The 69,937-nt window shown below is 36.6% G+C and overlaps 7 protein-coding genes across 9 annotated transcripts; 4 read left to right on the top strand and 3 right to left on the bottom strand.

Moving 5' to 3' along the window:
* The first annotated feature begins 10,433 nt into the window (after nt 1-10,433).
* On the top strand, nt 10,434-23,668 carry slc16a1a (solute carrier family 16 member 1a). Of its 2 annotated transcripts, XM_056751064.1 has the most exons (6): nt 10,434-10,467; nt 11,079-11,184; nt 14,005-14,258; nt 20,455-20,598; nt 20,719-21,513; nt 22,690-23,668. In XM_056751064.1, the coding sequence occupies exons 3-6, from the start codon at nt 14,042-14,044 to the stop codon at nt 22,953-22,955; spliced, it is 1,422 nt and encodes a 473-aa protein (XP_056607042.1). In that variant the 5' UTR covers nt 10,434-10,467; nt 11,079-11,184; nt 14,005-14,041; the 3' UTR covers nt 22,956-23,668. The 2 variants fall into 2 exon arrangements, with proteins under 2 accessions (XP_056607042.1, XP_056607041.1); XM_056751063.1 differs by lacking the exons at nt 10,434-10,467; nt 11,079-11,184 and adding an exon at nt 12,593-12,806.
* Nucleotides 23,669-24,098: 430 nt separating this feature from the next.
* Nucleotides 24,099-31,131, top strand: sycp1 (synaptonemal complex protein 1). 2 transcript variants are annotated; one of them, XM_056750388.1, is made up of 32 exons: nt 24,099-24,377; nt 24,650-24,776; nt 24,886-24,955; nt 25,054-25,097; nt 25,231-25,392; nt 25,483-25,550; nt 25,640-25,713; nt 25,805-25,863; nt 25,933-25,999; nt 26,107-26,180; nt 26,316-26,424; nt 26,505-26,599; nt 26,694-26,878; nt 27,041-27,108; nt 27,191-27,252; nt 27,333-27,440; nt 27,522-27,614; nt 27,761-27,864; nt 28,134-28,251; nt 28,349-28,419; nt 28,504-28,585; nt 28,658-28,720; nt 28,802-28,864; nt 29,005-29,121; nt 29,200-29,310; nt 29,389-29,481; nt 29,664-29,783; nt 29,917-30,057; nt 30,132-30,206; nt 30,286-30,393; nt 30,493-30,576; nt 30,660-31,131. In XM_056750388.1, exons 2-32 carry the CDS (start codon nt 24,651-24,653, stop codon nt 30,798-30,800), a joined length of 2,955 nt encoding a protein of 984 aa, XP_056606366.1. In that variant the 5' UTR covers nt 24,099-24,377; nt 24,650; the 3' UTR covers nt 30,801-31,131. The 2 variants fall into 2 exon arrangements, with proteins under 2 accessions (XP_056606366.1, XP_056606365.1); XM_056750387.1 differs by having other exon boundaries at nt 24,100-24,377; nt 24,874-24,955.
* A 12-nt stretch (nt 31,132-31,143) lies between these two features.
* On the bottom strand, nt 31,144-33,001 carry si:ch211-105j21.9 (sialomucin core protein 24-like). Its single transcript, XM_056750390.1, has 4 exons — nt 32,877-33,001; nt 31,789-32,356; nt 31,553-31,708; nt 31,144-31,398 (listed from the first exon to the last, which is right to left on the bottom strand). The coding sequence occupies exons 2-4, from the start codon at nt 32,330-32,332 to the stop codon at nt 31,157-31,159; spliced, it is 942 nt and encodes a 313-aa protein (XP_056606368.1). The 5' UTR covers nt 32,333-32,356; nt 32,877-33,001; the 3' UTR covers nt 31,144-31,156.
* Nucleotides 33,002-33,199: 198 nt separating this feature from the next.
* On the bottom strand, nt 33,200-40,928 carry slc5a8l (solute carrier family 5 member 8, like). The gene is made up of 15 exons (XM_056750389.1): nt 39,856-40,928; nt 39,279-39,344; nt 39,049-39,100; nt 38,345-38,412; nt 38,092-38,246; nt 37,315-37,455; nt 37,102-37,231; nt 36,239-36,327; nt 35,988-36,100; nt 35,834-35,901; nt 34,817-34,903; nt 34,203-34,393; nt 33,939-34,048; nt 33,778-33,863; nt 33,200-33,536 (listed from the first exon to the last, which is right to left on the bottom strand). Exons 1-15 carry the CDS (start codon nt 40,207-40,209, stop codon nt 33,414-33,416), a joined length of 1,833 nt encoding a protein of 610 aa, XP_056606367.1. The 5' UTR covers nt 40,210-40,928; the 3' UTR covers nt 33,200-33,413.
* Nucleotides 40,929-43,489: 2,561 nt separating this feature from the next.
* On the top strand, nt 43,490-44,315 carry tshba (thyroid stimulating hormone subunit beta a). Its single transcript, XM_056750772.1, has 2 exons — nt 43,490-43,760; nt 44,022-44,315. The coding sequence occupies exons 1-2, from the start codon at nt 43,602-43,604 to the stop codon at nt 44,313-44,315; spliced, it is 453 nt and encodes a 150-aa protein (XP_056606750.1). The 5' UTR covers nt 43,490-43,601.
* A 4,439-nt stretch (nt 44,316-48,754) lies between these two features.
* slc25a55a (solute carrier family 25 member 55a) lies at nt 48,755-53,894 on the top strand. The gene is made up of 10 exons (XM_056750260.1): nt 48,755-48,891; nt 49,689-49,785; nt 49,869-49,994; nt 50,298-50,353; nt 51,750-51,840; nt 51,941-52,059; nt 52,180-52,360; nt 52,450-52,604; nt 52,686-52,761; nt 52,887-53,894. Exons 2-10 carry the CDS (start codon nt 49,766-49,768, stop codon nt 53,044-53,046), a joined length of 984 nt encoding a protein of 327 aa, XP_056606238.1. The 5' UTR covers nt 48,755-48,891; nt 49,689-49,765; the 3' UTR covers nt 53,047-53,894.
* A 304-nt stretch (nt 53,895-54,198) lies between these two features.
* tspan2a (tetraspanin 2a) lies at nt 54,199-67,539 on the bottom strand. Its single transcript, XM_056750261.1, has 8 exons — nt 67,245-67,539; nt 63,109-63,208; nt 58,362-58,459; nt 57,910-57,984; nt 57,730-57,813; nt 57,578-57,643; nt 56,923-57,006; nt 54,199-55,087 (listed from the first exon to the last, which is right to left on the bottom strand). The coding sequence occupies exons 1-8, from the start codon at nt 67,311-67,313 to the stop codon at nt 55,022-55,024; spliced, it is 642 nt and encodes a 213-aa protein (XP_056606239.1). The 5' UTR covers nt 67,314-67,539; the 3' UTR covers nt 54,199-55,021.
* Between the last annotated feature and the right edge of the window lie 2,398 nt (nt 67,540-69,937).

Below are 69,937 nucleotides of genomic sequence, written 5' to 3'. Positions count from 1 at the left end.
AATAGGTAGATGGGTGTTTTTTTACATTGTAGATGTTCATGTCAAATTTATTTTTAATTGTATTAATATATTTTACTTGAATTTACAATTTGCATTGCATCAAAGCAGCTGTACAAGAAGAAAATATAACAAAAACAAAAAGAGAACACATGTTGAACACATACTTTATAATAATAAAGATTTAACCTTAAAAGTACTATGAAACTGAGAAAGTATGAAAAAAATCAATACATGCACATATACAGACACGTTCATCTACAGTATCTTTATACAAACATATGTACACACACAAACAAAATAAAATTGTATGTGGATATGGCAGTAATTCCATGCAATGATATCTATAAAAGCACCGCAGAACCTGTACTTCTTTTGTTACTGTTAACATTGGACCCTGCGTGCGGATATATTAAAGACCGTGTTTTTTAAATGGGTTTCCCTTTGTGACCTTTCTAGCTGCTGGCACAGATTGAGTCTCAGTCCCATGTCTCTCCGCACTGACCTCAGAACAGCTTTGAACATCTGTGGCAGACTAGAGTGCCTCGTAGGACCCTGACATTTAAATAAAAGATGCTGTAATCTGGGGAGAAATGTCGTGCCTTACTCGGGTGGCCAGAATCTGATAACATGGAATAGCTTTTAAAGCACAACGAGAAGAAGGGGGCTTCGCTTAAATACTAACCTCTCTTTTCTTCCTCTGGTATACCAGAGCACTACTTTGATCAAAGATATGTGCGTTGCCTTACCCTGCAGTTTACGTGTTCCAGGTATGTGGTCAATTTATGGTTGACTGAATGCATTAGTTCACCTTTTTTACATTGTGGCCATTATATCGGTCCTCTTTATAATTGTCAAGCCCTCTTGTGAAAGGTTGCCAGAATGATGGTTTAATAGAACAAGCGAAAATAATGTCAGGGATGATGTCTCTTGGCCTGAAATTACTCATATTTTATGAATATTTCATTTCGTCTCCCTCTTACCTCAGCTTCACTGGAATTCAACCTGAATACAGATTGTTACTATGTGGAGAGAATGGGTTTTAAAATAGAGTAAAAGTACTTTTTCTGTAGTGCTAGAGGTGTTCACGAGCGCATGTACTTCGCCAATATTCAGATTTGCAAATGTAGATAAATTCCCCACATTATAGTGGCAATCTCAGAGAAATTATGATCAGTCAAGAGATTCTTGCCTAATATACCAAAACGATTTGAATTTATGACAGAAATGAGCCGAATCCATCAGTGCTGGAGTATACCAGGAGAGTTTAAACATATCACTGCTGTCACAAAATGGATGTCAGAAATGAAGACAAAATAATTTAAGGAGGTTTATGCCTGAAACAAAGGAAACCATCTACTGATGGAGTATAAACAAAATCATTTGAAATTCAAGACATATTGTCAAATGCAAATAATAATATTTTTTTGAGACTTTTAATGTGCCTCATTCATAAAACATATGTGGGACAAATTGCTATGTAAATTCTTTTTACACTTTCTGTACATAAATTGTTGTATTAAAATAAATGTACATACTGTAGGGGGTGGTTTTATTAACAGTTTATATCATTTCCACTGGCGTTTGACAAATAAAACCCATTAAGACATCGATGACACATGAATGTGAATGTTTGCAGAGCACATGACACAGGAATCATCACGGCTGAACCACATGCATCAACATATGTCATGGAAGCTGTTCACCCCGGCTTTACCATCGACATGCCCTGGTGTGCGCAAAACCTCTGCTTACCATTCTACACCGGTCTCTTCAGAGCTGACGCAAGCCACGTAACCAAACAATCCAACAAACAAATAAACAGGCTCAGAGATAACACTTTCCCTTGAATAGTGAACACCTATAGTATTGCACAAAGCCCATCCCATTTACCCACATCCCTTATGTACAATAGCATATATGACTCTTTATGTGCTGTCTTTATTTTGGTTTTACAGTACTGGCACAGTGAAACAAGAATTGGAGGCGATTGGAATTACCAGATGTGTTTAATTGTGATGAAACTCTTTTAGTTGCCTCTGCCACAGTGGTTCTCGAGTGTATTATAATTATTATTCAATTGTATTTATTTATTCATTTGCTGTGGACAATTTAAGACCCAACATGGTATCAAAATGAATCCTACAATCGCTCACCAAAATGTCTTAAAACATTGAAAATTATTATTGCTATCTTTGGTATATATTTTTTTAGCTATTAATTAAATATTTAAGTAATTTTTACTTATTATTTTAATTATTTGTTTTAAATTAAATTATTATATTAAAATAATTTATCATTATTATTTTTATATCCTTACTATGCACATTTATATAGTTATTTTGTTAGCTATTAATATAATTAATTATTGTAATTATTGTTTTAATTATGTACTTATTTATTTTAATTATTATATAATTAAATATTATAAGTAGTAGTTGAAGTAGTATAGTTGTAGTAGTAGTAGTAGTAGTAGTAGTAGTTGTTGTTGTTGTTATAAGTTATATATAAATATATATATAAATTATTGCATTGTTGGTTCTTTAGATATAGTTATATATTGTTTCATTATTGTGTTTAGCATTGTATTAAGTTATTATTATCATAACATCCTTATTATTCACATTAACATTTAAGTTATTTATATATATAATTTGTTTTATTGTATTAGTGCACTATTTTATAATATTGTTGTATATTAATGTATATATGGACTATATAATGTATATTTAATATTGTGCTTAGCATTGTTTGTCCTTGTGTCACAGCCCACCAGTTCTAACATAACTCTGGTGTAACATAAGCGCAGCATATTAAACCATAACTGTCTTTACTGGGGTTTACCACCCAAAGTCCTGAAGGCAAGAAATATTGCATCACTGGTAAAATGAAGCAAGGAAGTGAAAGAGCATTAAAGCGTGAACGCTTTCTCTCCACCAGCCTACCGCATAGTTTACTTGTGCCCCTCGACCCCGTTCAGAGTGCCATCAGTATCCGAGCTCTCAAGATATTTGACCTTCCTGGAAAAATCCCTGTCACAAATCCGCCCGTGGGACTGAGTCCTGATAGCTCTTTACAACGAGGAAGAATCTGTTGTTATTGTTGCTACAGCTAGACCTCTTTTTTTCAACCTACAAAACACCTCATGCATCAGGGCCATTGAAATTTATATGGCTTATGGTTTGCCCAGCCAGCCAAAGTTTTACCTTCTCTGAAATGTATATAGGGTAAATTAACCAACTCCTAACCACTCATAAAATAAATAAATAAACCTACAAAGATAGAAAGTAGATTAAATAAATCACCCGACAGGATGTCATAAAAATCCACTACCGTAAAAAAAAAACACCTCAATAGGGGACTGGAATATGAAGATGGGCCTTGAGGCGGAAAAATATCAAATTATTGGTCTCTGTCGAGAAAGCAGATGTTGGAAATGCAAATGATTATTGCTCGGCGCTCTTCATTGTTTTTGCTTGTGAGTGTATAGCCCTACGTCCCCGGGGTGAACTGCATTATTCTTATATAAGAAGGTGAAAAGAGACACAGTTAAAGAGAAACCGGTGGGATTAAGATTCTTGATTCCATTTCTTACTGCGTTATCTGTTCAAATAATATCAAGACTTATGATTTATTGTGAGGTATATACTGTCATAAGATAGCAGACAGAAATAAATCATCTGTGCTTTTTCATATAAGCAATGCGTAACGCACTCAAGATTGTTGATGCGAAATATATAAATAGCGTTGATTGACTGTGGTTTTTACAAAACACCATGGTTACCATAGTTTCTGTTAAAATACCATATTTCTGACAGCTGTTGTCATTACTGCATCAACATAATGTGCATTTTGGGTTGAATAGTTGATGCACCTGAACATCTTAAAATGATAAAAATTATTCATTATTTTAATTAAAATTAAAAATAATTTCATCATTTACCCACCCTCCTGTCATTTCTAACCTGTATGATCTTTTTAAAAAAGTGGGTAAGCGAAAAACGGCGACACCCATTCACTTATATGGTATAAGAGAAAAAAACTATGCAAATCGGATACATTCTTCAAAATATCTTCTGAAAAGCTCTCAGCCTGAGATGCTTTATTCCATCTAGTTTCCATCAATCCTGGGCTTTTTTAACTACTTTTATTTGGTCCAAGTCATCTCTTTAAAAAAACATTTAAATGAATAAAATAAAACTTGTTTAGCCATCAACATAAAAACAAATGCAGACTTTATGTTGAATACGACTGTAACTGTCTTCAGTACAATCAAACATATAGCCAACGTGGCACACACCCTGTCAAACAATGAGCTCATATTAGCATAGACATTGTCGCATGTCATGATGTGTGTTTGTACTGTATATGCATGACATTGGAAAGCAAACAAACAGCAAAGCGAATGACACTGTGCCATGTATTTGCATCAAACATACTTCTGTCTTTCTGCCACAGGTTGACATTCGCTGCGTTGATAACACACCTCCATCCCACTCTGATGACCCGACACATCCTTATTCATGTTCATGTAAAGAAAACCCGCTTTCCATGGAAACACGGGTGAGTCAATTTTCAAGGCCTCCTCATGCGTAAAATAGGAGGAATACGAAATAAAAGACCTTGATATTGCACATTCTAAGAGAATGCACGAGGAGGCAACATAAGATTTGATCGCTTTGACTGTAAATGAGGTAATATAACATTCATCTCCATACCAAACATATGCATAAGGTCTACATGGACGGATCGGATTAATTTAATTGCAAATGAAAAATGATGTGGGGGTATTCATGTGAAAAGGAGCAGGGGCAGCATAAGGAGGGCGGACCACTTGATGAGAAATGAATGGGAGAGATTGTGCTTTACATGGCGACTTGCTGTTTAAAGAGCCATTTGTCTTTTTTTAAATGCAGTCTTGACAAATGTTTGGATTTGGATTTATTGATCTTTCCACATTCAACTGAATAGGAACTGTGAGAGCCTAAAGAGGTGAAGGATGAAAAAACTCGTCCTATAGAGAACAGTTTGCAAAAAAAATCTTTCTTCCTCAGAACACGAAGTCTTTTTTCAAATATGCTGCATTAAACTTTCATTCTGGATCTACAAAGCTAAACTGGAATTTTTTGGGAACACTTATATATATATTTTTTAATCTTTTCATATGGAAATTTGGCAAATAAATGCACATACAGCATAGGTTTTAATATATGCACACATATATACAGTCCATGTGAAATTTCTCTTGTGTTCTGTGGATGAAAGAAAGTAAAGGGTAGTAAATGAATTTAAAAAGGAGAATACCCTTCGATGCAGGGGGTGTAAAAATGTGGGAAATTTAGCTTGGATTCAAATGAACAGAAATGGGGCTCTTTATGTTTAAAAAACTAAAAAAATCCTTGGCAGAGACCCTTGAGACAGACGCGGCAATCAGTCCGCCATCATATGGGAGGTGATTGATTCGAGTACTGCTAAAAACTGCACTTATCTGGTACTTGTATTTTTAAGAAATCAACTGATATATCCAGTTTTACTTTTGAAACCTACAGGACATTTCCACTTTCCAGAAGTCACACGTGTTCAGAACGCACCTTGTCGGTAATGTCAATACACCCCTAAATATCACATAATTTCCCAGTTCATGGTGGTCTTGGGTCACTTCTGCCAAAAATACGATCAAACTGTATGCGTCGCCCTATTTAAACCTGCGCCTTTAGACCTTGGCCTAAATTTAAATGCCAGTCATGCATAAATTCATTCAGAAATTACAATTTCCAATATTTAGGAATTAGTCAGGGTTTCTGGCCCATAGCACAGAATAGATTCCAATAGAGAGGAGCAATACAGTGGTTAAATGAGTTCTCAGGGGTATTTCTAAATGCCCTGACCCTGGGGTGAATTCTTTTCCAGTAAGAGAGGGACGATTTGAGGCTGGCAGTGAAGCGCGGGGTGGGAAAGATAGGCTGGTAATTGCCATGCCAAGGCAGGGTGTATTAGAATGCCTGAATACATGAATAAGTATGTTGCGGATTCTGGGAAGCTTGCGGTTAAGGATTCGAGTTAGGGCGCCGTACGGCGTCTGAATAGCATCTTAGCCCATGAAACTTTCCTAAACAGCAGCATCTATTACCTTTTCTACATTTTCTGCAAAAAAATGTGATGTGCTTGCCCATGCAAAATTCACTGCCAGTATGTGAAGGGGTTGAGAGGGTTGCTAGGGAATTGCTAAGCAGTTGCTAAGGTGTTTTGAATGTTTTTTTAGTGTTGCTATACGGTTAGGTGGATGTCGGTGGGAAGTTATTCGCTAAATTTCATACGCTTTCAAAACCCAGCGTGCTGCCTTCCGTCGTTGTGTTGCCATTGGAGTCGTTTCTAATTTTTTGATGGGTTTAATGTTTAACAGACCTGTTTTCTCGATGCGTTGTTAAATTTTAATATAGTCTGTTTGTTTACACTACTTTTGATGTCTACAAAGAAAAACAATGCAAGTTAAAGTACGGCACAATGCATTAATCTTTAAATATGACTGGCAAGGTTTGTCATTCAGTCCTTCTGACAAAAGAAGACCCTGAGGATGTGATACAAAGCTTTGTGAGGTTTAATGTAATGAGATTTGAATCTATAGTCTCTCAAAGGCATATAGACAGTGCATTGTATTGTAATATCTTTGCATCAGGGGCTGAAGATTTTATTACGTTACATCAAAAGCTGTTTGCTGAAAATAATTAAAGGCGTTTAGAAAAACACAAATTAAACGTGTAATGGTTACATGTCCACCGGGGGGCGCTCTGCTGTCACTCTCAGTATATACAAATGGCTTAAATATTTGATCTGGTTGTGATGTTGTCAAGTTGGAACGTCACAATTTTTTGTTTCTCCTAAGAATACAACATTTTAATAATCGGTTGCACTAACCCTGAATTCAGAGGGAAATTATTGATTTGGTTAAAATAAAGATTGTTCCAGGACCGGTGAAATAAGTTCAGATGAAAATGTAATATCCAAATTATGACAAGTCAGAGATTTAGAAGTGTATATACTTTTAGTTTTAGTCATGTAGCACTTTTGTCATTTGTAAACAAAATTTGTAAGTGTAATAAAAAAGTGAATAAAAAGCAGCCAACAAGAGCACAGAATAGATGTGTACTAGAAGAGAATATTTCTAATCAAATGCTGAGGATACTAAAGACTAAATATAACCATTTTGATTGATTTAGCATTTTCATTTGTCCCACTATAATTCCCATTTTTGTATGATTTACATTTGTGTTATTCCATGTTTTGATAAAGTGACTTCAAACTTTGAACCTCTTCGTTTTCTATTATATGGCCATATACATGAACAATGTAAATATTGACAAAGCTGGTTTTTAAAATTCTGTCATTGTCCATCCAGCCACCACCAGAGGCTTTATTGCCGTGACGCATCACTTGTCTCACAGATTGTACCCACTCAGCAGGCTGACCATCTGGTTTGTCTTCACACAAGGAAAGAAATACAAATCATACGTAGCCACATATTGCAGAGATGACATTTTACCCAGAAGACAAACAGTTGTGGAAAAAGTTCATCTGTGTTCTGCGGCTCGCAGCCATATGGAGACTTCTTCAGTCTATCTGCTGAGTTAAGAGCTATAGAGACAGGACTCATCCATCCAGGCACTATATGGAAGTTTTGCCACGTATCAACCACAGGCATGTTGTGTGTTTAAGAACATTTAATATGAGAACACACAGCGTGATTGTGTTTTATCAGTGTGAGGGTTGTATTTCTTCTAAGCAATTTTTAAAGGAACATCTGAGGCAAAGTTACTTAAAAGAAACATAACCAAGAGCTCCATTAACTCTGCTGAGCCGTGACAGAACAACCTCCGAGCGATGCAATTTTCCCCTGGGTTAGGCCAAATTTGGTGGTGATCTAACCAGACCGTAACTGGACCGGAGAGCCCTACTACTTTCTAGGACGTAATATGAGGCATGTCATCATGAATGAATAGAACTAATATGGCAGCGTCACTCTGAGAGCCATTATGAGCATCATTACCGCCTGCTGGAGCAAAGCACAATACAGGCAACACCAAAGCACAGGTGTGATTTCAGAAAAGAGCAAACATACATTTCTCCTGACCTGCCATAACAAAACTGCTTTGCATCATCTAACAATGTCCTAACCCGTGATTAAAGTATCTTTCCAAGTCATTCCAAGTTTCCATCCTAATCAGCCGCAATGAGCGTCAGGAAAATGCAGAGGGAAGATGTTGCTTCTCCTTTCATAGCTCAGGAGATTCGATGGAGTTCTGGTCTCAGATGTTTCTCTTAAAATTGGTAATAAAAAACAAGTGAGAATACATAAATACATGTAGATATGGAGGTCTAGATTGAAGAAGTAAAATAATCTGGATTTGGGTAAATTCGATGAGAAATAGTTTATTGTGATCTGAGTAATATTGACTTTTGATTGAGGATTTGGCGCATCTGAGCTCAGTTTTACATTGTTGACATCTCTTCTGGAATTTCTGCATCTTTTTCTCAAATATCTTAGGAATTAAGGTACATTTTCCATTTCTTCATTGTTTAATCTCATTGTTTTCTGATATAACTAACTGAGATATTAAAGAGATCTCATCTGTGATTTTTCTTCCTTAGTCCTGCATATACCTCAGCTAGGCCTATAGATCACCTGTCGTATCCGCCTGGCCCCGAAGTTAACTTCTACTTTGTGTTTGGTTATAACATGAAAATGTATTTTATATTTAATTGATATTAATTGTCATTAACATTGTATTGGATATTAATTGTTTCTATTTGGATTAAATCTACTCAGCAGTTATTGATTCCTTACGAAGGTTCACTGTTAAAGTTAAGTTTGGGCCGCATAACGGTAGGAGCCGGTGAGCTCAATGCTGCCCGGACAGCACGCCAAATACGCAATTTCTTTCTACCATCGCTCTATTGTTATTATCTGCATATCTGAACTTGTGAAGTACAAATGTTTTCCAATGCAGTGCATTCCAGAGCAAATGAGCAATCTTGTCTCTGTAATCCTACATTTGTTTGTACATGCTTTTACGGCTTGTTTGCTTTTGCTTTCTTCTTATTCTGTGTAAATAACAGGCTAGGAAATCTGCACGGATTGAGCCAGACATTATCCATGTAACATATGTCCTGAACGGCTGTGATCCTAGTCCACATGACCACGATTGACCCCTGGTGGATTAAGAGATCCAAATTGGCTGTTTGATACAGTATATGGCCGGTCCTGGTTAAGAGTGTCCCCTTCAGTCAATTCTCTCCATTTCTTTCAAGGTCAGCCATTCTCTCCTCCTGGACAAATAGGAGATGGCCTTACCATAATGGGGTATTTGAAATTGATTGGATGTTGTGTCATCACATGGTCAAAAAATGGTAACGCAAATGAGCTGAAGGGATGACAATTCCATCCTTTATTCACCCTTCTGTCATTCCCAACCTGGTGTGCGTTTCCCAAAAGCAACTATTGTTCCAGCAAAGTTCAACGATTTTAGTGTTTCCCGAAACCATCGTTCCAACGATCAATCGCAAACAGCATCGCAAAGTTGCGTGGTTGGAACTATACGTCATCACTCCACCACCTGTATGGCGTCATCAACTAGATTGCAGAACCAACTTGGTTCAAACGATTGATCTCCGACAGAGTTCATACGGTTTCGGGAAACAGTCATATCTGCGTCGTTGATTTCCCCAATGATCCATCGTACTATGGTGGTCAACTAGCGAGTTATGTCGTTGTTCGGGAAACGCACCCCTGTATGACTTTCTTTCGTCTGAAGAACACAAAAGAAGGTATTTTGACGAATGTTTGTAACCAAACAACACTGGACCCCATTGACTTCCATTGTATGACACAAAACCACTGGCACATTTCTCAAAACGCCTTGACTCATGGGTGAATGAATGACAGGATTTTTTTTTGGAGGTGAACTATCCCTTTAACCTACAAGTTCAAAATCACCATAGCTGCTGTAAAGGTCAAAATCTCTTCATTGTACCCGTCAGCCATGGAGTCTCACGTCAAGAGAATTCCGTGATGTGCAAAAAATGAATAAAAAGAGACACCCAGACTGGAGACGGTGGCCCTCCCTGAGTCTTTTGATCCCCACCTTAACACAAACTTCATACAGTATATAACCCTGTTAGGAGTGTCACACGGCACGTCCTTTCATATTAAAGCATGATGTACTAAATCATAGACTTCACGACGGGAGTGCACAGACTTTTCTATTCTTTCCTTGCACGTTTGTTTATTGTCTTAGCTATTTTCCTCCACACATGCATCCTTCAGCCTTTGCTTTGCCGTCTGATGTTCTGTTATTCGGGCTCGAGACACCCACTGGAGGCTCCTCCTCCAGCTGGCCGGATGCACACAGCTTCCTGAGATGAAGGGGAAAGACAATTGATGGTTCGTGAAGGTACTAGGAACAACAAGGAAATGTAAATATTTTGGGTTTGTTTCACGTCCAGCACACTGATCGGTCTTTGAAAGCACGTACATTTAGTTGAACTTTGTTACAGTTACGTTTTCTGGCTGCTGAACAAAACATTGCGTAACAATTGCAGAAGTGTATTTTTACTTGGTTCTCCGATTTACGGCCTGCTTGTTTAGAGCAAGACTATATGATGGCTCTCTACAAGAATAAGAATTGTTGTTCAATTTCCATAAATATCTTTTTTATACACACACCATGTGCCTGTTTGTAAGGTTTAATAATATATAATTGTCCCTTTATTTGTTGGTTTGTTGCAAAGTTACAGGAACATATTTTGATATCTATGCTAATTGTTTTGACAGAACTGAATGAGCTTAGTTTCCTTAATTAAAGAAAAATATTTCATGTGTTTGATGTTTGATAAACAGGCATAATTAGTCAACATTACTTAACGTATTTAATGTTTCATGCTATATACTCTCCCATTTGTAACCTTTTACCTAAAGAATTGTAAATGAATACATGTAAGTGTACAATTTATGTAATGTAAGGATTATGTTGTGCTGACTCTTTGATGTGCTACAAGTCAATAAATTTCTCTTCCTGTCATTGCAGTTCAACATCCTGTTGGCAGTTGGCAAATGCCAGTTTATGAAGTGAAAGGAAGCCAATTTTTGTAATTCCTCCTGGGTGCCTGTTTAGAGATACCATTTATTTACAGGTAACCTATTTTATTTTCTTCCATATGCCTATAATTTACTCTGCCATTTTTAAGAATACTCTAATTATACGAGGTTATTTTATTTTACTAAATTATAACTTTGAAAACTTTTCTGTATTTTTTTAATCAAAAACATAGTCCTAAAAATAATTGGAAGAAATAATAAACAAAATATTAGCCTAAAATATTATTATAATAATAAACAAAAATTGAAATAACAATTAAAATAACAAAATTGCAAAAAAATGAAGTTAAAATTAACATAAAAACAAAAAATAAAGTCTCACTAACAACAAAACTATAATAAATCTGTTCTAAACTAAAAAATGCTGGGTTATTTTAGGCCTGTCAAATTATGAATCGGGATTAATCCCAAATTAATCCAGACCAGAAAAATGATGTATTTACATACTGTGCATATTAATCAAATATTTTAAAAAACATGCACATACATGCAATTGTTTAAGAAAAAGAAAATATATATATAAACATTTATTAAACAATTTAAATGATTGGTAAATACATGTAAATATATACATTCGTGTACATGTATGCGTTTATAAATACAAAGTTAAAATGCACGGTACACATACAAATATTATGTAGACACAAACTTTATTCTAGATGCGATGAATCGTTTTATTAACGATTAACTATTTTGAACCCAGCTGTTCAGATGTAAATTAACCTATGCTGGGTTGTTTAAACCTATTGTTGGGTTAAATATGAACCATTTCTAACAAAATCTAACAGTTGTCCTTCTCTGTCCCAATGTTGGGTTAAATTTGATCCTGAGTGCAACATTAGTCTTTGCGCTGTAAGCATTTAGTCGACACTATTATCATTGTTTTCTTTCATATGCTTATAGTTTAATGAGAGATTTCAAATTCTAACACTAGCCTTTGCACTGTACGCGATTTACCTTGTTCCCAATGACAAAACAAGAAAAAAGCTCCTGTTCAGAGCATTTATGCAATCCTTTCCACAGATGCCGAAGAGATTAACATTGTAAACAATTGTTGCACTCAGAGGAAAGGACCTGACCCTAGGGAAGCGAATGTGTTCTGCCAACCTCCGGGGTTCTCATTTCTTCATCTCATGAGCAAGATGAATAATATCCAATAGAAAAATTTCATCTGTAGGACAGGAACCGTAATAGCTCTAATGCCTTTTGTGATAATGGCTGTTTGTTGACGCTGAGAAAATTGACACAATCAACAGACAATGTGCAACAGACAATCTCAAAGACCCCATATTGAACCCTGTATCCTCCAGAGGGAGACCTCCGCACTGTTTTGAATGGGTGGCGTAAACAAAGGACAAGAGGTGGGTAAAGGGACACAAGTGGGAGCCAATAGAAACCAGCTCTGGGTTCTCTATGGATTTTAAGAGTCAATAAGAGCTCTAGTGAACACAGTTCAACACTTTGACAAGTCCGGGCATTTGACTTATAAACACCAAGGCACATAAACTGAAGTTTCTTGCGACTTTCCTCAGGATTATTCACATAATTTAGAATCTTGCCTTGAACCAGTTCCCTTAAAATGAGTCTCGTCCTCGCGCTGGAATAGAAGAGCACTTGAACTTTTTTGTGCAAAGAATTTATAGACTGTGCCTGAAAGGTAGGAGCGCTTCTGTGTGGAATGTGTGAGTCTTGCTTGAATGCGCTAAAACGTCCAACCTTTCAACATGTCAAGGAGCCGTTAAACCTGTAAAGTGATTCATTTCATTCTCACTTCTCTTTTTAAACCATACGCCACTTCAGCTGAAAGAGACGATATGTTCTGCAGAAGCGATCAAACTGTCTGGTGATTCAAATTCAGAGCGAATGGCCAAAAATGTTAAAATGGCTAATTCAAAACACATCTTGTATTTTAACACTGAATTTGGTCTAATGAAATGATGGTGTGTGTGAAGAGATGTTACCTCTCGACTTTCTCCGACTGCTTTTGCTTCACTTTGAATTCAGTTAATAATGAAGCGTTTGAAAGAATTTGACAATACCGTTTTACCGTTGTTATGGCTGTCTGGAATGCTTGATTCTGATTGGTCAAAGTGGCAGATTTGTCATTGTTTGTATGAATATTATAAATAAATCAATACTGCATTCTGCATAAGCTGCATAGCTGCATTCATGTATAAAATGCCTCATTGTGACAAACATATAAGACCCTGATTTTGTACAATGGTTGTATGTTATTCCTTGCATATATAAATGTGGTTTTAAAAAGAAATACCTTAAGGAAGGTCTCGTAGATCAATTGTGATCAGACAATAATGTGAAGTCTAGATTGGAAATAAAATACTTTTACAGATGACAAAACAAATCCAAAAGCACATGTAGACAGGCTTAAATGGCAAAGGGGAAATTAACCAGATATTATTATGAGGCTCCTCTCTCTCTCTCCCTGACATAAACCTGTGATCCTCCTACAATAATGTAAGTCACATTTCCATTTTGGAGGGCATGTTCGCTTTAAAAGCCTCCTGCTGTGGCTTTACAAAATACTTGATGTGCTCAGGTAGGCTGCAAGGTTTTATGCGTAAAGGCACCGAGAGTCTCGTACTGTCGGTGGTTCCTTTGAACGCTTTTCTTCCACATGTATGCACAATGAAAGTGTCAGATTTGATTCTGTTTCTTTATGTGGGAAGCTTTGATGGTCGTGTAAGTATTTGTGGAGAACATATCATGTGCATGAAGTTTTCAGACATCACTGATCAATGAAACATCAAAATTATATTTTATTTACTAAAAAGTTTTTTTTTATTGATGGCAGTTTAAAACCCCTTGACTCACAGTGTTTCTATTTCTTTTTAAAGACCTTTGTGAACACCCGTTCACCAGCACTCAGGAGCCATGGCACCTGCTGTCGGAGGTCCCGTGGGCTACACCCCTCCTGAAGGGGGCTGGGGTTGGGCTGTGGTCACTGGCGCCTTCATTTCTATTGGATTCTCCTATGCCTTCCCAAAGTCCATCACTGTGTTCTTTAAGGAAATAGAGACGATCTTCGATGCCACCAGCAGTCAAGTGTCCTGGATCTCTTCCATCATGCTTGCTGTCATGTACGGAGGCGGTAAGCAGTGACTCCCTCTTTCTAAAGGAAGATCCCATCCTTCATATCCTTTAACCAAACATACTCCGTCTCATAAAATTGATTCATTCTGCAACTTGGTCGTTTAATCACTTTTAAAACAAGAGGTTTTGCCATCCATTGGAGGCAGCGGTGAGATCATGACACGGGTAAAGACGATCCCGACGTGGTTTATCAATAGATGGGCGTTCGTGAAAGGTCCTCATTCATGTGAATGGTAGAAATAAGAGGCAATGCTAGACAAGACTTAGTCATCATCCACTGGCTGCTTTGCTGAGAGATTGAGCTCTGAATGGGCAACTCTATCTCTCTCTAGAGTCTTTCTTCTCAGTCAGCTCTTTATTCTGCAAGTGTCAGATGTTTTCCTTGGAGAGAGATGAGGAGATGAGACGCCTTAGTCGGGAGTCACAAAGACTTGTGATGACTAGCGTCAATAGCGAACCTGTCTCAGTAAGTAGAACACCGCCGAATGACGCCAGGCTGCACACGTTCATGCTTAGGCTCCTGAGCAAATCAAACACGGGTTTAAAAAATATAGACCGGTGTGAATGAGGTTAGATTGTTCTTGACAGTATGGTGTCACATTTTTGGTTTATTAGTAATCAAAGCTATTGTTTAGATCTGATGCAGACCAATTAGTGTATAGTGCACACATACAACATGTTTTTGAAGCTGTTAAAACATCCAGGGGGTTAAATAAAATGCTAATTGGCTCGTGTTATGAACCATAGGTCAATGCTAATGTCAACTCAAAATGAAATAAGTATTTCATACACCAAACATCTGCCTAGATTTTACAATCTTAAGAACAAATGTGCTTACAAGGTTCTTCACAAAAGAAACTTTTTAAGTTCCACAAAGAACTTTTCATTGAAGAAACATTCTTTTTCTTTATTCTATATATGAAGAATGACAAAGTACCTTTTGTGAAATAGAAAGGTTTGTTGGATGTAAGAGGTTCTTTATGGAACCATTTAGACCAAAAACTTTCTTCTATGACAATGTGAAGCAACTTTCATTTTTACGATTGTAGTAATTCTTGAAATTAGCATAAATGTTGCCACTAAAAAATATATTTCAGGCAGTACGTTTTAAGAGTTTTTTTTATTGTTTTCTCACTAAACAAACTAAATCAAAGAATAAAAACACTATTAATTCAAATTGCAAAAAATTCAGTATTCATAATATTTTTTACATTCAGTTTATGAAACGACACTTGGGTTCACAACACTGTAGTATTAAGATATTGTAAACAACATATATAAAATAAAACACATTTTTTTATAATAATGAAAAGTATACTTTGATAAAATAATATAATAAAATAAAATAAGATATATATATATATATACAAAAAGTTTTCATGTATTTTCAATAAAATTGTTGTTCTATAACTGGCAAATTCAAGGTTTACTTGAATCTTCTGTATACTGCAAGATTACAAAAAATTTACATGGAAAAAATAAATATAAATGGAAAAAATAAAGGAAAACCTAAAAGAGAGAGTTTATTAAAGCATAAAACTTTAAATGATTAAATGATTAAATACTGAGTTGTAAAAAAGCACGTTTTAATACTTTTTATTGATTAGATATTTGCAAAAACATAAAGGGTTACTAATAATGATGATTTATGGAGTAAAAAATCTAAAAATAGACAAAAAAAAAAAATCTGTACCAATGAAATGACACAATTGTTCACAAGATACACGAGAACCAATGGTATCTCACAATTACAGCTGACTTTTTACTTCGTCTGGTAAACCCGGAAGTTCATAGGATGTGAAGACTTGCTGCAGAGGGTGCTCACTTCAGTGTCTTTTCCACATAAAAATTTAGCGTTTGACCTCGATCAGTACACTTGGAACATTGCACGTATTGAAAAACAATTGTGATTGTTTCATATGCTGTATTTTATGTTATATAATAAATAAATGTTAGGTTACTTGCTCAAAATGCGTGAATGGTTTAATGTGTAGTATAAATACAGTTCATCCTAAGACCAATTGAACCGTAATATTGAAGTAACAGAAGCAAACCAAGTACATACGGTAACAAAATAATTTCAACAAAGATGTAAGGAACCGTATTTTATTGAATTTGTCATTCATTATCAAAACAGAACAGACTACCTGGCCACAAATAGTCGAGTGCCTTGGAATGCCTCCAACCTCATTGTTGGATATAACTATCTTTTTTACGTTATAAAAACAAACATTTACTTTTAATTGATCATAAGTACTGTATTTGTCTACAATTGATTTGCACACAATTGTAAGCAATTTACGTTATGTGTTTCTCTAACGTTACCAACAAACCTTGTTTCTTCAACATTTTCTGTAATTCATTTACATTTTACATTTATGCATTTTTACATTCATTTGGCCGTCAAGTAATACTGTTAACAGTCAAAAACACATTTATGAAAATTCCTTTATACATACTTTATTATTAAAGCAAAAGTCGGTTTAAATGCGAAGAATGTGTTATTACATTATGTCCGCAATTTTTCTTCCAAGTGGGAAAACTAAAAATCTTTCCTAGTGGTGAAGCTTTCGGCTGTTTCCATCGTGTGTCTTAGTCTTACAACATATTATACAACAAAAACATACCATTTTATCTCTGAAATGAAGCGAAATTGAATTGAATAGAAGATAGAACATCACGACGTTGTTACCTTACAAATGGCGGTGATACCCATAATGCACTTCAGTCATTTTTCGGCACCACACCGGTAGAGGCATTCATTCAGTGAACGATTCAGTGCGTCGTATTTGAGCAAAGTGACAAACGTCTTTTCTTGTTGTATATGTTACGTCAAACAGGATGTGGTCTCGCAGGACAAGCGTTTGGGTTTATTCCAGTACAGTTAAACTTGACGGCCATGTGAGAGGCACAAGACTTTACATTTGACCCCTACTCCTACATTGTCCCTTCTGGACCAGTAGAATTAATTCCCTACTGTAGGCGAGAGGCGATGCATAACACATGACCCAGATGATTACAGAACCAACCATGCGTGGAAAATTTCAAGCGTTTTGTTCAGAGGCCAGCGAACAGAACCACATGCAATATAACCGCCACTGCCTTGTGCTCACTTCTATAGAGGAAACACAGGAAGTGTGAGAGGATTTTATGCTGAGTTGTGCACATCCGCTTAATAAATCCCATCATTTGCTGTGCAGCAATGTATTTCGTATATATATTTAATGTTATTCATAACAACTCACGTTCCCACTAATGCAACAGAATAGATTAGCATTGTTTTATCACGAAATGCAGGTTGATTCGGTTCATTCTGACGGTATATGAAGGTGTCTTTGGTTCCCATTGACATTCAGTTATGTGCTTGTTGTCTTCCCATCTGTATTTTGATGCCCCTCCTGCCCGTTCATGAATACAGCCGCTTTGACTCGCCCGCGAATAAGTCTGGATGCCCTCGAAGCAAATACTGTCACATAACATTTGCTTTCTTTCCGGGTTGCATTGTTTTGGCATTTCGGTCCGAGACGTCTTTCCAGAAAGACCTCTCCTGATTTAAAGCTTGTTGTTGGTAACCCGGGCAGCCCAGAGCTACTTTGCCCAAAGCAGAAAAGGTCTTGTTAAGAGGCTATTTACATGAATACGGTAGATTTGATCTGTCAGCGGTGGGTTTTTGTTTAATGTCACCCAGGAGAAATTCTAATTGAAAATCAGCCTGTGCCACGCGTTCACAGTCACTTTCATTTTTCTGTGCGCCTTCACTATTACCAAAACTACACAAAAGAAAGTGCAGGGAGTATAATAATAATATTTTTAAAAGAAAAGGGCTGGCTTTCCTCTAGTGTTATTTCTTGATCAAAGCTCACTAATTCAACAAGTTAAAGCTGTAGTGAACTTTAAAAAAAGATGAAGTTTACCAAAGTTCTTTAATTTATAAAAGTTAAGAAAGCTTTCCCTTCACTTCCCGTCTTCCATTGGTTGGACAAACAGTTCACGAAACTGTGCTCTTAGTTGTGCCAATGCTATTGAGTTTTGCTCGTTGGGGTCGCAGTGCTTTGGGATGCAGTATGTTCTTCTGTCAAACACCACAGGAGATATTTTGAGAAATGTTTTATATTGAAAGTCAATGGGGTCCAATTTTGTTTGGACACCAAAAAATCTTCGTTTGTGTTCTCCATAAGAAAGAAAGTCAAACAGGTTTAGAATATCATGACGCTGAGGGAAGGATTAAAGGGTTTTCATTTCTGGTCAAACTGTCCTTTTAAACTTCTGGTAATAATGGTTTAAGAAGCTCAAGATCTTCAAGCTAATGACGTTGTGCATTTCCGCATAAAAAATGTGTTAATGTGTTTATTCGTACATGTTTGGAGCTGGCTTGCCCTCCCCTCTGTGTGAGGTGGATTAGGGGAGGCAAACAAGGCAGCCTATTGTACTGTGAGGTTGAAGACGTGCAGGAGCTCACCATCACTCCCCGGTTTTCACATGATTAGATTCTTTCCTACACTCATGATAGGATTTGGATCCAGTACGTTGAATATCTAAACGCGAGCACGTATCTGGAAATATCTTTGGGATTGCTCCCTTTGGTGCTGGAAGGGAGTATCTCAACACATCAACTTGGTGTGTCAGGGATGAAGTTTACTGTGCAGGAAATGTGTTTTGAGTATCGTATAGGAAGGTGGTTTAACATTGGTCCAACAGTATCTGCATTTCAGAGTTAACATCTTTGGAGAAATGGCTGTATGACGGTGGGAAACAGCAAAATCTGCAGTTTGATGAATACTGCAGTAATATGCCCTGTCAACTTTTCTTTGTACTTCTTTACAGAGCTACAACGCCCTCTGGTGGTGCGATGATAGAACAACAACTTATTTACAATATAAAATATGTTTTATTTTATGTGTTTAAAGATGATTTTATCCAAGTTTATCAGTCTGTGTTTACCCTAAAAATAACTTGTGAGCTTTGCACTGAGCTACAACACCGCTAATAAAATGGATTAATGTAATACACATTCCTGCTTTTGTTGCAAACAATTCATTTGTACACAGCTCTCATAGAAATGTCTCAATAGTTTTTTCCAAAATGAATATTTTTTTTTAAAACATTTGAATTTGAATATGAATGTATTTTATAGTTAAGCAGTTATTTATTCTATTAAATAAATATTTTTTGTGACCCCCTTTGCTTTCAAAGGGATCCTCTACCCAAAAAAGAAAAATTCTTTCGTGAATTTCTCCTCCCCCATGTTTTTGAAACTTGAATAAATGTCTTTGTTCTGTTGAACACAAAGAAATATTTTTGGAAAAAAGTGAGCTACTGACATTTCTGGGACATCATTGACTAGCATATAAGATAAATTATTGTTTCTTTTTTGTTGTTGTTCTGTTAAACATAAAGGGGCGGTTTTCCAAACAGGGTTTAAGACTAGTCCAAGACTAATTTAAAGGTTAGAGGCGTCTTGATCGAAAACAATTTGCAATGACATACCTTAAAAAATATTAGTGCAATTGTTTTGTCTGGAGATACACACGTTATGTTTTTTGTAAGGACATTTTTTAAAACGACTTAAATATCCTAATTTAACGAATAATCCTGGTTTAAGTTTATCCCTGTCCTGGAAGATGCCTCAAATTTTGATATTTTGAAGAATTTACGGTAGTAAAGACAACAGTTCTGGGTACCACGAACCATAACTTTAATACATGCTTAGTGATGTCCCAGAAATGTCAATTGCAAACATTCTTGCAAATTTCTTTCTTCGTGATCAACAAAACAAAGAAATCTATTCAGGTTGGAACAACTTCAGGGTGAGCAATTCAGGACAGAGTCGTTCTTTTTGGGTGGAGTATCTCTTTAAAATAGTCTTTGGTTTATAAAATGGTTTTGCTGGCTGGTTTGGTCAAGCATCAAACCAGTTCTTATGGTTTTATGCTTAATAATTTTTTCATCTCTCCGCGAGATAACACAATGATGTGACATCAGATCTTTGTGAGGTCCATAATGTACAGTCTGTTTTAGTCATTCTTTCTTATGCATAAACCTTACATTATCATTAAAGATCCAATCAAATTTACAGTTTGTAAATCTATACATATTTTTTTTTCCTTATTGTCATACATTCTTATATGTTTACATTGTATGCATGTATGTAAAAGAGAAAGGTTTTCTTTAAGCACTCAATGTTTCATCCACAGGTCCAGTTAGCAGTATTCTGGTCAATAAATATGGATGTCGGCCCATTATGATTTTGGGAGGTCTTCTCTCGGGAACAGGACTCATTGCGGCTTCTTTCTGCAACAGCGTTGAGGGCTTATACTTCTGCATTGGTGTTGTGGGAGGTATTAAAATCTAACACATTTCATTGCTCTTGTTTAATGCATTATACAATATTACAATGTTTCACTCTAGTGGCACATTTCTTTGTCACTTTGAGGAAACTAAATTATGTTTTTTCACAGGTCTGGGACTGGCATTTAATCTCAACCCAGCTCTCATTATGATTGGCAAATATTTCTACAAGAGGCGACCGATAGCTAATGGTATTGCGATGGCCGGTAGTCCAGTCTTCTTATGCACTCTCGCTCCTTTGAACACGTGGTTCTTCGATCAGTTTGGCTGGAGGGGAAGTTTCTTGATCCTGGGTGGATTTCTGCTCAACTGTTGTGTAGCCGGAGCACTTATGAGGCCCATAGGTCCAAAGCCTCAACCGGCAGTCAAAGTAGTAAATGGCAACGGCAGAGCGGACGAACGAAAGAGCGTGATCGAGAAGATCAACGGTTTTATCGATCTGTCGCTCTTCAAGCATCGCGGCTTCTTGCTGTACCTTCTGGGTAACGTAATCTTGTTCTTCGGCCTCTTCTCTCCCCTCGTGTACCTGAGCAATTACGCCAAGAGTAAAGACATTGCGAGGGATAAGGCGGCTTTTCTGCTCTCTGTCCTGGGCATTGTAGATATGGTGGCACGACCCTCTATGGGAATGGTGGCCAACACGAAATGGGTGAGACCGAGGATCCAGTACTTCTTCGCCGTCTCTGTCCTTCTCAATGGTGTGTGTCACCTGCTTGCCCCTCTGTCGACGGACTATAAAGGGTTTGTCATTTACGCCATCTTCTTTGGCTTTGCCTATGGGTGGCTGAGCTCCGTGCTCTTTGAGACCCTAATGGATCTTGTGGGGGCACAGCGTTTCTCCAGTGCTGTTGGGCTGGTGACAATTGTTGAATGTGGGCCTGTGCTGCTTGGACCTCCTTTACTTGGTGAGTATGGAGTGTGTTGACCCACACACACACCCCGACAAACAAAATGCACAAAATAATTTAACCCTTGTATTCACAGATGTGGACTCACAGCATTATTCAGTTTTTAAATCAATCGAGCCTTAAATTGTATTTATGTACAAGTAAACAAATGTTTACTTCATCCAAAAAAAGCAACACAGGGAGCATAAGAGTAATATTTGTCATTTATATTTATGATTGATATAATTAAAATGTAACCTCTGTTAAAGGTCCAACATATCATTTTTGGAGGATCTGTTGACAGAAATGCAATATAATACACATAACTATTTCTTCAGAGGTGTTTACAAATCTTACATAAGGGAGTGCTATGTATTTATTACCTTAGAATGAGCTATTTCTATCTAGAAGAGAAAACATGATCACATCTTATTTCAGTGTCAGCCACCGGGCCTTGAAAGGGAGGAGGGAGGGGTGGAGTGAGCCGTTGCAATTCGCAACCTTACCACTAGATGCCACTAAATTTCATACAAGGGACCTTTACATTCTATAAATGTAACAATACTTTAGAAATGTTTACTTCATCTAAATAACAAGCAACACAGGGAGCATATTTGATCAAATATTTGTCATTAATATTTATGAATAATATTATAAATATGTAATAACATTTATGAAACAATCCTATTATTTCATTCTATTCAATATTAAATAATTTGTATTATTTTATGTATATTTCTGTAAAAATATGATTTGAATGAAAATATTAAAAAATTGTTGAATAAATACATATTGTTAGTGAACATTGAAAACGAGTCCCCAGACCATAACACAACTAAGGGCTTAATAAAAAAAGCATTTTGTAAAATCGTTTTTTAATTGCATTCAGATTTCCTGGCCTCATAATGATTAAGAGACATGGGATATTTGTACTTTTAAAGATTAATTAGTTACACCAAAGGAACCAAAAAAATAAACTAGTGAAGGCGAAAAGGGATTCAACCAAAAAGGACTTTCATTTTGGTAAAAACAAGCAAACATGTTAGCTTTTAGTCTTGTGAAATATCAAAAAATTATCTATAAAATGTATTTCGAGATGAATTTGTACGTTGATGAATCCTGTTCACTTGTTAGTTTAAATGAATCAAACAAACATTTGACCTTTTTATGTGAGAACTCTGTCTGCACTTACAGGAAAATTCAAAGACCTTTACCACGACTACCAGTACACTTACATGGGCTGTGGGATAATCCTTCTGGTTGGAGGTGTGTTTCTTTTCATCGGAATGGGCATCAACTACAGGCTTCTGCGTAAGGAGGCAAAAGAAGAATCCATGAGAGCAGATCTCCAGGGGAGGGAAGATGATGGCAGCAAGGATGGTGTGAAAAGAGAACCTGGAAAAGAGGTTTCAGAAGCATTGAAAGCAAACGATGAAAATACAGCCGAGCATACTGTGTGAATCTTTCTATCCCGTTCATTGATTCTGTTAAATTACTGTTGTTGATTCTGGCGTCACTTAATGTCTAAACACTGGATCTAAATACAAACATTCATCATGACAATTCTGTTTGCTGAGATAATGATGCAAAACAACCATTACCACCATCCATACTGTAAAATCTGTATTCAAAATGTTATGAATTTGGTTTAAAAAAGTTTACCGTATGACTAGTTTTTACATAAAGGACATGTTAGTGAATGAGGAGAATATAACAATGCACAATTTTGAATATTTGCACGCTCCTTTATTTCCATAAACACTGTGCAATTCTTGCATTATCAGTTTCACTTGCCATGGTCTTATATTCTCACATTTGTTTGTGTATGTATACACTATCTATATACAGGTAGATATAAATTGGTTACAGCTGCATCTCTACTGCATTGTTCTTGTTATGCCAAATAATGTAGGCCGGGGAAAGTTTAAATAGTTTTCAAAACAGTCAGAATAAAAATGATTCATTTTAATATGAATTTTATTGCATCCTTGTTCATTTCTCATGCATTTGGCGCTCAGATCTCATGATCTGTTAAGGTTTAATGAACTGTTTTACGTTTGGGGACCCAGGGAATTAAACTTTTACCCTTCATAGTATCCAATCATATGAAATAGCCTAATAAATGCGATTGATTCAACCAAATCACACTGCAGAAAAATACAATAAATGACAAACATCTGTCACTTTTCAAGTCACTTTTCAAGTCACTTTTAATAAACATCATTAATGCATTAAAATGTGAGGTAATTTTTTTTAGATATAATCAAATTGGCTTTACAGATCAATTCACTTGATGTTTAATTATACTCATAGTATTTTAAAAACGAGTGAAATCTATAAAATATTTTGCTCACATTATTTAAATAAAACACTATAGGCTATGTTGCCATGACTTGAAGCCTGCTCTGGTGTGTTTATAAAGTTATTACAAATTATCCTCAACAAAAATGTAAACAATATTTCCTGACGATTTCATAAAATGTTTATTCATATTCTTCTTACCTCAAAATCTCGTGCTAATGCTGCATTCACGTGCTCTCGGAAATTCGATTGTTCCCACTTCAACCCGGAAATAATTTATGAAACGGCGCTTCTTCATTGTTAACAGATGCTTGCAATGTGTAAATGCTACTAAAAGTCATTATGAACATTGATGTTTTAATGTTACTAAATATTTTTAATGTTACTTAGACGTTACTTCTGCGTTCTTGGTGGGAAATATCTAATCTCCGACGTGTCTTGAACGGAGCATAACTGGGATCGAAGAATCGCGCTCATCATTTAAAAACGCGTCTCGCGAGATGTCAGTTGGAAACCGTTAGTCAATCGATCGTTTAAATAGTACAGTTGTCGACAAATATTCACCGGTTATTTGATTAAAGGTAAAACAATTCCTCACATGTATCTATAATGTAGTAAAATTAAGTTTATTTGACCAAACGTTATCTTTGAAAGAGGAAGAATGGGTAAAAACTGAATATTTGTTGAGAATATATAACCTCCGTTTATTTAAAACTAAGTTACCGACGTTATATTAGCATGTTTCTCAGCTAGCTAATACTGCCGAAAGAGAAAGAAATACATTATAGCTAAAGTCAAATGTCTTTTCATCGAGCATTTTCAAAGTAGTAACATTATATCTCGTTATTCACAGCATGCAAAAGGCATTCAACTTCAAACTGTTGGTTCCCCCAAGAGCTCACGTAAATCAAGTATCTGCTTTAAAGCCCAATGAAACAGGCTTGAATGAAGAAAACTGTGTTTTCTCTCAACCAGTACAGGTCGGTAAACTTCTGACTTATGTAATTATCCAACATTGTACTAAAATGTTTAGTTTTATGCTCACTCAAATGTACAATTACATGATAACCTTTGTAGGGTTTTAACCAGTCTTCAGATATGGAGAAAAGCCTTCCATTCCCATCCAAAATGGTGCTTCCAACAAAAACAACAAGAACTGGTATTATATATCTGTCAAGTTAAAAAAACGTGTCCTGTGATAAATATAATTAAAAGATTGAAAGCAATATGTCCAATAATCCTACACTTTTCCTCTAGAAGGTACAAAGAAGGCTACGGTCATACCAATGGAAAAAGAAGAGGTCAGCCGGTTATGCTTATATATTTTGTGATGAGTTTATTTGTTTGTATGCAATGGGTCCAAGGTCTTGGTAACATATTTACATTATACTTAACATTGCATTACATTGATAAGATTAATTTTGTATGTAATAGACGTTAAGATCCAGCCAGCTATTCTCCAGATTGCTTGATGAAGCTGAGAAAATTAAAATGTGGAAGGTGAGAATTGATTCTGAGACGTCGCAAAAAGACAGGAGGCTTCAGGAGAACAGAAAGACTATTGAGACGCAGCGGAAAGCTATTCAAGAACTTCAGGTAATTTGGTAATAAAAAGTTTATTTCATACATCCCACTCCACACATAAACACATTAGAAGTTCTCGGTTATGTCTTCATTATGTTTCAGTTTGCAAACGAAAGTCTGAGCATGAAATTAGAGGATCAGCTTAATGAGAATGAAGACCTTAGGAATAAGTATGTACGCCGTGGGTGACATTTCTCGCAAAATGATATATTTGGTATGACGTATTATTGTGAGTCATTTTTTTGCTTATGACTTGCAGAAGTAATGCGACAAGGAATTTGTGTAACATACTGAAGGACACATTTGAAAGATCTGTTGAGAAAATGAGTGTGTGTAAGTGTGAAAGCATAATATAAATATACATGTTATATAGCATAATACATACACACTGGTTATTGATACATTTTGTATTGTGTTTTATTAGTTGAGGCTGAACGGGAAGAAACTCATGATCTATTCATACAGAACAGTGAGACTATAAAGGTAACTGTAGTGCTTTTTAGTACCTTAAATGTAAAGAATATTAGACGGCACTTGTTTGTTTCTTTGCAGAGGATGGGGGCAGCTTTTGAAAGTCTTAGGAAGCAAGCAGAGGCAGATCAGCAGGACATGTTGAAATGTGCAGATCTTTTTATTTATTTCTCTAATTATTATAAGCATGTGCTGTATATTACACAGCGATACTGTTTTGTTTATTTTATTGGTATTGTACCATATGTCCTGCAGTAAGAGAATGCCTCACGAAGATGGAGGGTCTTAAAATAAAGTTTGAGAGTGATTGTCTTGTAAAGGAAAAGGAGGTAAGTACCATTGCTCTGCCTGTAGAGGGCAGCATTTACTTAAATAATTGTCTGTTTGATAACCGTGTCAATACTTTGCCTGTTTGTGTCCCTGTTTTAACTCTTGTCCCTCTTTTCTTGCTTGAATTTTTTGAGGTTGCCATGCTTCAAGAGAAAGTCTGTGTAAAAGAAAGCAATCTTAAAGACGTTTCACTTAAAGTCCTAGAAACACAGCAAAACTGTAACCTACTTAAGGAATCTGCAAGTACGTATGCAAAAATGATTTGCACAAGTCCTTAATTTGTCCATTTACTTATTAAGGTTTGCTTATTTTGTGCTTTTCAGGGCAACATCAGGAATTGCTTAACAATTTAACACAGGACCGAGAGATGCTTGAGGAAAAACTCAAAGCGACAGAGCAGTTCAAATGGGAGATTGAAGTTTGTCTTTGTTTTATACATTTTCTTACACACCGACTCTGTGAGTTTACTTGACACATTAAGCCTGTTTTATGTATTCTATCACTTTTCAAAGGAAAAGCAGAGAGCATTAACTAATGAACTGGAGCAAAGCAAGGAGAACCATGTAAAGATCCTTCAAAAGAAAGATGCTGAACTAGAGGAGCTAAACAACATCAAAGATCAACAGTCACACCAACTTGCAGAAATGCGATTGACTGTGAAGTCTTTGCAATCCTCACTTACAACTGAAACACAGAGGTATGTCAAATATTGTATCAGCACAAGCACTAATTATAATACTGCAAAGGTCTTGTAAGGACATCAAGCTTGTATTTATTGCCTAGTTAAGGACACTATTTATCCAATAATTCCTTATTTTATCCATTATTATTCAATTAAATGTTTACTTTGTTTTTACAGGACCCAAGACCTTGAGGCAAAGCTAACCTCAGTACTGAATGAGCTCAGCGATGAAACCTCAGAATTACGTATGTTATAACTGTACAATTTAATGAATGACAACTGTACTGCTTGGATTATTCTAAAATCATTGGTTGTGGTGTCATGCAGAAAAAATCAAAGAGCAGAAAGACAGCTATGGCAAGCAAATACAGATGCTTAAAGACGGACTGGTATGTGTTTTCTTCTGTTCAGCCAATAGCATTCTCTGTGTATAATGGATTTAAACAAGTTTACGTTGTTTTTGTCACAGGATGAGAAGTCAGACTTACTCAACTCTGTAAAGGAGAAATTACAGACAAGTGAGATTCAAACGCTTCAGCTTATTGCAACACTTGAACAGAAAGCATGTCAATTGAAGGTAGGGACTAGGTAGAAAAAAAATGAGATTAGAAATCTGTATTCTGTGTGTGATAATAAATCTTGAAATCACCCTTCTCAGGAAGCAGTGGAGAAAGACGAATACTTGGAGGAGGCCCTAACCAAGGCTAGACATGAGTTTGAAGAGTTGCAGGAAGAAGTTGTTTTGAAAGAGGTTAGAAAAGTCTTCTGTGTTTTTGCATATGGGTCTATGTATATTGTGTCTGTAATAAAGTGATTTTTTTAAAATGTATATTGAATTTCAAATGTTATCGAATAAAATGACAATATGAAGAAGTACCTGGATAATCTTTCATTTAGACCAAGTTAAAAGAGATAGAGGAGCGTTTGTCAAGAGCTTTGGAGAGTGGTTGTGAATCATCAACAGAAATTGAAAGATTGGTGATTGATAAAGAGCTGCAAAGGTAAGCAAATTACAGTTTGCTTTGGTCTTGTTTTGTATAAATATAGTAGAATCCTTGTGAAACAGGGATGCCAATCCTGCTCCAGGAGATCTACTCTCCCGCAGATTTCATGTTCAACCCAAACATACCTGTCTGCTATTTTTCAAAGAATCCTGAAGATCCTGATTAGATGGACAGTGGATTTCCATGAGTAGAATTGTTTTCTTCCTGCTGTTGTATTATGGAATTTGTTCAAAACTTCACGATAAATACATATTTTTCCCCTGTAGGAATAAATATAAAGAGCTGAAGTCGAAGTTTAATGACCTCCAGATGCAGAAGGACTTTATACAAGAACAAGTTGATAGTGGTGTTGTAGAGAACAAAGTGCTTAAGTCTCAGCTCATGGTTTGTAAATGGAATCAAGCTTTTAAATGCAATATTTGTTCATATGATAAATGTGACTTTTCTTTCAGATCCTGTATCTCATGTTTTCTCTTTACAGGAAAACAAAGCAAATGAAGATAGGGATAAAATGGAAATTGAGAGACTTGAGAGGGAGAAACAACAGCTTCAGTAAGACTTAAGAAAACCGTTATCTTCCAGTATGTTATAATATATGGTTTAATGTTGTTTGACATGGAATATTTCACATCCCAGAGTGGAGGTGGATATTTTATCAACGAAAATTGCCGGACAGGATGAAGAGAGCAAGAACGCTCAGGAGATGTTGAAAGAGAGTGTGCGTTTACATTACGACATTTTAAAACTTTCTTGATGTATAGCAGCATAATATATTATTCATCTTTAACAGGGCAAAAACTCAAAGAAAGAACTTCAGATGAAAGACAAACAAATCAAATCACTGGAGGCAAAGGTAATGTAATATGTTATGCTGTATATATACTGCTTTGTGGTCTAAACCTAACACGTTTTAACATTTTTCTTCTTTTTTTAGCTAACAAACCTAAAAACAAAACTAGATACCAAAGCAAAAGCTTTTGAGGAATGCCTTAAAGATGTAGGTGATCATTTGTGACCATTGATTTGTGTTCATTTTGATTTATTCCAAAAAAATATTCAAATCACATAATGTTGTCTCATATTTCAGTATTAGCCAAAAATGCTTACGTATTGTACATATAATCGCATTTCTCATAGATAAGTACTTTGAGGGATGAGTCAGATAATGCAAAGAAACTTCACAAGGAGGAGCTTCAGAAAATATGTTCTGACCTTAAAGAGAAATCAACATTTGAGGCACAACTCAACGTGGAGGTGATTTATATTGTTTAATACAATAGCTGGCTTAGTTATTTAAGCTTGTGGTTTTTATCGATGGTTTGTTTTCCAAAGGTGGGGAAACTGAAGCAAACAGCTATTGAGGCAACGAGGAGTAAAGAAGACACAGAAACCAAATGTCAGCAGAGGATATCAGACATGGTTGCCTTGATGGAGAGACATAAGGTGGTTTTCATTGTTTATATTACGTTTTTGAACTAGGTATTATTTCAGTAGCTTAAATGTTTTATTTTCACTTGACAGCATGAGTATGACAAAATGATAGAAGAAAAAGATGCAGAGCTGAGTGACAAGCGGATGAGAGAAGCTGAAGTCAACGCAAGTAAAGCATTACTGGTAATTATTTCACCTTTTTGTTTGAAGTGCATCAGATATATTGTACAAAGTATGAATTCATGCTAACCACTTTGGCATGTGATTGTTATTTCCCTGAGACATTCAATACCAGTTTGTATCTACACGGAATTGCTTTATATAAAAATAAGCATTCTAAATAACTAAATAACCAATACATTCAGGAGTTTGAGCTGTCCCATTTACAAGTGGAAATAAATGAACTGAGAGAACAACTCAAAATGGTCAAAGAAAAGAATGTGAGGATGAAGACCCCATCTCCAGTAAAAGATACACCTCAACCGGTATACTGAGTAATATATCATTCAAGAGACAATTACAATTATTTGTTTAGCAGACAAAGTATTTACCTTTCGTGTTTTTCTTGTTATTAATTAAGAAACACAAGTTTACAAGCCTATGTAATTTGTGTTTTAGATCTTTGAAACCAAACTAAAGAAAGAAAGAAAAAGGATATCTAAAACTCCAAAAGCATCCACCTCTACAAAGGCGATTTATTCTCTTTTAAATGAGAAAGAAAATGATCCCCCATCAAGACGTGCATCCCCCAGTCCTGTTGTAGGTTTTTAACACATTTTCAACATTCATATTATTTATATCTAGCATCTAACAGTTTGGGCTTTTGATGTAAGGGAACTGTCAACGAAGTCCCCAAAAGTTCATTTTGGAGCTTGAGCACAAAATATGGAACAACACCTCAAATAAAGGTATGGGGAACTGAAACTGTTTGCAATAACCTTCATTTACCTTGAGCGTTTACAATAACACATTCATTTTCTTTTCTAGTCATTCAGAATCCGCACACCACCCAGAACTGAGATAACAGGGTCTTGGAAAACAAATATCTTGAAACTGGACCCTAAGTCAGACAGCTCAGAGAGCAACGATATACTGGTAAATATTTACATAGTTTTACATTGTATTTCCAGTGAATTCAAGTAAATGCATAGATTTGTGGTTTCTTTTTTTACCATCTTTTTATCTGATGTCCAGAGTTTCTCCCCAAGACCTCTTAAAACAAAGAAACCGATGCAGCCAAAAGACCCAGTAGCAGGGGGTTCGGGCATGTTCAAAAAGGTGAACATTCCAATTCGACAGAATTTAGTCCGAATTTTATGCCATCAAGTTCTCGAATGTAATGTTGTTGTCATGCTGCGCAGGTGCAGAGTTCTGTTGCGTGCAAGTCTCCAGGAACCGCTCTGAAATTGGCAGCCATAAAGAGAATGCGAGATGCCGGATGGACTAGCATTAGCAGTTCAGATAAGAAAAAGAAAAAAATAAGCGAGAAGATATTTGCTTGAAGATGTTTTGCAGCAAAAAATATCATTCTTTTTCTTTAAAATAATTCTAGTTCTCAGTACACTTCATTGTATTCATTCACTTAATTCAATTTCATTGTAGCTGAATGTTGCTAATTTTGATATTTTATTTATGTTCTGATTGGTTTTGTTCTTCTGTGACTGTTTGACTAATGAAGCTAACTTCATTAGTCTATAAGCTTATTTCATTGATATTTAACTTCATTAAAAATTAATTGAATAGCCTAAAATTCAATTTTTCATATACTATGAAAGTTTCAAGTAAAATTAATGTTTTCAGTATGTTTTAAAAATAAATGTAATAAAAATAAAACTTGGCCTGTTGCTGCATTGATGTTTTAAGGCTCTTGATCATTTGCATTAAATGAGTGAAAGGTGGAGGCATCACGGTCAGGGTCTCTTTGCTGCTCTTCTTTCAGAAACTCCAAGCGGAACTGAGAAGATGCGTAGCCAAATCCAGATGCGTCGGCCTGAAATTCTTCTTCATTTTGTACTGTCATGGTGGGGTTGTAAATCTGAGGGCCATCGTAAAGTCCTCCTGAAATGACCAGCGTGTCATCTGCCCCAGCATACTGCTCTCCTGTAAACAAAATGACAGTCTCTGTAATGCTTTGTGTAATACTGTAATCAAGAATAATAATAATTAACTTTAGCCATGATTTTACAGACTGGGTCACATTTATTAATCATAAGCGTTCTGTAGATGGACGGTGCCAGCACATGGTTTTCCTAACCTGTATCGTCGCTTTGAAGACGCCGATGAGTATATTGGACCCTGGTCTGATTGCGTTTTCTGTACTTGTGCATAAAGTACACCAGAACTATCAGGACAATTAAACCAAGCAGAGCACTGAATAAAACAGTCAGAGATTTCTCTGAACTACTCAGACCTGTGTAGAAACAGAGACAGGGGTTAACACAATCCCTCTGTAATGTTATACTTCTCATAACAGGAAATGGTCAAACCTACCAACTGAAGATTTATTGATAGCAGTTGAGTTGTTTTGAGTAACAGTGGTTGAAGTTTTCTCTGTTGGTTTTGTTACTAGCGGTGTGGTTAATGTAGTTAATACAGTGGTACTGCTGTAAGGGGTGTTGTTTCGAGATGTGATTGCTGTTGTACTAACATTGACTGTTGTTGTCGGTGATGAGGTGCTTGTTTTGGTCGTGTTGTAAATCTGTGTTGTTGTCTCGTTTGGCTTCACTGTTGATCCGGAGACTGTTACATTTGTTTGTTTGGGGTCAGAAGTCGTGTTCTGGGGTCGAGTAGGAGTCATCGGGGTAGCTGAGGTTGTCGAAGAACCGTTTATTAAATGACTTGATGGCGTTGAGACATTGTTTTCAGTATAGTTTCCGGTTGTATTCAGAGATTCAGCAGTTCCAGGAGGTGTGATCTGTGACGTGTTGGTCGTCATTGATGTCGACTGGATAATTTGGTCTGTTTTGTTTTCCGCAGCCAACGAATACAATAACAGTTGGCCACATACCAAAAGCTGAAGAGTTAACACACCCATATCCGTTGCACAGGCTTTCGTGTCCTTTAAAAAAATCCATACACAGACATACACCACTTTAGATGGAGGGAAAAGGCAAGAAATGTGCACTTTGAAATAGAGCGTGACCTAATTTAGCGTGTTGGTGCGTTTGTGGCATCGATGTGGTTTCCTGCTATGCTGTTACTGAGAAGTTTCCATTTGGCCTGTGCTCTTACTTTCATCAATTACACAACTCACAATTCAAATACCGATCCTTAGAAATAATAGTAAATGTCCTTAAAATAACACACACAGAAATTTACATAGAAGATTGTGAACTTCATGATGATTGTCTAAAATGGCGCTGTCATGAAACCAAAGACAAAGAGCCACATGGTTTTTGCATAGTCTAAACAAACAGTCGTGGGCATCCCATTTCATTAGAAAGAAAACCACCTTGTTTCCCACTGTCACAATATGTCATTCTCATTCTCTCTCTCCCCTTTCTGTTGGTTTGTTTAGTGTTAGTTTGTATGAAAAAGCTAACATTAAGACATTAAAATAAGAGCTGGTTTGAACTTACCTGTGAGCTGAAACAAGCCGTGTCAGATGAAACCAGGAAGTGGCCCGCAGCAGTTATTACCCCTCCCACCTGCTGTAGGCTAGAGACTTTTTCCACTCCCTAAAGTAAGCCGAGCTCAATAGTAGGCTCTACGTCAGGCAAACAGGTAGAGAGGGCGGGTCTGTAAATGACTCACTTCCTTTACCGGCAGGGTGTTGTGGAGGCAGGTGCAGCATGTTTAACCCTTGCGTGTAATTCATTCTTGTGTGTTTTTATTGTTTATCTCTCTTTCACTCTCTGTCTCTGTGTGTTGTTTTGACTACTCAGTGACACTTCATCATACATCAAATTTGATTTCATTTAATACAAAATGCAATATGAAACATTTTATTACTTAACATTTTTAATCATGTAAATCACTGGCTTTATTATAGTTTATGAAAATATGTCATACAGTAAAATGCAGGTTTTGAAAGGTCCTCATCATGTCCGTCCATTTATCTTAACACACATAAATACATTTTTCGTTTACTATTTACAACATCTTTCGCATTTCTTCTAAAACCTTGTGATCTTCTCTGAGTCTTTCTCCTTCAATGCAATTTCATTGTCGCAGAAAACTGGACTGTCCAGCCCCTGGACATGTTTAGCCTCTTTCTCATTGAGGTCTGGCTTGGACATCTGAAAAGAATATAAATGCAGTTATAAGTAATTTTTTTCAATCTCACAAACCAGTTGCTTTAAAGAAACTTTTGAGCGAAAACAACAAATCATTATTTTCAAATAAACAGTATCATTTAGAATGATCCGATACGTCATATGTCAGATTTAAAACACAGCGGTTCATTTTGTAGTCAGGACTTGACATCAGGGATCTTCTCTTTCTATAAATGTTTATCACACTGGAAACCAACGATCTCACCTCTGTTTTTCCACTGAAACGGAAGCAAAGGAGATCAGACTTTGTGATAAACAGCTCCGGCCGATCTTTCTTCTGTTTACAGCCACCTAAAGAAAAACAGTCTCCGTTTATTATCCATCTCTTTACTCACTAACAAAAACATCAGAGCCAGTCGTCTTTACCTGAGACTGCACTGACGAACAGTCCTGTGATCATGGTCACAATTATGCCTACGGGGCAGAAGTACAGATAGGAAAGAGAATACCAGCTGTCTGCCAAAGCTGGTCTTGGCCTGAAAGACATCATGAGAGTTTAATGATTTGATGTCAGCGTTTGTATTAACACTATTAAGTATATGATCATACATGGCACTAACATAAAGGAATGAAAAGTGAAACTTGTTTGTATAAACTTAGACTAAGACAAACGAATATGAGATCACCAACATTGGAGTTGTGCTTTGTAGGACTGTACTAAATGGTATCATAGTGGTGGTGTGGTTCATCTCAGGAGCGATGCAGCCGTCCACACTCAGAGGAAGGCGAAATGTCTTCTCAAGTAATGGAGGATACAGCTGAGCTCCAATTCCCACCCATAATGTTAAAATCAGTCCGGAAATCAAACCAACTAAACCTCCCTGAAGAAATAGAGATTTTACAAATTTAGGTGAACCTTTGGAGCAGTGTTTCTAGGGCCACTAAAGGCCTCAATATCACTTACAACTATTTAAAATAAGACAAAAAAAGCATTAAAAGAGTATCTTTTTAAGCACGCTTTATGTAGTAAGTAGGCTTCTACTACTTGAACTACTTCAATACTTGCTACTATGTTGTCCTCTTTTTAGTTAATACATTGTATTTTAAGTATAGGCTGCTTTTCATGTAAGTACACGACTTGTTTACAACTATGTTTAGGAAGTACATAAAGTATACTTTAATAGTACACTTGAAGAAACTTTTGTAATGGAAAACAACTCAAAATCATGTGTTTTAATGCACTTCATTGGAAATCTTTAAAACTAGTTTTTTGTAAAGGATTAAAGATAAGATAAAGTTCTTACAGTGGAGTTGACACAGCGGAAGAACATGCCTAGCACATACAGACCGAACAGAGGGCCGCTGATCATTCCAAATATGGACAGTGCTGCCTGTAACAAAAGTACAACATACTTGTGACATGCAATTACAGTGTTTCAACAGCAGGTGGTGATGGTGACACAATTTGAAATCCAGTGCTGGATAGTCCCACTAAGGTCCTCAGGCATTTGTAGTATTTTTAAGATATGGTGAAATGTATTGATTTTTAAGGATATATTGTTATTGTAATATAACTGACTGACTGTTATAAAAGAGTTTGCTTTGTGGAATGTTCAATATCTTCATTGTCCTCTGGTACATTTCACAATTTAACAAATCTACTTCCCACATGAAACATATTGTGGCGTGCAATAGTATTTACTATAGTAAACTCTCTAGATACAATAGCGTTTTACACTTTTGAAACAAGTTGAAAAAGAAGGCCTACTTAAAGGCAAAGTTCGCCTTCAAAATGAAAATTGTGGCATCATTTAAACCTGTGCGAATTTCTTTCTTATGCAAAACACAAAAGAAAATATGTGGATAAATGTTGGTAACCAAAAACCGTTGGTCCCCATTGACTTCTATTTTATAGACACAAAACCGATGCAAGCCAATGGTGGAGTAATGGTTTTCTCTTTCTGCCTTTTGTTGTGTTCTGCAGAAGAAAGAAATCAAGTCCTTGAAATGAAAAGGGCGGTGTAAATAATGACAGAATTTGAAAGGTGAACTATTCCTTTATACACTAGTATGCAGTTTATTAATGTACTCTAGTCAACACTACAGAGCACTATAGTAAAATATATACTATACCAACTGCTTTATTATACTTTAATAATGAATATTATTTACTTTTTTAAAGACAGGTTAGAAGGGCATAAATGTGGATAAGAAACAATCAATTACAACGAGTATAAAAATGTAAGTAAACAAACCAACGTGAATAAGAGGAACAAACAATGCACGATAACAAACAGAACAAAATTAAAACATGCATTAACCTGCAGTATATTGCCCATCAAGGACGCCACACCGGCCATCCCGATGCATACAGCTCCATAGAATACGCCTAGAAATGACATACTAAGCATCAGCAAACACATCAACCCGGCATCTCCTCCATGCTGACAGTGTAGTTGTTACACTGAAACTCACTCATGCCCATGTTGATCCAGGACTGGTGTCTCTCTGTCAGCAAGGGAAATGAAGGTTTCAAAAAGTCCTCCATTGTGACTGCCACTAGAGCGTTGATACTGGACGACACTGTGCTGTCGAAACCACACACAAGTAACACTGATGTGTGTGATCTGATCTTAACAAACTGTACGTTGTGCATGCTGAACCTATGAATCTCCTGTGATGAATGTGTCTGAGGTTTTAAAGTATGAGATTTGGTTGTCATTTACCTTAATGTTCCACTGTAGGCCGCAGCCACAAACAAGCCAGGCAGTCCTGGGAAATCTCCAAGTATGTCCATCACCAGATACGGAAGTAACTGTTAAATGTGTTATTTGGTTAATTTCATTGGATGTAAAGGTCACCCATACGCACGAAAACTCATATGAGATCTTTTTAATATTTCATGTAGGTCTCCTAGACATCAGTGAGATTAAATGGAGAGCCGACGGACATTTCTGTTCAAGTCTCCTGCATCTCAGAAGTTTCAGAAGAAATCTCAACAATATGTCACAAGATTTGCCACGTCTGCATTTTAAGGGCAATAATATTGAAGATCTGAACATGAACATTTCTCATCAAATTTGCACTAAGGGTTGGGTATTGTTAGAATTTTATCGATTCTGAATCTGATGTCGATTCTTATCGATTCCCAATTTCAATTCCACAGTAAAACATTTAGATATAAACATGTATGGACATTGACTGGTTTGCAAAAACATATATATTTATGAAATTTGTATTACCATAGTTTACCTACATCATGATTAAACATTAGTAACCATGAAACTAGTCAAATTTGTGGTTCCTTTGCTTTACTGCAAAGTTAAACTATAACTACCATCGTAAAAATGTTGTTCATTTTAATAAGGGCTTTGATTGAGATATCGTCCATCACAAGTTATCACATACCCAATCTGAAAATCTGCACACAGGAATTGATAAGAGAACTTGACATTTTCATTTCAAGTACCCGATTCCCATGCCATCCGATTCCTAAACTTTCGAATTGGAATTGATTTTCGATTCCCAACCCTAGCAATGAACGAGCAGCCTATGAGCAATAACATTTTCCTCTTTGTGCATGTATCACCTGATCTGTGGCTCCCACGTCTTTATTACTGAATGGATCGCAGTCCTTATAGATGGAGTACATTGTGAGACCGGAAAGCATAGCCAGACTCACTGTGACCCATAACCCCACCATGTTCAGGTACAGTGCTCTGTGTGATGAAATATTGACGCCACAGTTTTCAAACCGATTATCTGATGGAACACGTGTGTTTTGAACATACTGTATACTCACAGCTTCGCCTGAGTCATTGTCCGACAGGAAATGTAGCGTTGCACTTGTGATTGGTTGATGGAGTACATCGATGTCCACATCAGACTGCCGCCGACCACGATCGTCCAAAAAGAGTGACGCCTCAAAGGATCAGGATCAAAACTGCAGGAACAAGTGAGCGGTACTTTAAAACATTGCAGTAGGTTTGCCAGTAACTTACTGTAGGTAAAATTACTTCTAAATACTATCCTCTTATTACTGTTTTCATTTACTTAAAGCAAAATTAAAAACACTTTGACTTTTGTGATTCAAAATGACCAAGAAGAGACTGGCATTAGCAGCAACACGGCATAAAATGACATTCTTACTAAGTATGTTTCTCTTGTTTTCCGAAAAAATATTTAAAGTTCTAAAATTTTGATACATAAGTGACCCAAGAAATGTTTATAGGTTTTGAAAAGAAAAATATATAAATTAGGTAATTTCATGCTTAAAACAAAATTGTACGTTTACTACAGTAAGTTACTGGCAAACTAGCTGCTAAATTACAGCAAAGTTTTACTGTGTAGGTTATCTATCTATCTGTCTACAAACATCTCCTCTTGTGTGAATGAAAGGGAGTTCTATGTTGTATAAACATGATATGAACAATAGATGATTGCATAACTTAGGTATTGAAAATTATCTACTCAAGACAGCTCATAAAGAGAGATAATGCACCGAAATAACATCTGGATCCACTATTCAGCATAAACTGTAAGTACATGATCCAGTCTTTTAAACCTGTTAAGAATATACCTGAACGTTTCCAAACGTCCACCATGGTAACTATCGTTCCAGACCCTTCCAAGTCCCCCCTGTAGAGTCGCCCCGCGTGCAATAACTGCCACAAACCCGGCCAACATAATGATCATCTGGAACACATCCGTCCATATCACTGCCTTCAGCCCTCCCTGTTAAAAAGAGCAGGTTGAAATAAACCAGAAAAGTCAGAGAACACACAAAATCCTCTAGATGTGAAATTGCAAATAAGATGAAAGATGTAACTCACAAGTGTGCAGTAGATGATGCAGACAATGCCTGTCGCCACTAGTACTCCCCACAGATCTAGACCAGTGACTGTAACACACAAGCTTCTTTATTTATGGGTCATATTTATCAAGAAAATATCAATCATGCCTTTTGTCAGTATTCACATATTCTTTTTCTAGATTTTGGTTTACATTGTGGGTTTTCGGACAATGAACTGAAGAAGCCTTGGCCAAGCTTCAAACAGGTTTGTTGACATTTGCATGTACCTGCGTGGGGATAGTTCAACCCAAAATATACATTCTTTCAACACTCATCTTCATGTCATGTTCAGGTTTTGAATGACATAATTTGACATAATTTGAAAATTTGGTTGAACTTTCCATTTAAATTTATAATAAACCCTTTTTTGTGAGAAGACTTTTACTATTATTATAATATTATGAATTCATGGAATTAGGTAAAGATAGAACTACATATAAAAATGTTTTTTTGTTCTTCTTTCTAATCATCAGAAAGGTTGATAAGATTTTTATATGCTATGAGTTTTTATTTTTATATTTTATTAGGTTAATTTATACCGTATGTAGTCATACTGTAAATATATTTTTTCCCCGCGGTGGACAGTAGAGCATAGTCATAAGAAGCATAATAATCATATTGTATTTTACGTTTTTCTTTCTTTCTTATGTAACGTCAATAAATGTAAATCAGTTTTCTACTCACTCTGATTCAGGGCGAGTGCAGGCGCATAGATGACCATGCCTGTGTATAAAGCCTATGAGAGATAACATCAGCCATTAGACGATTGGAAAACAATCTTTTTTACTTATTACATGGATAAAACACGAACCCAATGGAAATAATTTTTCCAAAGTAACATAGACTGATGCAGTCCCGCCTATGATGTGTGTTTAGTTATGCATAGTCATGTAAGAAGGTAAAGGCAAACTTACCGTTTGAGCAATATACATGCTTGTTCCAATGATTCGAATGAGTTTGTTGTAACGCATTTCCAAGTACTACAAAACAAGTAACCAAAATGAATGATTAATAAACAAAACAACAGACATTTTCCATAATGTCACAATCGCGTTGACTATTTTCTCAGATGAACATCATTGCTGTTGTAGAATACTTGTGTGCTGATATTTTCCTCCTTTTAATTTGGCTGTTTTTGAAATGTGGGCCATTGATATGTTATTTTTAACATCTGTCATTTTTCATTTCATGCTTCTCTTTCATCAGGAGTGTGACCCAGAATAACTTATGCACTTTGGATAACACACACTACTATGTTGTACCATGTCGGGCCAATAAATCAATCCTCTACCAACACTTCATTTCTTTTTATTTCACACACCATCATGTTCTCGTTTTACTTCCATCTAATGATTCTTCATCAAGCACAGCCACATATAGGAACGTCTGAGAGCAAATCAATGATGGACCCGCCAGAATTTCCGGGTGTTCCCCTTCTGTACCAATTTCTCTTATCCTCATTCAAACCCTGTGACGGGGTCGTCCTCTTACCTCATAAGTGCTGGTGATGTTCAGGCGGTAAAACAGAGGCACAAAAAGTTCAGCGCTGATAATGGACATGATCGCATAAGAGAAGACAAAGAGCCAGAACGGTGTCCCGTACAGATAAGCCTCGGCGGGCGTTCCGATGACAGTGATGCCTGACATAAAACTAGCTGTGAGGGACAAAGCCACAGGTACGGCTGTCATCTGACGGCCTCCCAATAGAAATTCACTACTGCTAGTGTCCTTTCGTCCACGGATGGCTTGGAACAACCCAATGCCGGCCGCGAACAGAATCAAGCCGGCAAAAACCACATAGTCCCAGACGGAGAACGTTTTAACAGGACCTCCACCGCCAGCCATGATTTCAAAAGTAGTGTAACAATGCTCAAAGGCTTTAAATTAAATACGGTATCACATGTGATACTTTTACTGGAAATCCCTCAACCGTTTGCCAACAGGAGGACAGGACCTATAGCAGTAGCTCCTCGCCTTGCCAATAACTGATAAGGAGTTGAGTACCGTAATCTTGCACTCACCACAAAAACGTCTTGAGTTAATGATCCCTCAAGGCCAGAAGATATACCAGTTACATTGTAAAAGGTAGTCGACTTTTTTATTCCAACTCATGAGTTAAGCCGTGCAGAAAACCTTAAGTCACAGTTGCTTAATGAACTCCAAAAGCTCTAATTGCTTGGAGATTGCATAATCCATAAACGTAGATATACCCCCACATTGTTACATCAACAACAAGACAATCAGGCGTTTTTATCAAGATTAGCAGACGTCCTGAAAATGATGCATTTCATCACTTGCTCACCCAGAGCGGGTCATGTCAAACCCTTCAGTTCCTGGTACTGAGATTTACCCGAAATAAGACATTTCTTTCAGAAATACATTTTTCCGTCCATTCCCAGTTGTATCAGTATCTACTGACGCTTCCGGGTCAATCAGAAACAGTGAGCGCTTTTCAAATCAGTTACAGCTTGACAAAAACATCGAAAGTGATAAGGCAAAGCACTTATTAACAGCATGAAAGCACGTTTCTATAGATTTATGAAACTATGGGCAAACTAAGGATAGCTGAGAAAAACTGCTAGACAGTGCATGGCGCATTGTAACATCACCCTCGTGGTACTGTATTTGTAGTGTTGAAATATTTATTTTTGTGCAAAACAACTTCACTAAATGAGCGGAAAAAAGTTAATGTGTGACACTGTCAGAACATCTGGTCGTGGTGATGTAAGTGTTAATCCAATCTGCAAAACAATTTTTTATAGAGTGTTGTTACTATTCAAGTGCTGAAGATGCGTATCACTTAGCTGGGAATAAAATGCATGTAAAACTGTTTGGGCACACATTAAGCTTTCCATTTTCCAGCTTGTGAACTTTGCACATTTGACAAGGATCCAAATCGAAATTCACTCAATGAGAGTGCGATAAATGATCAGAACGAGTTTGTATCTTTAAGATTAGATGATATTTAGCATGCAGGATTGATCATTAAAGCCCATTGGTTTCCATGGTGTTTTATTACACATCCTGCGTCTTATGTACAAATGCAACTTGATATATGGGTGTGATTTGATATTAGTATGTGTTCAAAGCGTTTACACAATAGCAGATAGTCAGACAGCGGCAACATTGATCTAATGAACAAACCTAAACGGACTAAAGAGATCTCTACACTCTAAAAACAATCTGTAAAAAAGGAAACTTTCTGTCTGCTGGAGCGACAGAAATATACTGTAAAATATTTTTCCCCAAATTACTGTATATAAAGATATGTAATAAAGTGATTATGTTTTTTTCTGTGATTTTACAGGTTTTTGACCGTATTTCAAAAATAATTTTTTTTCATCATACATGGAAAATCTGTAAAAGTATAAAATAAAATATAAAATTCAGTAAAAGTATGTTTTTTACAGTTGAAAATTTCATAATTGAGACCTTTTTCATGCCTATACTTTATTATTGAACTGTAATAGTTGTTTTTTCGTCTAGCAAATCTAATACTGTAAACTTTTTTTCAGAAGAGACCTGAACAATTTTGCTGTTTGTGCACAGGTTTGCCAAGTCAAAGATCAAAAGTCAAAGATTTTAACTTTCGGAACTGAAACATTTAATTATCACATTTCTACAAGACCTGGCAGAATCGTATCTATAACATACTTATATCAAAAAATTTGTGTATGCTGCTAAAATATTTCCAGAACAAACCTAAAAGTTATTTAAATTGCATTACATAATGCATTTTACGCAAAAGGAAAAGTTAACATACAGATACATACAGCTAAATCTGCCTCACATCACAGTGTGAAACCTGACGGTTGTGACTTTAAATTAGAGAAGTGTTTGGGTCAGCATTTTTATCATTGTGCCAACTATGTACCATTTGATTTAATATCATGCCGTGACATGTTCTTTCATGGATGAGTGCGTCCAAACATTGTTAAACATTTCATGTTGCTCTGATAAAAGTTTTAACACACCAACTCACGCTTAGAAGAATAAATCACATAAACATTTACTTTAATTTACAAACACAACCGTCTTTCACACCATGAAAACACAGTTTTTTGTGAGGATGTGAGGGGTGGTGCGTGGGTAGCCCACTGTAGGAAGGGGGGCAGAGGATGCCCAACAGTCATCAAACATAAATTTCATAAAAAATTGACAAGCCATAAAAGAACCATTTGAGTGACTGGTCGACGGAACATGACGGGGGGTCATAAATCAATTAAAATTTTGACACACAGTATATGCTTATACTGTACTACTTCTCTACTCTTGAAGATCTCTAACCCTTAAATAGTCGGCCTATGACAAGCATCAGAAATCACACAATTCTGGCTCATCTTGGACTACATAAAGCAACCCCATCAACATTACCATCTAGACTCGTAAAAATAATGGTGCTGCAAGATGCCATAGAAGAACTCTTTTGTCTAAATGGTTCCATAAAGAACCTTTAACATCTGATGAACCTTTCTGTTTCAGGTTCTTTGTGGCGAAAAAAGATTTATCAGATTAGAAAAAGGTAAGAAAGGGATGGTATTTCAAAGAACCTGGACTGAATGGATCTTAGTGGAAACCAAAAAGGGTTCTTCTAGCATCGCCGTGAAGCACCTTTTTCGCACGTTTATTTGTATTAAGTGTAACCAACCAATCAATCAATCAATATTCACTCATTTTTGAGCTAGCATTTTGTAATATAAATATGAATCTGTACCATGCTGCTGATGTTTAATTTATATTGTGGGCAAATACATAAACAACAAACAATGCACATTTTGGAATCAAACAGTTCTTGCACCCCCTGTTGAAAGATGCACTTACTATATGACTTGTCTCTTTCGCAAGACATTTTGGGAGTAAAATTTTGAACAAAGTTGATAATGCTCTGTGAAGCGAAATCTCAGATTGAGATTTGCAATGTGAATATGAATTCAGTGCTTTTAGCAGAAAGGATGATTTGCTTAATGGGCAGCAGATTTATGGATGCTGCGCTGTGGAGATGAGAGATAGTGGGAGATCAGATTCACTGTCTGTATAAGAAGAGCTGAATCTTTGCACGGACACCAGATCCTCAAGGTAAGTTTCCTATCTCTGTGATAGAACACAAAAATATACTTACTTTAAGATCTTTCTTTGCACGTCTTTGCCCAACTTCTCATGGTTTCTTTACTGTTATATTCTCAAAAACTGTATTTTTCTTCTTTTTTTGACAGATATTCTGCATATTGACAGCAATAATGTCCGCTGTGTACGTGATGGGTATGCTGGGTCTTTTGATGAAGTTGGCCATGCCCATGTGTGCCCCCACAGAATACACCCTTTACGTCGAGAGGCCTGAGTGTAACTTTTGTGTAGCTGTCAACACCACCATCTGCATGGGCTTCTGTTTTTCCAGAGTAAGGGGACATCTTTAAAAAAAAAGTATTATAATTTTATAAGGAATGTTCTGTGCTCACACTCATTCCAAATCTTTAAGACTTTATTCCTACTTGAAATACTTTCCAAGAAAGTATGTCATGCAGGTTTCGAACAACATGACGGATGAATCATTCTTTGAAGTGGGATGTGTGTTCATTAACTAAGAACACTCATAATGTTGTGCAAACGTGGGTTCAAATGATCCTGAAATGAGTTGCTAAATTCGATTCCTCCTTTAGGACAGTAATGTAAAAGAGTTGCTGGGTTCCCGTTTCTTGGTCCAGAGGGGTTGTACTTATGAAGAAGTCGAGTATCGAGCCGCCGTCCTGCCCGGCTGCCCTCCGCATAAAGATCCTCACTTCACGTACCCGGTGGCTCTGAGCTGTCACTGCAGTACCTGTAACACACACAGTGATGAATGTGCACACAAAACCGGTCATTCCGGGATGAGATGTTCCAAACCTATCCGTCATCTATATCCCGACCCGGAGGAGAACAACTTCATACAGCCGTTCTGGGAACAGTACGAGTGACTTCAATGATCTGATAAATAAAAGTATATGCCATTATTTATCAAGGTGAACTGTTGTTTGTTATATAATGCATTGAGTTCACCTTTTCTTTTGAGTTTCCCATCATGTTCAGATGGTGCACAGTCTGCATCTTTAACGTTTTTTTGTTTCATTGGTGTTTGTCAAAAAATCCTGTTAAAAGTTGCCTCTGAACAATCAAACAATCCTTCCCTCAAACTCACATCACGCCAGAGAGATTAATAGTCTGGGAGTTCTTTTACAGCACGGTGATCATGCCAAAAAGTTTAACCGTGAAAAATATGGTGCTGGGATAGTTAAAATACTGCCAGAAGGTAAATTATAGCTTCACCTCTTTTGCATGAATTCCACTCTAGTCAATCATTATATTTCTGAAGGTAATGCCTTTGGGTAGTCCCAGTGTTCTGGGTGTGACAAAACTTGAAATGCAGAATTTCAGTGCGTTTCTATCTAAGATAATGTAAACATGCATTTTTTGATGTTTTGGAAACATGTTTTTCAGAAATGTGAATCAATAACAAGAAGCAATAATACACAAGAGAATTTTTATTTTAATGTGACTGATAGCACACATACATCTTGAATACGTCTATTTGATGTCTGCATTTACATCTAAAAGATGTTTTTTTTGGAACGTTTGCCTATCTTTACTTTCCTCATGCCATATAGACATTTGACATTTAGTCTTTAAGATGTTAATGATTTGGATCGGATGTTAAACTGCTTTTACAAGATAATGTTTTTTTAGATCTTTATCAGACTTCTTTCAGACGTGCATGTGAGGGGTTATGATGTGACAATTCGGAAAGCGGTGCTTGCCTGCTTTAAAAATAAAAAATCTTTAAAAACATTAAGAGAGACCTCACATGGGTTTTGACATCAGTATGATAAGGCCCATTTACCTTCTTTGCACAAACCCCTCTACTAAACCACATTACGTTCGTCATATTTAATTATCTTAAAAGTGGCTTTCACTGTAGTGTGAATGTCCGCTGGGTAAAAGAGAGCTCAGTGATAGATAATGCATATTTAGAGAGTCAAGCAGCTGTGGGTTATTTATATTGCAAGCTCAGTAAGTGAGACTTGTATAAAGTTAACCTAGTGTGCGTTTATTCTAACCAAAGTCCATTCAATGAATTTTTCACAACAGTTTTATAGACCATATCATCATGTTTTATATGTAATTGTGACCAGCTGTTAGTATGACCTCCTTTCCCGGCAGTCAAGCAATTATGAAAGCGGGAAAAGATGTGTAAAGAGGCTTGCCGTCAGAAGAGGTCACTGTAAGTGGTCACATGACTGGAGTTCATTGCAGGACAAAAACTAAATTTGGACATCACAATGTCCTATTCTGCCTCCCAGTGTCATGTAAACGTACTTTCCCTTTCCCATCCCTTATTCTTTCTATAAAACTATTATAAAGCGTATAAAAATAACAGGGATTGTCTTTAGTGGAGAGTTCATCACTTTGGATTAGAATGTGATGATGTCATTGATGTTAATAATTGGATGTGACTCACGGTAGGCGGTCCTTATTACTCAACACACAGCAAATGAAAAGTTATGCAAATAATATTCAGATCTACTTAATGTATTAAGATGTGCAATTATTATCCTTAATTATTTTCTTGTAATGGGTTACTCATGCATACGGGTCGATGGCATGCTTCTCTGCCAGGCTGTTCCATCCGATGCCATAGGGAACAATGGCGTTCTGCTTCAGGATGCACATATGTGACCCTGGACCACAAACCAGTCTTAAGTAGCACAGGAACATTTTTTAGTGAAAGACAAAAATACATTGTATGGGTCAAAATTATCGTTTTTTCTTTTATGGCAAAAATCATAAGGATATTAAGTATAGATCATGTTTGATTAAGATATTTTGTACATTTCCTACATTACATATATAAAAACTTTATTTTTGTAAATGGATGGCATCCCACTGTGCCCTTGATTAACAACTTCAACAAATTTCTCAATATTTCGATGTTTTGCACTCTCAGATTCCTGAGTTTTAAACGGCTGTATCTCAACCAGATATTGTCCCATTCTAACAACTCATGTATCAACAGAAAGCTTATTTATTCAGCTTTCAGATTGTGTAAAAATGTACCTATAAGTCTGGTTTTGTCATCCAGGGTCACATATGATTACGATCAACAAAGTGCATCTTATTATTCAAGCACTTTGCCAATACGTCAACAACCAAAAAGGAGAAGTCCTTCAGGCTATCCGTGACATCAACAAATATGAAAAAAAGCAAAGTGCATTTACTAGAGGCTTGATCATAGGGCCACTTAACAATGCTCTCATGTAGAGCTCTCAGTTCGCCGAAATTTGAACGTTTTCTTACTTAACACATTGTCATCACTTAGTGAAAACTCCCCTTAGTGCTATGAGAGCGGAAGTGAATTAGTTGGCTGGGAAATATGTCATCTCCCCGTGTACATGTACCCCATTACCAACTTTTTTTAGACATTTATTCTTTATTATACCTCGGTTTATATCTCCTTTATTTATAATAATAATAATATTTTTCCTGGGAGGCTTTAAACATCCCAAAGGATTACAGTTAACAAACGACCAAGGTCAAATCTAGCCCAAAACATTATGGAGTCTCCGTACCACTTTTAATGACCTAGCAACCGCACAGCAAACAATGCTACAAACATTCAAAACATCTTAGCAACCGCACAGCAGCGATGCAAGCCGTACCCGACAGTTTTACATATAACAATGCAGGCATTCATTGTACAGTACACGGTGTACAAGTCAATTTTTTTATCTATCATTCATTGAAAACAGCTAGTCTATTGAAAATCAGATCATATTATTTTTGGTCACAATCCAGCCAATTATATAAGAGTGACAAAGATGAGTCAACAGCACAGGAGTCTATGTTGTAAAAATCCAATGCTCTGATTTTATAAAACGTTCAACTATCAAAATGGTGGAATCTGACCGCTCAGCTGTGTTAAACAGGGTTGGTGGGCTGGCATACCTATCACATGTGTCCCAACGTGCCAGAGGAATCTCTGTGTCGCATTCCTTTAGTTAAAACCGGCTAAACTTGAAACCCAAAACTGAGTGAAAAGAAGCCTGCTGGTTTAGCCCAAGACCTCTTTTTGAACAATTCAAGCATTGTTGCATTAAAAAGATCCTTAACACATATTTCCGAACAAGTCTGTGAGCCGTTCTTTCATGAGCTCTCAGATATCATGCTGGTCTCAACTTACCCTTGACTTTAAAAACTGAAATAGAATAGAAGGGAAAACCCAAACTTCTGACCAATATCTGTGGATCACATGATTTGAATCAATGAGCTAAATCTGTCTGTTCCTGATGCATGAGTTAATACACGTTGACAGATTACCACCAGGTGCAGCTGCGACATTTTTATTTTAACACTTCATTGTCATCTTATTTTTAGGCACACAACACAGCTGTTTGCTTAGTTTCGAGTTTCAATCACATTCACTTTTTCTAACTGTATTCATCCAGGAAACACCCGAGGACAAGCAACATTACATGAGAAACTTCTAGAACTGTGTTATGTTCCGTGTTCTACTATATGCAAATATGTAGTAGGAACATGTCTTAAACATGTTGTGCGTCAGGACTTAAAATGTGGTAACAGCCTAGAAACTTGCATTTGTGGTGGGATTTGACCAGTGTTTACATTGTAATGGATAGGACTATCAAAACAAATCATAGCTTCTAGTATCTTCCAATGATGACGCTATAGCTTTTTGTTTTGCCTGAAAATGCCTTAGGAAAATTAACCATGGTTTCACATAAAAGTGAAGCAACCATGTAATCCAAAAGGGTATATTTGAAGAATTTGAAATGAGATAACTCCGTATTTTTAATTTGTAAAAAATCATGTTTTTATTGTGCGTTCACATTAATATCAATCAAACTGCAGTTGGTTTGTTTTGATTTAAAGCCATAATAACAACACAAAACACAGCTAACTAACACAATAAAACACAATAAAACATGAGAACATAACAAAAACATGATTTTCTAAAGAATTTAAAAACGGAGTTATCTCATTTTAGAACCAAACTCTTAATTTATACTGTAGTTGAATAAGGTTAATTTTCATAAAGGGACATCACCGTGCTTTTATTTGGTATTCTTAGATTAGGAGTTGGTCAAATATATGATATGACATATCTGTCACACAGAGTCGTAGTTATATATATATATATATGAGAGTGCAGAAACTGAATTATTGTAAATAAAATGTAGCGTCACTGAACTAAAATATATAGCGTAAGATGACACCGTGACCGAGCCCATGCTTCAGTTTTGACTCTCATGGGCGGTCCCTATAACTCACAAGCCAATGACGTGTGTTTATTTAAATATTGCAAGGTTACATTGGACACGGAAATTTACACCGACCCGGCATCCCCGCCTCCTATTTTAAAGGCGGAAGGAAATTTCCATTGAAGCATTCATTCAAAGTTGTTCGGCGTGGAAAGTTCTCGCACGCTGATATAAATTGAAATACTTGAACACCGAAGAAACATTACTGCTCCTTTCTGAGGTGAGTGTTTACTTCCGAACGAAAACTAGCGTTGTGTTTTAGTAATAATGTACATTTTAAAACGCACCTTAGTAGAAATAGTAATACTATCCAGTAAATAAACAGTCCGGAGATTTATTTTAAATAAACAGTCCGGAGATTTATTTAAAGTGACTCCATGTTTTAACGAGGGTTAAAAAGTGAGTTTTGACTTGAACAGCCTTAAGCTTTATTTGCCGCTTTAAATAACTAGTCAAGCCGTTAGCGGAGTCACATCCGCATATTTAACGTAAGACTGATTAACCGCCTTTTTTGGTTCAAAGTTATTTACACGAAATGTAATATCAACAGCATTGTGTTGTAGACCGCGTTGTGTTGTTAATGCAGAATTTTGCTTGTTGTCGTAAAAAAGTGAAAATACGTGAAAGGTGATTTCTGTGTGTTTCGGTCAAAAAAACTAAACTCTGAAAACCACCTTTGTATTTACAGGGTGTTATATAAAAAGTAGATTTTCGTCTTTAATCCTAATAACAGTGGGTGTGTATAAAGAGGATTGTCTTTGAAACATGTCGGGTCTTGATGCTAGCATGCTACATTTAAGTGAAATTGAATACCAGGAACACTAGCTATCTCTACTCGACAGAGGTTAAAGACTACAAAACCACCAACGAGTCATTTCTGAACCGGAAGTGAGCCGGTTTCTTTGACCTTCTGAGTCAGTGTTTGGGTAGCGGATTAAAGCGGTGTGTAGGAAGGGCTTAATGAAAGTGTAAGTTATGTTTACAGATATATATCTCTAACGTCAATGTGTCTTCCAGGTCTCCGCATTGTCTCTTTTGTTGCTCAAGAACAGACACTAAAATTATCTCTTTTATCACATCTAAGAAGTTTCACAATGTCTCAACAGCAGATCAGGTACTGGAAGTTTTTATATACATTTTTATGTTTTGAAATAGTGCTAAAAATGATTAAAAAAATTTTTTCATTCATTCCTCTAGCCTTCCTGCCAAGCTCATCAATGGGGGCATTGCAGGCATCGTTGGGGTCACTTGTGTGTTCCCTATCGATCTGGCCAAGACCAGACTCCAGAACCAAAGACAAGGCCAGCAAGTCTACAAAAGCATGTAAGCACCATCATGTAACTGTTCGACAGCGTTAAAGTGTTATCTTTATTATTACATGTGACGATGTGAGGAGTGACTTTGGTTTGATAAACTGCCTCGGGTCTGTAGTTAATCCACATGGAATGTATGACAGGCCATCATGCATTTCATTTCATGGGATGCCTGCTATAAGCCTTATAATGATTGGGAATAGACTGGTTTTATATGAATGTACACACTCATCTAGCTTTAGACTTGTATAATGGGGTTTTAGAAGAATTCCTAATGCAAAATGACAGACACTAACCTTTTTTTGTCCTACAGGATTGATTGTCTTGTCAAAACTGTACGATCTGAAGGCTGCTTTGGCATGTACAGAGGTAGGATTGGATCATTTTTCATTTATTCATAATGCCTTGAAAGGTGTATTTACACCCTATATAGATTTATATAGAGATGAGTGTAGTCCCTTTATATGGCATGATGGGTACATCTGAATAGACTTTGGAAACTTGCGTAAGTTGACTGGTGACTGTTCAATTCAGTGCATGGAGACAAAGTTATTTTTACAGTTTAGAATGTGAGGTTACATCCAACCCACTGTGTTCTGTGATGTCTCTCATATAGTTATTTTGGACACATGTGTGAAAAAATGTTTGTTACATCCTCAAAATACTTTGGTATAAAAAGTATGCAATTTTTTATTTGGTTGCTTTGAGATTGAGTACTTCATGCATCATAGGGTTCATTTTCACACATGTGAAAAAAAACATATACTTTGTATACTGTGATGTGCTATATGAGACAAGTTCTCTCGCACTTATGCTTTTTGTTGTCCCAATTACTTACATTATTAACCTCATTTGTAAGTCGCTTTGGATAAAAGCATCTGCTAAATGATAAAATGTAATGTAAATATGACATTTGGTAGATGAGTTGAAAGGACTCAGTTTTGACTGGCACAAGAACCCTTGAAGAGCGTTATCTGTAGTTTGGAGGAGGTCGGAGTCTGTGATTTGTGCCGGGTCTCCGTTTCTGTGAGGAATGCTGTTGTTTGCATCTGTGTTTTTCATGTTACAGACATGGGTCCCCGCTGGGATAGTGAAGGCTAGCCGATAAGGCGCAGCCACGCTGGAGGCAAATCATTTATCATGGTTCTCTCCCACTCTGCTCTTACAAATAGGCACCTATTTTGATATTAACTTGTATATAATTGTTGTTTCATTTTGATTGTTTAGTTTAATTAGACTTGTTTCTTTTGTGGTTGGTTAACTTGTATCCACTTTTCCTCACTGTCTTTGATCTCGACTCATTCGGTACTAACCCATCTTGCTGTGTTCTGTTAACATCTAGACAGACCGGCCTTGTCGTTTATTCATCTCATGCTTTCATTTCTGTTTTTCTTTTTTAAACTATCTGTTTATGTGTTCATGTTCTGTTCTCAATCATTTTTTCAGATGGTGGTATCTTTTATAACATGGTCTGAGTGTTCTTTCTGAAATGTGCCTGCTTTCCTTTTTTCATATCACTATCTACGTTTTGTCATCTGACAATTAATGTACAAGTTAAAACATTTGCTTTTATTCATACAAATATCCCCCTCCATCATCCACCCTGTTGCCACAACGTTATTGTCTTTTAGTTCCATTTTTATCTATTGCAATGGTATGACTAGATATGTTGTATCTGTTGTGATGGTGGTGGGGAATGTCATGTACTGATCTGTGATCAGTTACTGTGTGGATTTTCCTAACCCTCGGTTTGTTTGTCTTTTAGGTGCTGCGGTTAATCTCACATTGGTCACTCCTGAGAAGGCCATCAAACTGGCTGCCAATGACTTTTTCAGATACCACCTTTCCAAAGACGGGTACGTTTCTACATGCTGCTGTGACCCCTAACAACCACAGTTTAAAACCTGTGGTGTGCAGTGTTATTCTGTATGGCTAATCTAAGCCTTGTTGTTGCAGGAGAGGGTTGAATGTGTTTAAAGAGATGTTGGCTGGTTGCAGCGCTGGTATGTGCCAAGTTATCGTCACCACTCCAATGGAGATGCTGAAAATTCAGCTGCAGGATGCTGGGAGACTGGGTAATTTCTTTTTCTTGTGGAAGCAAATACAGTACTTTAAGAGCAGGCATAAAATTTTACTTCCGTAGTGTGACATATTTGACGATGTATTTAACATATATATTTTTCTGATGCCAACAGCTGCAATGCAGAGAAAACCAGGCATCATCCCTTCCACGAGACTGGCAACCACAAACGCGGTGTTGAGTCGGTCCTATAACGTGGTACCCCAAGCTGTTTCTGCCACACAGATCGCAAGACAGTTACTGCATACTGAAGGAATTCAAGGCCTATACAAAGGCCTTGGAGCAACTCTGTTGAGGTAACAAATTGTAAAATAAATTAAAAAAGTACAGTATATTGAATGTAAATGTAAGATACTAATTTGTCCTATTTCCTGTTTTTTTTCAGAGATGTACCGTTCTCGATTGTGTACTTCCCGCTTTTTGCTCACTTGAACAAATTGGGTAAACCCTCCCCTGACGAAACGGCGCCATTTTATTGGTCGTTCATTTCTGGCTGTGCCGCAGGTTCCACAGCTGCTGTGGCCGTAAACCCATGTGATGGTAAGTTGCTTCACTCTCGTCTTTGAGGCCATCTGTGGAAATGCACAAGCTTACTGGTTTTTCCCGTTCCTCTTTTTGCAGTGGTTAAAACCAGACTACAGTCTTTGAACAAAGGCGCCAATGAGGATACGTACACCGGCGTAGTCGACTGTTTCCGGTAACCATTCTTTAGCTTTCAGATCAACGGGTTTCTAAGATCATACATTTTCGTGAAGTGACTCTTAATTTCTTAACGTACTTTATGATGTATACATCTTAATCTATTTCTATTTCATTCCACAGGAAAATCTTGAAGCGAGAGGGACCATCTGCTTTTCTGAAGGGGGCGGGCTGCAGGGCTCTAGTCATGGCGCCGCTGTTCGGCATCGTGCAGGTCATGTACTTCGTCGGCGTGGGAGAGTATATCATGAGCCAGTCGCCCCTGAAGCTAATCTCTGACTGAACACATTTCTAGAGTCACTGTGACTTTGGCAGCTACACAACTGTACATTTATAAAGAAGAGAAACTTTAATCAAGATTGTGAAGTTATGAAAGAGCAGCTTCACAAGGGTTAAGTTCCTATAGGTTTTTCCAGCCTTACCGCACTTCCTCTACTGGCTCGGTTTACTGTTTGGTATGCTTTGGCCAGAATTTGCACATGTCGGTAAGGTCACTTTCGAAGAAGAGCGCTTAAGTTTTCTGAAAGTTTCCCATTAGGAGTGCTGATGTTGCTACGATGACACTACAATCAACTCTGATCAGTTTTTCCATTGGCTTTGTTTTTGTTTATTTCCATGTTTCCTACCTGTTATTTCACTGTCATGATGTTATGACTTTCAGTATCGGCTTCTGGGTGCTTGGAAAGCTTTAAGCATTTATACTTGTTTATATGTGTAATAGTAGTTTTGGCAGATGGCATTAAGGTTATGGACTTACATCAAAATGCACCTGCCCTCTGTTCATTTCAATTCTTGAGTTTATCACCATAAGCCTTGATACCTTTCTATAAGACTAAATTAAATGCATATCATATTTATGCAACATGTATATATTTGCAATTGTTACGTTGCATTTATTTGTATTGTTTGTTGATATGTTACAAGCACGAGTCATTTTGAGCTGTTTGCCTTAAATGGACATGGTATACTTGACTCTTTGTAGGGTAACAGGGACTCAAACACAGATGTTTTAGTGCTCAACTATACAGTATTGACCTTACAAATCTACCCATAATGTGACACTTCAACGCAACATATAGTTTTCATGAAATACTGTGATGCATTGCATTAATAAAACTCATGTAAACAATTTGTGTGAGCTACAAATTTCAGTTTTAATATTTTTCTGGGCTTCTTTATCGCCCGATGACCACATTTTCTCATTTCTAAGCAATATACATGCAACACAATGCTATAAAATGGAATAAAAATTACTTGTCCAATTTGTAAAAATTACGCGAGCAACTATCTGAGTATGAAAACTTGAATGCTAACAGCAACTACAAACCCAAAAGTGCACATTATGATGAGTTTTGTCAGAAAGGCACATAGACAAAACTGATGGGTTCTACTCTTGTGCACCGAATTTAAAAGGAGTTAAAAACAAAGGCAACGGTTACAGAATATTATTATCAGAGGTGTTTAAGTGGAACAGGGTCTTAGTTTTGTAGCAAGAAATTTTAACAAACCAGCAACTAGTTCGTTAAAATTATTACATTACTAAAAAAAGTACTCAATAAGTTAAACAAGCTACACAAAGTGAACATGAGACATTATCATAACCAAACAGTTTGAATAGGAATATGTATTAAACGTTTCATGTTGACTTCATGGGCAGACTATTAGTCGATAGTTTCACTCAAATGTTTTAAAATACTGAACCCATTCCTCGGCGTCATCCAGTATTCAGGCGAAGCTGCGATTTAGAATATCTGAGTCTTCTGACAAAATCACAAACCAACGATAACGTGCGAAAAAAGTGTCAATACCCATGTTCTAAAATCCCCAAATTAGCATAGACAACCTGTTCATGTTCACCCAATAAATACAAGAAATCATTAAAAAATTACATTAAATGCAGATGAACTGAGAGCTTATTTACATCAGTAAGAATATTTGATCCGGACCTGTGAGGAGAGAGTCACACAAAAGCTGGAAAAAATTGAATGTAAACTAGATAGAAGTGTGCCCATATCACCAGAAAAAATGTAAGTTAATATTGTTACAGTAGCAGTAATGGTCCATGCGATCTTAAACGAAGCTTAAAATGAAAGAGAAAAACAAAGACAGAATGCCGTTCACAAAAATGTATCACAAGAGCCACACTGCATTATGGGAGTCGCACCCTGTACCCCTGACTGAATGTGATGGTCTGATGAGGTCAAGAAGGTGGGCTTTGAGAGACAGTCCAAGTGGGCGAGAGGGGAACCGTGAGGTTCCTAAATGACTTCTCTGCTATTCCGGATGGCACAACATAGAACCATGCTGAAGATCATGCCAATGATCTGTCAAAAAAACAGTGAGGGAACATTTAAAACATGTTACAGGAGTCCCACAGGTATTTGAATATTTAGGCCACATTTTATTTCAAAACGAATGTATAAACAACACATTTCTTTAACAGCATCATTTTATGAATGAAAGCATACATTCTAATATTGTTGGCTTTGCAACTGATGTCTTAAATATTTATACTATTTCTACTTATTAAAGCCATTATAATAAGAGTGCACTTAATATACAGAAAATAAATAAAGTACTCAAACACATTACAGTCTGTACTGCTAAATACATGAAATACAAAAGAATCCTCATTAAAGCTACAAAATCACATTGATTTCTTATTTTCTTTTGTTCTTTGATTAACATTAGTGACAGGAGTCAATGCAGCACGATTAAGAACGCGGTCCCTTTAATAAGAGTTAAGAGGTCGGAACTAGGTGCAGTTTGGCGCGTCAACCGCAAGTGGGTGGGACTTAATCCGGAAGTGGGCTGAACAAACCTCCAGGGGATTTTTATTGGTTCATTTAAATTCGTTTGTTGAAGTATTGGTTCATAATCCACAGTTTGTTTAGTATCTTGGGATACTAACAAAAATTAGACTCAGAGAATGCCATAATTCTCAATGTTCACTTTATTGAGGACCCATCATAGCTTCAGACATGCACACAAAAGTATACATTGTCGCAACACACTACGCTTCTTCATACCCTATAACAATGCCCCATACACAATGACTTACTGCCCCCTGCTGGACAAATCTCAATATCCACATACAACAGTTGGTGGCCTGGAATATTAAGTTTTGTATTTTGTATTAAAAATACAAGACTGACCCCTCCCTAAACCTAACCGTAACTCACATGAAAGACATAATATGGTAGCAAAAAAATTTGAACAGCAGTGAATGATCATTTTAATAATTGGTAACATAAATAGAACTGCAGTGGTTTAGAGAAATTGTGGTTTCTGAAATAAAAATAGGCACAATTACTATATTTATATCACTGTTAAGACATTTTCGTTGAGTGTTTATTTGTTGAAACTTGTATTATGCCATGTGCTGGCCGCAACTTCACATTGCATTGAACTTCCGGTGGACTTCAACGTGCTATGCTCATAAAAAACGTTTCGTTTTCGCTTTATTGTAAATTTATTTGTTGCTTTTGTGATCAAACTAAACGTTAAACTACGCTGAAAATGTAATTTCCAATAGTGTTTTCATTACTGTCTCTAACTTTACTGTCTCTAAATTCCAACCTACTTGCGGCTTAAGCTCCTCCCACTTGTAGTTTCTGGCGTTAACTCCTCCCACCTGCCATTCACCGGGCTGCAGCGACCACCACTTGGCCTTATGCTGGTCTAAAATTCGCGTTCATTAAAGACTTTATTTAACTCGTTGTAGACCGTGCTTGCGAAAATAATAGACAAAATGTGTTTTCTGACAACATTTTGTATTTGTTTGTTCATTCAAGCAGGACAGAAAAGTTAAGATACTGGTGCGCTGTCTGACAGATTGTGACGTAGCCTTTAACATTTACACGAGACCGCTGAGAGCACGTGTTCCACAGCCAGAAGCTGTCAATCTATTCTGGGCGCGTCAATACAACCATTTCAAATAGCAGTATAATAGTAGTGAAACTTTTCACGCGCAAATCACCTAAACTAGTTTTGAAGTTGATTTACTTTTCTGCGTAGAAATACTTAGATCGAGTTATAGCAGAATGTCAATTTAAGGATAAAATTACAAAAAGCACGAGATATAAAACAAAGACAAAAATATAAAGAAAAAGATAAATAAATATACATTTGCACACATATACGTCTTTTATAATCTTACCATCACTCCAGCAATGCCAATGCCGACATATCCAATGATGAAGAGCTTGTCAATGAAGAAGTCTTCTATAGCTTTCAAACAATCCTTAACAATAAACAAAACAGCAACAATTAATGATCTTTCATATCTGTTTTTTTAATGTTCCAGTGTTGTGATTTTTTTATTTTAATAAAATTTAATTTCAATAGACTAAAACAATGTATCTGTACGAAGTTGTTTTGTTTCCTTTTCTGGTGTGCTTTGATGATTTAGATCAACTGACAGCGTGAACTTGACAGCACAAGAACAATGTGATCACCTTCCGCAGCCGATCGAGGCGTCTGCTCGCCCACTATAAATAAAAGCCTGGCGCCTTTGTGCCCCTCTGGGCTTATCGGATCAAGTGAGTCATGGGACATCTTGCTACGGTCCGCTTCATTTCTCTCTTACCTTTTCCACCCACCACCCATTTTTACACTGTGGGGAACAACATGGATGCCACCTATAGGGCTGTAACAGAATTGCCCTCTTTTTTAGAATCTAAAATGACTTTTATACGTGTGCATGGGAGACGTTTTCATGACATAGATCTATTTAGTGTATGGAATGAAATACAATTCAGATGATAAAGATATAATGTATTCAAAACAAGATCAAATGTTGCTTTTGTAGATACCCTATCAGAGCTGTCAGCGGTACACAAGGCAGTAGGACGAGTTTCCACGGTCCCACAGCAATCGAGCTGTGAAATGAGAAGAACACAGAACTTTACCACAGTGCCACCACGGCCACAGGTCATTGTGTTTGTAAAATAAATAAATGACCTACCACAATGTGATACATGCTGGTGAGAACAGTTGCGTTTTCATTTTCCATAATAACCTCGTAATAGTTTTGAACATCCACTATGACCTAAAAAACACACAAAAAACGTCCTTCGGCTCATATCACATTATTGTTGTATTACACTAATGACAGGCTGTGTTGTATTTCTGGTTTGTGATATACCTTATCCTTGTTCAGAAAACCAAAAACTCCGGCAGCAACTTCTGCACCAAAGATCAACAGAAGACAAGCGAAGAACTGGACATAACAGAAGAGGTGTTAAATAATCAATAAGATTACTACTAAAAAAGCAAACAATTATAATTGCAACATTATATATTCTTATGTAAATGCACATAATAATAATAACGATTAAAATAAATAATAATGATATAATTACTATAATAATAATAAATAACAATAATCATCATCATTACATTCTGGTAAAACAGTACAATTCATGAGCAAAAAGAGTGTTAAACAGTGACTTGTGAGTGGAATTGCTAAAATGTTGACAGCTTTATTTTGGACTAGATCAGAAAAAGAGCTGTGATGGCATCGTTCAGCATGTGAACATGACGCATGTGTGATTTCTGTGATTTTTTTTCATTTACAGTTCCACATTTCTTACCCACCGATCCAAGAAGACACTGTGACTCTTTCACAGCCCCGGAACATCCAAAGAAGCCCACCAACATCATGACCCCTCCAGCTCCAATCAGGATGTACACCGCTGTCAGGAGAAACAGTACAGTGTCATGTTGTGAAAAATAACTATTTATAGATCCTCACACATCACAGCATGCATTTCGGTACATCACCAGATGATGGCACCATATGAACTGTTGTGTCATATGATGATTATGAGTCATCACATTCATATTCTGCTCATTCTAAATGAGTGCACATACAGGGCATTGTTAGGTGACAAGAAACATTAAAAGCTTTTTTCTTGTACACAGAGCTGGGAAATTTGTTTAGCATTTGAAATTATTAAATGACAATGGCTAAATGTTTTTTATAATGGAAACTCAACCTTACTTAGCAGGACAAAAAGAAAAACTATGAATTGTTGTCTCTCTTGAGTTTTTTTTGTTTTTGGGAAAAAAATTAAGCGCACTATGATAATGAAAAGTATTAAACAATCTTACACAGGAAGTACATTTTTGACACATTAAGCTCCCAAATTATACTGTATCTAGAAAATACTGTATAACAATATTTATCTTATATGAAGAAAAATTTCGATAATGTTATTAAAATTATAACAAATAATATCTTGCATAAAATACTTCTACAATTATTAAATGTTTTAATTACAATTATTGAATAAAGATTTTACCTGGAGTTTCCATCATTCAACTTCACAGGAGAATAAATATTTACAGGAAAAAAATTCAAGCCACTGCAGCTAAATTCAAGCACTTTATTTATAATTTTTTTGTATATTTTTATGTGCAATGTGTCCATGCATTTATGTAACCTATCACTGTTGTCCTTCTGAAACCTTGTATCTCCATATTTTTTTTTTTTTGTCGCCATAAATCATTATTATTAGGCACACTTTGTTTGTCACTGGTTTTTGCAAATATTTAACCCATAAAAGCATTAAAAGTGCTTTGACAACACAATAGGCAATCATTTAAAATGTAAAGTGCTTTTTCCATTTCCTGAAGAACTGCGAATTTGGAGATACAAAAAGACAGCGACGATATGCAACAAGAAACGCCCTAGAGCTACATTCATTTTTATATAAAAATCCTCATTGTCATTTTTTTATAATGGGAATTGTATTGGTTTTACTGGGAATATATAATGATCTCTGTGGGTCTCTGCTGGTAATGTGTTGGGTGGAATTGCTGGGATGTTATTTGATACACGTTTAAAGAATACTATTTTCTGTGTTAACATGCATCAGGAATATATGTCTTGATCGCTCTGAAAGGTTCAAATTCTCCAAATCCTTGACCACAAGTAAAGCCCTCGCAAGCACCACTAATTGTTCTGAAAACACGTTATTCGAAACATTTCAAGCATGTTGTTTAAAAGCAGTTTTATGTTCCCAGGATGTTGAATCCTCCTCTGTGTGATGCATTTGGAGTGTTTCTCTGACCACATCGAGTGGATGTTGGTGGTGTATACGATTAGGCTCTCAGGGCATCGCTGGCTAAGCTTATGGCTGAATGTGTTACGTGTAAACAAAGACTGTTTGTTTCTGCTGAGCTGTGACCTTTGATCCTTCGGTTGTCAGTGATACACGAGTAGACTGGAGAAGCTATTCATACAGTTTTCAACTTCATTATATCTCACTTTCCTGCTCAGACATCTGTATGTGAAACATAGGAAAGTACCAAACATGAAAAGGTGCTTTTGATTTAGCCATCTCGCAGGACCGCTTACAGTTTCGATTCAAAATTAGAATAGACATGTTTCTTTTTTAGTCATCCTCCTGCATAAACCACCATGTACACATTTGTAGAGGAACCGATTGTAGTCAGTGACTACAATCCCACTATATTTTGTATAAACGCTGTATAAGATAAAAGTATTGTTTTTTATTAAACTTTAAAACCATTAGAATTTCTTAAATGGTTTAATCCGTTTTTCTTTTGCCGTTCCTGTGACATCACATCAAATGACATCACATCTTATTTTAGACATTCGTCTTTAGGGAACCTTCACCGTCTTGTTGTCATCTCCTCTTCTGCCCAATTAGCTCACCATGGCAACAACTCGGTCACCCCGGGCAAAGGGTGCTAACAGGGCTGCTTTGCCAGAATCATTCGAGACTGCTGTTGCCAGGTTGGTGTGAACTCCCCGACGAGCATCTATGCTCCCTGTGCACTTTAAGCAAGCTAAGACTGCCATAATGCAAGGAGAAGATAAATAACAGTCAAATCTGCCACACCAGCGTATCTGGTCCCCAAACAATGTTTAAAACGGTAAACTCTTAGAAGGTTTACGTTTCGTTCACGCCAAAAAAGGCGAAGCGTTGCTACGGCTTAACCTTTGTTCTTTCAAGGTTGAGAAAAGACAAGAGCTAAACACACACCGTAATTAATCCCCTGGGGAATAAATAATGCTGTTTTCCTGAGACAAGACAAAGGAGAGTCCTCTGTGAGTTCAGCAAGATGAAAACATCAAGCTGCAACTCCTCCTGACTTCCTAATTGCCAAATGGATGGAAAACAAGCAGTCATCATCGAACATAAACAGCCCTTCAGCTCTCCTTATACAGTATTGTATACTGAACATTTCTAACCAAGCCATGTGTAGACGTGAGGATGGAAACTTTTATATCGTATATATGAAGAGTTTGGTTCCAGAATGAGATAACTCTGTTTTTAAACATTTTTAAAAAATCATGTTTTTTTATTGTGCGTTCCAACTAATATCAATCAGATTGCAGTTGCTTTGTTTTGTTTAAGTCATAATAATAATACAAAGACAGCTAACTAACACAAGAAAAACAAGAAAACATTATTTTTGAAAGAGTTATCTCATTTTGGAAGCAAACTCTTCATATGTTCCCAGCTGAAGCATACTGGCATGAAATGTTGTGTTCTGGTCTTCACATCTCTTCTCACCTCTCAATTTTCTCTTGGTTTTGCTCTGATGTTGTGAGACAAGAAGGAAAGGAAATAATCTACAATTATTCATAGTTGTTCAAATGTTTGTCTATTAAGAGGGTTTCCAAGACCACAGTAAAGTCACGGGAGGACCTGAATATCACTTTATTGAGCAGAAAGACTAAAGAGACCAATTATTATGTGCAAATAAACAACTTAAAACATTGCTTTAGATCCACTGACCTCATCCATTTTTCTCATTCTAAATAAACAGACGTAAGGTAAAAATGACAAGAACAATGAGGTGTATAGGGACAAGTGCACCAACCAGCTCCTGTAGGGATGAATCCTGGGCAGAAGGAGAAATGACCCTCTCTAATCAGTTATGGCCTTTCCTATGAGAATTCAGCTCTAGTCATTAGCCTCGATGCGTTCATTAAGGCTAAAACTCAATATCACATACACCATTACTGAAGTCATTAGGGTCCCGTAATGTATATGGGCGATTTGAGCCCGAAATTGCTTTTGGAGAGCGTTGCAGACTTAATAGATGTCAGTGCTGGGCTTTTGTACAAAGCAGCAAAATATAGTCTCACTCCATCGGTTTCTATCGGCTTTTTATGTTTTGGTGTAAAACATATAGTATTTTACATATATAAATACAAACATATTTAAATACAGTGTTTTGACATTTAATATTTATCATTATCAATAATATATAAATATGTAATGTTTTATACAGTATATTAACATATTTAATATATATATTGTCTAGACAGTAATAATACAATAAAACTTTTTATTTATTTAATTTATATTCATATTGTATTGTATTTTTAAAATAAAACCACCCAACAGTTATTGACTCGTTGTGGAGGTCTATGGGATGTTAAGTTTGCGCCACATAACATCTGTTTATGTTGTTGCCGCTGAAACTAAATAATATGTTGGATAAAATGTATAGATATAGCTTAAAAATATTCAATATATAATGGGATATTTATGCATTTGCAGATAGATAAAAAATATTAAGGCAGTCAAAAAATTACTGATACATCTTTAAATCAGCTTTTCTGATACAAAAAACTCAAAGTTTCTCACTTCTAAGTAAATCAAGTTCAAAGTTTAACCGAGAGTTGGTTGAACCTCCTAACTGAAACGGGCCCATTATTACACCAATATATAAACACAAATATTTTGTATATACAGCCTGCTAAGGATTTTTTATATATAAATGATTATGGTCGTATTTCCTGATGGATAACACAGCTTGATATTATTATATCAATATATAAACCAAAATATATTTCATACACAGTCCATCTAACTTTACAGCTTATTAAATGACTCGAAAGTGTGATCTTTTTCAGCTGTTTTTTCTACTTTGTCACAGAACGGACAGTTTGGAATTCAATAACATGGAAATGTGATTCAATTACATTTTCATTTAGGCATTTGGCAGATGCTTTTATCCAAAGCAACTTCTAAAAGTAGAGAACAAAAAAGTGATTTACCCTAGGAGGTAATATTATAAAAAAGAGCTGCCATACAATGTTTCTACAAATGCCTTCTATTAAATATACAGTGAGTATTCAGGACATTTCTGTCAAGTATTCATCGAAAAGATTTAGTAGCTTTGGCTGTTTTTGAATAGTGCCAGCTGATCACTTTATGTCGGTCATATAAATAGATGCTCTGTTCCTGTCTTAGTGGGCATCTCCTGCTCAAAATAATTGTCCAGACTTTACGTCAACTATATGAAGAGCGTAATTTGTCAGCTGTTTACAACCACAGGGGTTTAACTGATGACTCACCAATGAAGAAGTGTCCAGGTGCATCGCCATCAAGGAGGGAGGTGGTATTACTATCAAACCTCAGCCATAAACCCACGGCCAACACCAGCGCGCCGGACAGCTGCAAACAAGAGCGACAGAAATGAGAAAACGTCAAACTCACCCCTCAGTAAGTCAGATCACAGTTAACAAGAGGAGAACACATCGACTTCTGCGGTTTTAATCTGTTTGTGTGTCATTGATTTGAGAACAGGATCCACTGTTATTTGCCCATCACAGTAAAGGGATAACCTTCACAAAAATAGATCATTGATTGAAATTCAGCAAGATGAAGTGTTTTGCGGTGATGTCTGCAGGAAACCATGTTTGGTCCACATTTATCTTTGGCATTAAGTACCAAACCTAAGAAATGTCTCTTTCTTATAGGTGTTCAAATAGAAAGATGCTGTAAATACAAATGATTATGGAAATACGTACTGTAAATAAAAATACCCAGTTGTCCCATTAAATCAGCATCAGTCGGATGTTGAGAATTCCTTAAATGATGTAACAGTATGAAACTTTCTTCTGTCTTTAGGTCAGAGTTATTTTCTCTTACAAACTGTGTCGTACTGTCAAGTAAGAAACCCAATGTGTCAGATGTGACACATATACTGTCACTTTCAGATGCAGAGAAATTAATTCATGCATTCATGACATCAAGACTAGATTACTGTAATGCACTTCTAGGTGGTTGCCCTGCGGGCCTATTACAAAAACTGCAACTGGTTCAAAACGCGGCAGCTCGAGTTCTTACACGTACAAAAAAGTATGAGCATATAACCCCGGTTCTGTCAACCTTGCACTGGTTACCTATAAAGCATCGCATTAACTTTAAGATCTTGCTTATTACCTATAAAGCCCTACATGGTCTAGCGCCGCAGTATTTAAATGAACTTCTATTGTATTACAGACCTCCACGTACATTACGCTCTAAGGGGTCCTGTCAGTTGGTAATACCTAGAATTTCAAAATCAAGTGCAGGTGGTAGATCGTTTTCTTATCTAGCGCCTAAACTTTGGAATATTCTTCCCTGCACGGTCCGGGAGGCAGACACACTCTGTCAGTTTAAATCTAGACTAAAGACTCATCTTTTTAATCTTGCATACACTACACCTCCATAATATTAATCCTCAGAGGATTTAGGCTGCATTATCTAGATCAACCGGAACCAGGAACACATCCAACAACAAATGATGCACTTGTTGCATCAAAGAGTGCAGAACAGTACTCTACTCTCAGCCAGTCTTGTCTCTTTGTTCCAAGGTTACCGCAGGATGCAGTTCATGCCCAGACCTGATGGCAGAGCTGAGAATGGAAAGCGGTGACCTGACAAGTGCTAAGAGGATAGAGCTGGATAAAGGACGCGACAACTTTGTTTTTCCTACAACATTTCAAATGCTACTAGATTGTTAATGATAATCTTTAATCCTTAATTTTTATATTTTTACTAAGCCTTGTTGTGCAAGCACTGTTGAGCTTGTGCAGAGGCAGCAGCTTTTGCCAGAGGGGAACTGGAATCCCCTGGTTGGGCCTGGGTTCCCCTGAGGTTTTTTTTCTTGATGGGAGTTTTGGGTTCCTCACCACCGTTTGCATATTGTTTTGCACTATCTGCCTGGCCGGGGGGGCTGCTTTAGAATTCATACTTGTATTAAATGTGTCTCATGTACAGCTGCTTTGTAACAATGAAAATTGTAAAAAGCGCTATATAAATAAAGTTGAGTTGAGTTGAGTTGAGATGTCTAATACAAGGTCAGATATTTTATCATGAAGGTCAGAATTTTAATTTTCGAGTACATTTAGTGACCCTATAACTCATACCGTTTGGGATCACTGTAGCTCTTCAACTCCTCATTTCTGTAATGAACAGGCAGGCTGTGCCAGTCTAACAGTCCTGCTGGCATGACCACTATCCCCTGGTGTCATCCCCTGCCCCCTCATGCCAAGGCGATGCCACACCAGGACATACAACTGAACAGGACAACGACCCACTTCTTTTTTAGCCTGCCCTCTCCAAAACAAAGGACTTGCTGTCCAGCACTGAAACCACACTGCAGATAAGAGATGACTGAACCCACTGTGCCCCGCGTTACATTGCTCATACACTAACAGTTTAAGGCAATCTAATGTGACCATTAGCGCAATAACAAAATCACAGTGTAGTGAAGAGTGGGAGGAGCTACATGTGCCCTTTAAAGGATCTCTGTGACTGTTGTTTTGAACAGCAGGCTTACAGCAACATCTTTCAGATGGCTTCATGATTCTTAGAAAAGCATTTTAAAGGTCCAATTTGTGATTTTGGAGAAAATGCGATATAATATACATAACAATGTGTTCAGATGTGTATAAATAACTATTTCTATCTACATACACAGCGGGTTCCCTTAAGTGGAATTCGTCAGGTTTTATTTCTACATTAGCCCTAAACGTACTATGACGTGCTGAACTAAAACGTGACAACATTTTTGTTCTGTAACAGCCACCGTAGGGCATCGGAAGGTAGGGGTGGAGTGTGCCGTTCGTTGCAATTCACAACCCCACCACTAGATGCCTCTAAATTTCATGTACTGGACCTTTAAAGCTCAAGTGTGCAATTTTAATACATTTCTACTTTTATTGTTGCAACTTGTTACCTTTGGCTCTCTATCGCCATCTGTGTTTACAAAAAAAATAACAGGTCGCTTTACTTACATTTCTTTCAAATGACGTCAACCACATTTCCAGCGAAATCGTATCACGAATTATCAATTACAACAAGCTTTTAAATCAGGGTGAGTTAAGGAGACCGATTTTAACCCCGATTTTCTTTTTTTTACTAAAATAAGCATGAATTCTGCGTCATACTTCTGTTTGTCCAACTCCAACGTTTGTGGGGGGAAAAAACACACTTCAGCTTAAATGTGAATATTACAAAGGTCTAGAGAAAATCACAGTTTAGACTATGATAAACTCATGCTTATAAAGCACATGTACTTGTCAATGATCTTTGTTCCATGCTGTTAAATCATCCAATGAATCCTATATAACATTTTACAGCCTTCTTGCTTTTGCATTCAACATTAAACTCTGTTGATCATAAATCCGTCTTCGAAGATACCACAAACCCAATTGCAAAAGGAGGTTTCAAATTCTGTGGGAAAAAAAAGAGTTGAAACACAATGTTAGGACACTTTCAATAGTAAACCAGCCGTTAACCGCCAACTGAAGGCTAAATTTAAAAGGTTTTTATTCCACATGTACAGTTTGCTTCTTTAAAGGAAACAACAACATTACACCATGAGAAATACCAAAGCCACTTATTGTAGATTGTTTATTTGTATTTATGCAAAAGCTAGTTGCAAAGATCACGAAGCATTAATAAAAAAAATCCATTCCTGAACTGCATATTATTTCTTATACTTGAACAATATTAAACGTATTTCTGATCACTGACATAAAAACAGATGCAATATTCATATAAACTACGTTCATTGTGCATATTTGTTTATAGGAAAGATCCGTTTGAAAAATGAAAAAATACAGGTTTGGGACAATGTGGGTGAATGATAACAATCATGTTTGCTAAACGGATCCTTTAAACGTTTGTTATTTTGAGCTCGTGCGTAGGCCTGTAGCAGAAAATGACAGCAGATGACAAACCAAAACAAATGGTGTTTAAAGCCAAAATAAAACAATTTTGAGACAACAATTACAGTTGAAGCATATCTTCCCCACATATATTGCATTTAGCAGATGCATATATCCAAAGAGTGCCTTCTAGCTTAAATATTGCAATTTTAACGAAATCGATTGTATAAATTGTGTAAACATATTTGCATATGTACAGGTTATAACCTGATGAATCATTCTCTGACTAGATTTAAAACACAGCCGATGTTTGTTTCCAGGATTACATAAACTATCCCAAATTTGGCGCTGTTGTTGTCACGCAGGCGGTCAAACCCCGATAGGAATCTGCACCGTTAAAGCATATGCGTTAAAGAAGGAGAACCGTCTGCGAGCCCATAAAGAAACAGGTGCCAAAACGCATCCCAATACTGTACATCTGCGTCCACGCATTTCATTATGTATCAAAGCATGTCGTCGTGACATCATCATGTACGAATCGCCACACTTACCCAAAATATGAAGTTGAAGACGAAGAGTAAGTATTTGACGCATTTCATGCCCCCTTGCAATTTGCTCATCCTGCCTATTGTGTCGGTCCGCGCGTTCTCCGTTTCCACCAAAATGTTTGCGCAGATCTGCAGGCCTGTCTCCGAGAAGTGGGTCAGTAACAATCACGCACAAATCGCAGATGAACCGCCGACAACAACTCGTCGCGTCTTGCGTGTTGTGCAGCGCGCGAGCGAGCGCAGATGAGCCCCGCCTCCAAACCCGTGCAAGACAGGGTGAGCGCGCGCGATGCTTCTCCCGCGTTTTGCCTGGGCTGTGATTTGTTGAGATGCGTGAAAAGATGAGATAGATGATATCATGTATAATAAATGAATACATTTGTTCATAGACGTAATTGCATTAAGAAAGATAACAAAAATAGTCTTCTGTTCAGAATTGCTTTCAAGCGTTATTTTCAAGCACACGGTATCATTTACGACGCCTTCGACATTCATGGTATTCATTATAGTCAAGGTTTGTGTCATTACACAATCCATCAGTCACAATAACGGCCCTGTCGTTGCTGAGAAGAAGCCATTGTCTGCTGGGTTTGAGGTCAAGCTGAGATCATTTTTATCTCATTTGAAGTTACATAATTACAATTTACTATACATATGCAAACCCAAAAGTGTTTGTGTATTTATATGTACTTAAAGTCACCAAGAAACGGAATTTGCCTGCTTTTCCGTATCGTGACGTATATCCGAGTGAAACGGTTTATTAAATTAGAAAAATGTAGGGCGGGGTTTTCTTTTGCTCCTCCCTTTTTGATTGGTTTGTTGTGAGCAGGGGAGGGCTAAACAAAGCTGTCCATTGGACAGTCAATATAGTCCAACCTCTTTTTTGTTGCTGACGTCATGTGGCGAAGAGTTTTTGTTGAGAGGGGGAGATGAGTTTAACGTTTTTGATTTAAGATTAGAAGTGCAAATGAATAAAATAAAATGCTGTGCACGGATGAATCATTTATAATAATCACTGCAGAGTGTAAAATACTTAGAATTTACCTGATTGTTTGCATGGTGAACACAGCTTATGACATTACATAGGCCTACATTAGTTATAGTCTGAAATTAAATGATGACAGAAACTATTTGGGTCTTATAATACATTTCATGTATTAAACACTGGTTTTATAGTTTTTTTTACAGCCTCCCATGTTTTGTTGACTCCCAGAACGCAATGCACAAGTAACAGTCACTTTATAAAACATAAAAAATAGACTTTTTGACTTAAAAGAGTTGTCATATACCAAACAAACAATAAAAAACAGAATATGGCAGGTATGTCCACCACCTGTTTGAAAGGTCATACAAAGCAAGACAAAGGCAATCAAACCTTTTCAAAAGATTTAAGCTAATTTGCACAAATCAAGATTCATACCAGTGATCTGTTTGGCTTTTTCAATGGATGTTAAACTATTATATTTGGTTGTCTCTTGCATGTTGTTTTATGTTGTAAATTCACAGCTCTGGATTTCCTGTTACACTAGGTTGGACAAGGTTTGACAAGATTGAGGGCTTAAACAAACAACTTTCTATGGAGTTGCAATAAAATTATTACAAAAAATAAAAAATAAACTGTGAATACAGATGTGATCAATGTAAACTGTAATTGAGAAAATTGCTCCCTCTAGTGTTACACTTTGTGAAATACGATTACGCTTGGTAGGACAAAAGTAGAAAAATAGTTTTTTCCCAAGAAATTCCCATTACTTGGAAATTGTATGTTTTATTTAAAATTGCATATGATCATAGTCATAGAGAGATTGAAAGATGTAGGTATAGCCTATGTGGTTCTCAACAGGGGGGTCATGGCCCACAAGGGGACCCTAGCTCACTTTCAAGCGGGCCTCAAGATGCTTATATTTTTAAATGAGATAAATAAGCATTAAAATACATATACAAAAACTAAAAATGAAGACAGTTATTATTATTTGTCAATTTTTCGGAATTTTCCATTTAATCTCAAGCTTTAAAATATTTTATTGGGTAGAAATTTTGAGTTTTTGTGAGTGAGACGGCGGTCTTTTAATATTGTTGAAAACAATGGGGGGCCTTGGAGTCAAAAAGGTTGAGAACCCCTGCATTGAACCAACCATTAGGCTTTATTAACATTATGTAACCAAACACTAATACTTAATGTTTTTTTGTCATTTTTATTCAATTTAATGGTTATTTCGTCTTGTTTTAAATCATTGAGGCTCATCTTGAGGCTTCCTTGAAGGTTTGTTGAGGCCATCTAGGGTCCTCTGACATGGTTTGTTATTTATTTTTCATATTATATATATATAATTTTTTTTAGATAGGTATAATAATAGTATAATGAATCTGACTACTTAGAGAGCAAAATGTCATTACAACTTGCCAGCATCTCTTTGAAAGAGTAAATATGCCGGTTAACCACAAGGGGGCGTCAGTTCTTTGTTTTTCTCTGCACGTATTTGAAAACATTTGTGTCTCTAGATTGTAAACTTCTCTTAATGATTGTGTAAGCTTTGTGAAAACCTTTAACCTTTCTGAAAATGTAACGTAATTCCTACATAGTTAACATCTTTACAGTATGACAGTGCAATGCACAGTTCATTGATCTTCTTCGTTGTGAATTAACAAAAAGCTGAGGCTGTCTTGAATCGTCGCTGTAGTTTCTCCACAGGGAT

The sequence above is a fragment of the Triplophysa dalaica genome, chromosome 6 (assembly GCF_015846415.1).
Source record: "Triplophysa dalaica isolate WHDGS20190420 chromosome 6, ASM1584641v1, whole genome shotgun sequence".
Lineage (NCBI taxonomy): Eukaryota > Metazoa > Chordata > Actinopteri > Cypriniformes > Nemacheilidae > Triplophysa > Triplophysa dalaica.
This window is presented reverse-complemented; position numbering and strand designations above follow the sequence as displayed.

Excerpts from the sequence above, each read along its gene's own strand:
- slc25a55a (XM_056750260.1), top strand. The coding sequence starts at position 49,766 with ATGTCTCAACAGCAGATCAG. Across the intron at positions 52,361-52,449 it reads CTTGGAGCAACTCTGTTGAG|AGATGTACCGTTCTCGATTG; the intron begins GTAACAAATTGT and ends GTTTTTTTTCAG. Across the intron at positions 52,605-52,685 it reads GGCCGTAAACCCATGTGATG|TGGTTAAAACCAGACTACAG; the intron begins GTAAGTTGCTTC and ends CTCTTTTTGCAG.
- slc16a1a (XM_056751064.1), top strand. The coding sequence starts at position 14,042 with ATGGCACCTGCTGTCGGAGGTCCCGTGGGCTACACCCCTCCTGAAGGG. Across the intron at positions 14,259-20,454 it reads TGCTGTCATGTACGGAGGCG|GTCCAGTTAGCAGTATTCTG; the intron begins GTAAGCAGTGAC and ends TTTCATCCACAG. Across the intron at positions 20,599-20,718 it reads CTGCATTGGTGTTGTGGGAG|GTCTGGGACTGGCATTTAAT; the intron begins GTATTAAAATCT and ends GTTTTTTCACAG.
- tshba (XM_056750772.1), top strand. The coding sequence starts at position 43,602 with ATGTCCGCTGTGTACGTGATGGGTATGCTGGGTCTTTTGATGAAGTTG. Across the intron at positions 43,761-44,021 it reads TGGGCTTCTGTTTTTCCAGA|GACAGTAATGTAAAAGAGTT; the intron begins GTAAGGGGACAT and ends TTCCTCCTTTAG.
- slc5a8l (XM_056750389.1), bottom strand. The coding sequence starts at position 40,209 with ATGGCTGGCGGTGGAGGTCCTGTTAAAACGTTCTCCGTCTGGGACTAT. Across the intron at positions 39,345-39,855 it reads ACATCACCAGCACTTATGAG|TACTTGGAAATGCGTTACAA; the intron begins GTAAGAGGACGA and ends CTTGTTTTGTAG. Across the intron at positions 35,902-35,987 it reads CTGGATCAACATGGGCATGA|GCGTATTCTATGGAGCTGTA; the intron begins GTGAGTTTCAGT and ends TGTCATTTCTAG.
- sycp1 (XM_056750387.1), top strand. The coding sequence starts at position 24,651 with ATGCAAAAGGCATTCAACTTCAAACTGTTGGTTCCCCCAAGAGCTCAC. Across the intron at positions 27,865-28,133 it reads ATTGATAAAGAGCTGCAAAG|GAATAAATATAAAGAGCTGA; the intron begins GTAAGCAAATTA and ends TTTCCCCTGTAG. Across the intron at positions 29,311-29,388 it reads CCTTGATGGAGAGACATAAG|CATGAGTATGACAAAATGAT; the intron begins GTGGTTTTCATT and ends TTCACTTGACAG.
- si:ch211-105j21.9 (XM_056750390.1), bottom strand. The coding sequence starts at position 32,332 with ATGGGTGTGTTAACTCTTCAGCTTTTGGTATGTGGCCAACTGTTATTG. Across the intron at positions 31,709-31,788 it reads TATCAATAAATCTTCAGTTG|GTCTGAGTAGTTCAGAGAAA; the intron begins GTAGGTTTGACC and ends GTTTCTACACAG. Across the intron at positions 31,399-31,552 it reads TCTTCAAAGCGACGATACAG|GAGAGCAGTATGCTGGGGCA; the intron begins GTTAGGAAAACC and ends TTTTGTTTACAG.
- tspan2a (XM_056750261.1), bottom strand. The coding sequence starts at position 67,313 with ATGAGCAAATTGCAAGGGGGCATGAAATGCGTCAAATACTTACTCTTC. Across the intron at positions 63,209-67,244 it reads TCTTCAACTTCATATTTTGG|CTGTCCGGCGCGCTGGTGTT; the intron begins GTAAGTGTGGCG and ends TCTTGTTTGCAG. Across the intron at positions 57,814-57,909 it reads GTTTTCTGAACAAGGATAAG|GTCATAGTGGATGTTCAAAA; the intron begins GTATATCACAAA and ends TGTGTTTTTTAG.